Source organism: Aedes albopictus, chromosome 1, assembly GCF_035046485.1.
Source record: "Aedes albopictus strain Foshan chromosome 1, AalbF5, whole genome shotgun sequence".
Taxonomy (NCBI): domain Eukaryota; kingdom Metazoa; phylum Arthropoda; class Insecta; order Diptera; family Culicidae; genus Aedes; species Aedes albopictus.
In genome coordinates, this window is record NC_085136.1 from 236,346,874 (window position 1) to 236,414,084 (window position 67,211).

Below are 67,211 nucleotides of genomic sequence, written 5' to 3' on the forward strand. Positions count from 1 at the left end.
GTGCATGCTTAGAACACTTTCGGTGTGTGACACAAACTGCCAAATTAGCACTCTGACATTCGGAACAATTCCATGATTGGGGGGTTCGTGTCCTACTTTGCGAATGAAATCTTTTGATGGCTTATGGCTCTCGCGTGTCGTCTCCTTGATTATTTCGCTAAACGCCTTAAGCGGTAATAATGATCATCATCAATCTTACGATTAGGGGACGTTTTGGCAAATTAAGACGGCTTCTTTGAAAAGTCAGAATATAGTTTTGGTTTATGTGCGAGAGATTCCAAAGAGGAACCCAAAGAGAAGGATGATAAACGTGCAGTAGCATTTCAGTGGGGGCTGAAATTTGCAAAAACCATTAAACATTGTAACTTAAGGCTGATGCGTATAACTTGCAGACTGATAATCGATTTTCGATTCAGTGAAAATAAGTGAGTTTTGACAGATAGTGTCAGAACATGCATCCAAATTAACGTAGAAGAAACATTGCACCACCATTTTACCTGCTTTCTTTCTTTGGAATTGAAACTGATGTAAAATTTTGCTGTTTTTTAAGGCAAGAATTGAAAAACCCTAACGTTTTCGTCAGAAACCAGTGACGAAGTTATATCTCATTTGCACTATTGCGTCGGACAAGAAATCGCCCTCGATTCAAATAGAGAGATTATGGGGATTCCAGTCAGCGATCTCAACCTCCCACGTCTTACTACCGACAACCAAAAACATAGATCATCTGCCACGATCGGTTTCTTTTATTAATTGATACTGTAATTAAAATGTTCCTTTCGGCTCGTTTTGTGGTCATTTCCTCACTCAATCTATCTACCTTTCGGAGATTTTGGATAGTTAGTAATCTCGTTCGCGCTCTTCTCGGATCATCAGTCACAATCCGACCTGACGCGATCGTTGGTATAACTGGTTTTAGGTGATCGCCGTGGGTTCGATCAAACATCAGAGAAAAACGGGCGGCTGCTGCTGGCTGTTGATCGACGTGATCGGATGAGTCGAGGTGAGCGGACGGACTGACGAACGAGCCGACGATCGGTAATAACTGTTATTATTTTGAACTTTGTTACTATTATAACGCTCATCATCTCTCAATCAAAGCTGGGCTTTCGGGAAGACCTCAGCTATTCGGCAGCGGCGGCGGTGCGCGGCGTTCGTGGCCTGTGTTCTTCTTTCGTGAAGCGCCCCAAGTCAAGAGGTGAGTGTGTCGAAAAAAATATTGAGACCTGCGAGGTGGTTTCCTCTTTTCGCGGCTTTTGGCTTTAAAAGAGGGTCATCAAAGCCCACATGGACTCGATGCGATGATATCCGAGTCCGTAATCTAATGTGTGTTTTAATAATTCAACTTTGTGTCGGTTTTTGCCTGATCCGAAGATATAAGAATGCCTATTATTTGACGATTGATGCATTAAGTGACGGTGAGCAGACAACAAGATTGACAAGAATGGATGTGGATCGGTACGAGATAACAAAGTCAACTTTGCCACCAGCGATGACGATGCACTGTACTAATAAGGCATGCAATCAATGGAAAACGCCACCAACTCACCAAAGCGATTTTTAGAAGTTTTAGCAGGGCCCCTAAAGCCACAGCTGTAGAGGCGTGGGTATTCTGCATGACCATGCTAAGGGTCGGTCCAGGATCTTTTTGTAAAGGAAACTTCCTTGGACATAGAGTATCTTTGTGCCTGCCACACTATGTACACGAGACAGCCAAGGATTACAGAATTGGACTGCTTAACCCAATTCAATGTGTAAAACGACCCGTGCCGAGAAATGAGGTATCATTTTTCATTTATTTAGTTAACATCAAATGCATGATAGTACTGAATCAACAATTTGCCGCCATAATACTCGATTTGCAGCTGCACTTCTCCAACGTCGGTCACGCCCAACACTCGCCAGATCACGCTCCACCTGGTCCGCCCATCGTGCTCTCTGCGCTCCACGCCTTCTTGTACCAACCGGATGGTTAGCAAACACCAACTTTGCAGGGTCGTTGTCCGGCATTCTTGCAACATGCCCTGCCTATCGTATCCTTCCGGCTTTGGCCATTTTCTGGATGCTGGGTTCGCCGTAAAGTGCTGCGAGCTCGTGGTTCATCCTTCTCCGCCACACACCGTTCTCCTGCATGCCGGCGAAGATCGTCCTTAGCACCCGTCGCTCGAAAACTCCGAGTGCTCGCAGGTCCTCCTTGAGCATCATCCATGTCTCGTGTCCGTAGAGAACCACCGGTCTTATTAACGTCTTGTACATGGTACATTTGGTGCGGGGGTGAATCTTTTTTGACCGCAGTTTCTTCTGGAGCCCATAGTTGGCACGACTTCCACTGATGATGCGCCTTCGTATTTCACGGCTCACGTTAATGTCAGCCGTTAGCAAGGAACCGAGGTAGATGAATTCTTCTACCACCTCGAAAATATCCCCGTCTATCGTAACATTGCTACCAAGGCTAGTCCTGTCTCGCTCAGTTCCACCTACCAGCATGTACTTTGTCTTAGCCGCATTCACCACCAGTCCGACCTTTGCTGCTTCGCGTTTCAGGCGGGTGTACAGTTATGCCACCGTTCCAAATGTTCTAGCAATAATATCCATGTCATCCGCAAAACAGACAAATTGGCTGGATTTCGTGAAGATCGTACCCCGGCTGTTGAGCCCGGCTCGTCGCATAACACCTTCCAGGGCAATGTTGAATAGTAGGCAGGAAAGTCCATCACCTTGTCGTAGTCCCCATCGAGATTCGAATGAACTGGATAGTTCACCCGAAATCCTTACGCTGTTCTGCACACCGTCCATCGTCCCGGGAAAGCTGTTCTTGTCCATGATTTTCCATAGCTCTGTGCGGTCGATACTGTCGTATGCCGCTTTGAAGTCGATGAACAGGTGGTGCGTTGGGACCTGGTATTCACGGCATTTCTGGAGGATTTGCCGTACGGTGAAGATCTGGTCCGTTGTCGACCCGCCGTCGATGAAACCGGCTTGGTAACTTCCCACGAACTCATTTACTTTAGGTGAAAGACGATGGAAGATGATCTGAGATAGCACTTTGTAGGCGGCATTCAAAATGGTGATTGCTCGAAAGTTCTCACACATTAACTTGTCGCCTTTCTTGTGGATGGGACAGATTACCCCTTCCTTCCACTCCTCCGGTAGCTGTTCGGTTTCCCAGATCTTGACTACTAACTGGTGCAGACAGGTGGCCAACTTTTCCGGGCCCATCTTGATGAGTTCTGCTGCGATACCATCCTTACCAGCCGCTTTGTTGTTTTTGAGCTGGTGGATGGTATCCTTAACTTCCCTCAGCGTGGGAGTTGGTTCGTTCCCGTCCTCTGCTGCACCAACATAGTCATTTCCTCCGCTGCCTTGGTCCTCCGTGCCTACATTCTCTTCGCCATTCAGGTGCTCGTCGAAGTGCTGCTTCCACCTTTCGATCACCTCACGTTTGTCCGTCAGGAGGCTCCCGTCCTTATCCCTGCAGATTTCGGCTTGCGGCACGTAGCCTTTGCGGGATGCGTTGAGCTTCTGGTAGAACTTACGGGTTCTTGTGAACGGCACAGCAGTTCCATTTCCTCGCACTCCACTTCTTCCAGGCGGCGCTTTTTCCCCGGAAGAGACGGGTCTGCTGCTTCCGCTTCTGTCTGTATCGCTCCACATTCTGCAGCATTACCGCCCGCGCTGCATCCTTCTCCTCCAGAACCACTCTGCACTCCTCGTCGAACCAATCGTTTCGTCGACTCCGTTCCACGTACCCGATAGTGCTCTCGGCTGCGTTATTGATGGCTGCTTTGACTGTACTCCAGCAGTCCTCTAGAGGGGCCACATCGAGCACACCCTCGTCTGGCAACGCTGCCTCGAGATTCTGCGCGTATGTGGTGGCGACATCCGGTTGCTTCAGTCGCTCTAGATCGTACCGGGGCGGCCGCCGGTACTGTACATTGTTAATAACGGAGAGTTTTGGGCGCAGTTTAACCATCACCAGGTTGTGATCAGAGTCGATATTAGCGCCACGATAGGTGCTGACGTTGATAATGTCGGAGAAGTGCCGTCCATCAATCAGAACATGGTCGATTTGCGATTCCGTTTGTTGTGGGGATCTCCAGGTGTAACGATACGGGAGGCTGTGCTGGAAAAAGGTGCTACGAATGGCCATGTTCTTGGAGGCGGTGAAATCGATGAGGGGTAGGCCATTTTCGTTCGTCAGCTGGTGGGCGCTGAACTTTCCAATCGTCGGTCTGAATTCCTCCTCCTGGCCTACCTGAGCGTTTAGATCCCTTGTGATGATTTTGACGTCGTGGCTTGGGCAGCGATCGTACTCGCGTTCGAGCTGCGCGTAAAATGCGTCTTTGTCATCATCAGTGCTTCCGGAGTTAGGACTGTGCACGTTTATTATGCTAACTAGCTGACCCGACGTGGCTAGCCACGTTTTCACAAACCCGAGAATTATGACGATGGCTTGAAAATGTTGGTATGTATTTTTCGCTTATCTACAACTTTATTCAGAAACCATATTTATTCCTCTTAAGCGTTCTAGAATTTCCTTCTTCTTAATCTCTTTGCAATGTAAGGCTCCAAAAACTTCTCCGAATTCTAAACAGAAAGTTTTTATATATGCTATTATTTGTGAAAAATACTCGAACATGTATGTTATTGGTTTGATTTCTTCGAAGAATGTTCGAGAATGTTCATGAATCTTCGATTTCATCTCCTGATTCAAACAGGAATGTTCATATTTTTTAAAATCAGAAACACAAAGCTTCTAAATACCTATTCCATTATTTATCGAAAATTCATTTATAGTATTTCCTGCATCAGAGAATGTTCTAGAATATTCCAAAAACATGCGTATCTTTATCTTCTTCTTGTTCCTCTTCTCCAACTTCTTCGCCCACGAAAGTTTCAGAAATACGCCTGTCATTCATTCGAAATATGTCCTAGAATATAGAGTGTAGAATTGCATTTAAGTTAAAATACACATAAATAAAAACTAAAAAGAAATCCTAGAATATATTCTTTTTCTTGTTTTAGTTCCGGAAAATTTCTTCCAATAATGAGAAAAAGCATATTGATTCCTTCAAATAATATTCTAGGATGTTTCAGAAACTTATTTTTTCTTCTTGGTGTAGTTTTTTTTGTATTCCAAGCCGTGAATTTTTCATTATGTTTGGAACATTTGTATAAATAGTATTTTCATGCCTCCGGGTCATACGCAATGTTCTAGAATATTGTTCTTCTCTTCCCCTTTGCCCAGGAAGGTTAGGGGCCATCCATAAACCACGTGGTCACCGGGGGGGGGGGGGGGTTGTCTGCCAGAAGACCACGAAAAGCCAAGGGGGGGGGGAGGGGGTTTGCGACCAAACCACGTGGTTTTTTTTTATTAGGTATTTTATTTTTCCTGTCTGTTCCAAAAGCATATAATCAGTTTTTTTTTCGACTGACTAAGTTGATTTTTCCTGTCCACAGCAGGAAAAGTTGTGTTGTCTATTTTAGTCCATGCAAACAAACCACCTGTATCTTAAGAAAAAAAAAACATAGGGAAAGGTCGAGCGAATAAAGACATTTAGTGCAGTTTAGCCTTCCGTCAGCCACGTGGTTGGCTACCATCGCAAGCACCACGCTAATGCAGAGTACAAAAAGCGAGATTTTTTTAACGTGTTGTACAAAATACAGGTTAATGAGAAAATTCAGAGAAACTTTTTCTTTTATTTTGCATACTTTTCCGCTTCTTTCCTATGAATTCTTGAAAGTTGCATAATCCCAGCTAATTTAAGTACATGTTCATAAGGTCAGGTCAGGACTTACAATGTCCAGTTTGCCTAAAATTGTATATCACATATTTCTCTTCTAGTAGAAACAAAATAATATGAATACATACATAGATTCAGGAAAGGAAGAATTCGGGTGATTTTATTGATAATAAAGACTACCCAACTATTATGATACCACTGAACATCTCCAGCTAACGCGGCTGATCACCAAATCAGACTAAATCTTTCCAGATTATTTATTGAATATGTTTTTTCCTTTTGCAGATCTCTCGTTTACATTTTTCAAAAGCTGCCTCCTTTTTCTGAGGCTGTCTGTCATCCTTGTAAAAATTCCAGCTACTTTAAGACGAATTTTCTTTGGCCGCAGGAATTTGTCTTGTCTCTCTCCAAACTAGTGTTTTTGGAACACTTCCACTGTTATTAATTGAAGTACATTGCAGTCTTTGTTTGCCTTGCATAAATGCGTATTTTGTGTGGCAAGCACAATGATACACTATGATGTTGATGTGTTGTGGTTATTTTTTATGTGTTTTTCCAAAAAAAAAACACATATAAAAAACCATGTGGACACCCCGGGGGGGGGGGGGGGGGGTGGGGTCAGTCTGAAACCACGCAAGACCACGGTGGGGGAGGGGGGGGGTCTGAAATTCAGGAAAAAATGACCACGTGGTTTATGGACAGCCCCTTAGAAAAATGTCTTTATTTTTGAAACAGAAACCTCTCGAATTACATTGACGTTCTGGTTTGCTAAGCGTGACGGGAAGACAGATAGACAACACATTGGTTCATATGCCGTTTTTGATCTCCTTAATTTAGATTTAGAAAGCCATTGTAAATATGCGAAACATTTCATTCAGCAATGGGCTCATCAGAATCGCCAGAAAGTATACTATCATATATTCAGAAATGAAAAACGCCAGAAAGTATACTTCCAAGTACACACCTTTAACTGTTACAGGGTTTTAATCGCTGGAATGGTAAGAAACTTCTAGAAGCTTCTCAGGAACTGCGAATATTTCATTTCATTTCAGTCACCGTGAATTAATGTTCGGAGCGCATACAGCCGAGTAGTAAACTCGCGGGTACCTAGCAAAACTATGCTGAGGGTAAGAGAACTTCCGGAAAATTCTCGAAAATTAAAGAAGTTTAATAATTCAGAACATTCCAGAACGTTCTACTTTTTTTTCTGAAACATTACACTCTACATTCAGTAATTTCCACAAAATTAGCAAGCTGAGAAGCAAGCACCAATTGGGACGTTATGCCAAAAAGAAGAAGAAAATGTTTCATAATATTGCATCTTCTGTTTAGAGCGTCCAGAAACTTCTAGAAGGTTTCGAATATTTAAGAAATTCAATACTCCGGAAAATTCCAGAACCTTCTTTTTCTTTTTTTTTCTGGAGCTTTCAGTAACTCCCAGAAAGTCCTTGGAATTTTCAGAATATTGATGTTTCAGATCATTCCAAAAAGTTCTTATTATTTCTGAAGTGATACAACTATGGTGAAACATTTCAATGAAACATTTCAAAGCGTGACGGAAGGACAGACAACTCTGGGCTTTTATATATATGACTCGCAAACCCAACGTGGCTAGCCACGTTCCTAAATCATACAATCAAGAAAATCCTAGAATCCCCTGGAAGGATTTTTATAGAAGCTTTCTTGTTGTGCATATATGAAATATTTCACTCAGCATGGTGCACCTCTTTGTAAAGCGCCAGAAGGTATACTATAACATATCCAACATTGGCTTGTATATTACTGTTGTAGGGTTCTTATTCATGGAATGAAAGAAACTTCTAGATCTTTCTACAGCATTGATGCAGCAATGCAAAGATGCACCAATGCAAAAATGCAGCGATGCATCAAGAAAAGATGAAACAATGCAGCGATGCAACAATACGATATACCAATGCAAAAATACAACAATGCACCAATGTACGACGGAGCAATGGAAAGATAAAACTTGAATAACCATGTGAAACAGTTCAACTCAAACGTGACGGAACTCTGGGATTTTATATCTATGATTTTTATTCGCAGAATCTTCTAGAAGGAAACTTTATAAAAGATTCCACGAAAGCTATTACATCAATGCATATGTGAAAAATTTCACAGCATTGGCCATCTCATCGAGAAGCGCCAGAAGGTATGCTTCCAAACATCCACCTTTTGACTGTAAATGACCGTTGTCAGAACCCTAGAATGGAAAGAAAATTCTAGAAATTGCTGAATTGATTTAACAAAACAATGCTTTAAAAATCCGACGATGCAACGATGCACCAATGCAATGAGACACCAATGCAAGGATGCACCAAGTCAACATAGGTACAATGCTACAGTGCAATGATTATTGTAGATTGCATAATGTGAAACATTTCAAAGAAACATTTCAAAGAAACATTTCAAAGCGTGACGGAAGGACAGACAACTCTGGGATTTTATATATATGATGTTGAAGAATCGTTTTTAATGGGCGCCCTGGAGATAATATTTTACCTGAGCTTCCACCCAGGAATGAGGTATCGAGGGGGCGAAAAAGATGTTCGATCGTTAACTGAGCCTGTGGGGTACGTGGGCACCTCCCACAGTATTTCGTCCCTTATCGCGTTAATTCAGGGCTCTGGCGTGGTGGACATCCTTTGCCGTGCCAACTCGTGGGATCCGAAAATGAGTTACATCTATAAAAATCTAGTGGAAGTAGTGGTGAGGTCCCTGCGCGAGAAGTGGATTGGCTAGGTGTCCGTTAAGGAGAACTGATGAAGTAGAAGATGTAAGCTGTGCACGTCGTGCCAGCGTCGGAGCTCCGATTCATTCCCCGGCTGGCGTACCGAGGGAAGTAATGGACGGACCGTGGTTAATGAGGGCCATCAACCAAAATCGAGACGGACTGTCTGCAATGGAGGTGGCTGTGCTGCAGCTTGGCAAAATAATCGACTTTGCGTCCTCGAAGTCCAACATAAGCAAGGACCTTAAAACGGCCCTGTTGCGACTTCGGAAGTCGATGGACGTTGTCAAGCAAGATCACGATAGACTTGTGAAAACAGATGGGCAGAAGCGCAGGGACACCAATCCTAGAAGACGTAGGAAGGTAGTTGCCGAGCACGAGAAAGGCAACACGCTAATCATCAAGACCAAACAGTCTAAGTATTCGGACGTCTTAAAGGCGATGCGAAGCGACGCCAAGCTCGTGGATATGGGAGCCGACGTGCACAAGACGTACTCGTACGGGTAAAATGATCCTAGAGCTCAAGCGCGACAAGGAGCGCTAGGGCGCCGCCTACAAAAGTCTGGCGGAAGAGGTCCTTGGTGAAAGGGTCGAGGTGAGGGATCTAACAGCGGAGGCTACTCTGAAGGTGAAGGTGAACAAGAGCAAGCTGTGCAGGCGATGCGGCACCGAAGGCCATAAGGCACAAGGCTGTACGAGTCTACCCAAGTGTTTGATTTGTTCCGATAAATCCGTGAACAACAGACACCCAACGGGTCCAAGGTGCCCGGCCTTCAAAAAATGCACAGTGCAGGTAACGCAGCTGAACCTGAATCACTGTAAAGCAGCTCAACAACTGCTTGATCAGGCGGTTTCCGAGTGGGGACGGATATCGCCGTCATGCTGACTAGGCGAAGGCCGGTTGTAATAGTGGGTGCCTGGGCCGTGGAATGGGGAAGCCGATTTATCGGGATCAGATCCTGCAAGAGACACTGGCCATAGTAGATGTCGACCTGGCTAATGTCGATACCAAGAGTACCTTCAGTCGGAACGGTGCGGAGTCGATTATTTACGTCACTTTTTGTAGTTCTGGCCTAACAAGTATAGTTCAAACTGGAGAGTTGACGATAGCTACACTCTTAGCGATCATCTGGCAGTTCGCTACAGTATCGACTGCAACAACAGCAGGCAGCGGGTAGAGGAAGATACGGCTAAGCCAAGGCCAAGCCCTCGAAGGTGTAACTACCGTTGGACGTCCGTACATCCTATGGTATCGGCGTCCATACGCCCAGGCCAGATCACTTTTTTAAATTATTCAGGGTCGGCATTGACCGGGGAGGACTGGACCACCCTACACTTACCTGCCAACTAAATTCACCAAGCGAACAAGGGAAGGCCAGAACACTGCTAGGGAATTTGCTCTCCCACTTTTAGGTTTTAAAAATATTTAAGTTGAGTCCTATTTACTATATACTGATTAAGACGCACTGAAGACCAAAATAAGGGTAAGTTAAAAGGCTGCTTTAAAAAGGAGCATTTTCCGCTTCATAATTCTAGTCCTTGGCCTCCTTTCGTAGAAAAGTTGGGGACTGGGGCTGACGAATAGGAGATGATCACCGATGAAGAACTTACGGGGATAGCAAAATCTCTTAACCCTTCAGCACGCATGCTGTTGTACAACACTACCAAAAATCCTCACTCATCGTATACATCGCGAGCGCGGTGCTTAATGGCGCGCGTCCTGAACGGTTATAGCAGGAAATGCTCCAGGCGCGGAGGGAATTCCGAACTTGGCCTTAAAAAAGCTATTTCAGAGGCTCCCAGGATCATCAGGGCTGCCATGCAGAAATGCCTGGATAAGGGAGTTTCCCCATAATTTTGGAAGCGGCAAAGCCTGGTTATATTGCCAAAGATGGACAAACCACCCGGAGACCCGTCGACATATAGACCAATATGCTTGATCGGCACGACGGAGAAAGAGCTCGAAAAGATCATCCTCAACAGAATGTTTAGGCACACCGAGGATGTAAATGGTCTCTAGAGAGACCAGTTCGGCTTCCAGGAGGGGAGATCGACCGTAGACGCTATCCAGACGATTGCATTAGAAGAAGAAAAAAAGACTACTAGCCGATGCAGGCAGGTGGGCAACTTTTCCGGGCCCATCTTGATGATTTCAACTCCAGTACCATCCTTTCCAGCTGACTTCCCAAGCAGCACACAAGTCACGAAGATGTGTCGACAGCGCAGGTTTTTGGTTGAACACGAGTAATTTTTAAGTTATTCTGCCTTTGAATTACAATTACATGAATGTAACTTGTATGTTGTGCGGCTTCGTGGCCGTGTGGCTAGTGTCACCAAGCATTTAGTCACATCGTGCTGAGGGGCGTGGGTTCGATTTCCAACGCAGCTGTCAGGAAAAGTTTCCGGCTGTGCCACTGGGTGTTGCATGCTAGTCCGTTGTCTAGTATCATGCTTCCTTCAAAGAGCAAACATGTCCCTGGAAACATTAAACGTGTCCGTGTCTTTTTTTAAGGCTCTCGCCTTTGCATATGCGGGTACATTGGGCTTTTGATTGGATTCCCGTGTTTCTTGTGAACGACACAGCAATTCCATTTGTTCGCATTTCACTTCTTGCAGCTGTTGATTCCATGTGCATTTATACCGTTCCATGACCAGACCAACCACCCTAGCTGCGTTCTTCTCTTTCGAAATCTTTGTATACTTATCAGCGAACCAATAGTTCCTTTGGCTTTATTCTACATACCGAACGTTGACTCTCAGCTGCGTTATTGATGTTGAGTCCTCGGGAGGGGCTTTATTGGCGTTTCTGGGCTGTGCACGTTGATTTTGATGAAATTGAAGAACCGAATCTTGACCCTTAACTTGAACATTGTTTTGTTGATCGGGCACCAATCGATCACGCACTTCTGCATACCACCAATCACTAAAGCTAAAAGCTGTTCTGAGCTCGCGTATGTAACCGCAGAACTGGTAGGCTTAGTCACAGAGAACAGACACCCAGGCTAGACCAAATTTCATTTGGAAAGTTGTGTAAGGATTTGAATCTTTACTTGAGTAAGGTTGCAAACCAATACACGATGACAACACTTACGCCACCAAACACCATATAGCCACAGTCAGTGGTGAATTGAAACATTTCAAGTGGTGAATTCAATTAGTATGGGAAACTAACCGATTGCAGCGCCACGCTATTGCCACTTGTGTTGCCGATTTCAAATGGCCGTTAAATTCCTTACACAGTTTCGGAACTAGACTTGGATGTCTGTTCTCTGTGGCTTAGTGTACCAATTATGGCTAAGTACCTCAAATTCGCCATAGTTGATTTTCAACCTTTAAAGACGCTAATCAACAAGAAAAAAATCGTGAACAATAGATTACGTTCGCACGTTTAAGGAAATTGTTAGAAAAAATGATCCTATCGCGACTCGACCATTGGGTTGAATCGAATAATTTGCTTTCAAATACACAGTTCGGGTTTCGCAAGGGCAAAGGAACAAACGATTGTCTAGCGTTGCGTTCAACAGATATTCAACTGGCCTTTGCCGAAAAGGAGCAACTGGCTTCAGTTTTCTTGGATATTAAGGGCGCCTTTGATTCAGTTTCCATAGGAATATTGTCAGAAAAACTGCACAATAGTGGACTTCCAGGAATTTTAAATAATTTCTTGTATAATTTGTTGTCAGAAAAACATATGAGTTTCAATCTCGAACAACTGACAACTTCCAGAATTAGCTACATGGGCCTACCCCAAGGCTCATGTTTAAGTCCCCTGCTTTATAATTTTTATGTGAAAGACATTGATAGCTGTCTGGAAAAACAATGCACGCTAAGACAACTTGCAGATGATGCTGTGGTTTCTCTAAAAGGCCCACATGCAGAAATGTTGCAAAGACCATTGCAAAGTTCCTTAAACAATCTGTCCATTTGGGCAAGAGATTTGGAGATCGAGTTTGCTCCGCAAAAAACTCAATTGGTTGTGTTTTCCAGAAAGCGGAACCCAGCCCAACTGAAACTCAATCTTTTGGGAATAGAAATCGACCACTTTGACTTCGAAATACCTTGGGGTCTGGTTTGATTTAAAAGGCACTTGGGGTACCCAAACTACCCAAGCAACACACATGTTATAATAGAGTTACGACAGCGCAAGTTTTGGTTGTATAGAAGTTTATTTTACGTAATTCTAACATTGCGTTGAAATAACGTAAAATAAACTTCTATACAACCAAAACTTGCGCTGTCGTAACTTTTATATAACATGTGTGTTACTTGGGTAAGTACTTGGTGCAAAAATATCAGCAAAGGATCAATTTCCTACGCACAATTACCGGAATATGGTGGGGTGCTCACCCGGAAGACCTCATAAAACTTTACAAAACGACTATTCTTTCTGTTATTGAGTATGGCTCTTTCTGCTTCCACTCAGCAGCAAACTGTCACCTAATAAAACTGGAACGAATTCAATACCGTTGTTTGCGTATTGCCCTCGGCTGTATGCACACTACGCATGCGAGCCTAGAGGTCCTGGCAGGGGTGAAACCTCTCCAGAACCGCTTCTGGGAGCTCTCGCTAAGGTTACTTATCAAGTGTGGAGTGAGCAACACACTTGTTATTTGAAACTTCGAAGAAATGCTCAGTCTGAACACTCAGTCAAAACTCATGAGAATCTATCTGTTCTACATGTCATCTGATATAAGCCTCCCAGGTTATAATCCTCCTCGTGTACACTTCACCAATGACAGTTCCTCTGTTAAATACGATCTGTCCATGAAACAAGCTGTTCAGGGAATATCAGATCAACTTCGATGTATATCTATTCCTCGCATTTTTAACGAAAAGTACCAAAATGTCAATTCCTGTAAGAGATTTTTCACTGATGGGTCTCGCATAAACGGATCCACTGGTTTCGGTGTCTTCAATGAAAACTCCACCGCCTTCCGCAAACTTCAGGAACCTTGTTCGGTTTATGTTGCTGAGCTGGCAGCAATCGACTTCGCCTTGGGGATGATCTCAAACATGCCCGCAGACCATTTCTTCATCTTCTCGGATAGTCTTAGTTCTATTGAGGCACTCCGGTCGATGAAACCTGTAAAGCATTCATCTTACGTTCTTACAAAAATAAGGGAGCAGATGTGTGCACTGGTCGAAAGATCATACAAGATTACCTTTGTATGGGTCCCCTCACATTGCTCAATTTATGGCAATGAGAAGGCGGACTCTCTCGCAAAGGTGGGCGCACAGGAAGGTGAGATCTATGATAGAAGAATTTCAAACGATGATTTTTTCCATTTAGTTCGTCAGAGTTCTCTTCAAAGTTGGCAACGTGATTGGCGAGATGGCCAACTGGGACGGTGGTTACATTCTATTATTCCTAATGTTTCTTTGCGAGCGTGGCATTACGGCTTGGACGTAGGTCGAGACTTCATACGCGTGATGTCAAGACTCATGTCCAATCATTACTCGCTAGGCGCGCATTTGCATAGAATAAACCTCGCGCTCGACAAGCTTTGTACTAAATGCGGTTCCGGTTATGATGACATCGACCACGTAGTTTGGCAATGCCCGGATAATGACGCCTCCAGAGCGCTACCATTGGATACCCTTGAGGCCCGAGGTAGACAACCCTTTGTTCCAGTAAGAGATGTGTTGGGAACCCGCGATCTAATCTATATGCGGTCCATTTATGAGTTTCTTCGCATGTGTTGTAAAAAGGTATAATCTTCTGTTTTTTTCGCTTCAGTTTTTTTTTCTTTGTGTGTGTCTTTTTTGTGTTATATGTTCCTGGCCATCCGTCAGACGAAAACCCGTTACAAGCCCGTGCCAACACCAGAGGCGACGCCAAAAGCCAAGATACCTCCCGGATGTGCTACAGAGAACCCTGAAACCTTATCCTCACCATGCCTTTCCTTGAAATTTTGTGACCCGCTAACCTCGAGCAGCCACGAGTACCCTGGCCTCCTCCCAGTACTAACCTTGAGTACCTAAGAAAGTCAGAAAATTGTATGTAACTGAATACAAAGAATGAATTTCGGCTCCGTAAAGCGTTACACGCGATTGAGCCATAAATAAATGAACTAGACAAAAAACATTCGTAGGTTTTTTTTTTATTTTTGTGGAAATTGTTTTCCTTAGATAGTGGCAAACCTGGTACAGGCACCCTAGATGACATGATCAGGATTACCTCAAAACGTTCACACCTGTCCAACACACCTCCTGGAGCGCTACGATGCCAAACCCGCGGTCCTTCATTATATCGACAAGTATGCGGACCGGATGCTCCCGATAAAATTGAAAGATTCGCAGTTCCGCCGAGCTTCCAATATCAAGTCCTTTTTGTTCGTTGGCGTCGTTGCCGTTGATCTTGATTCGTATTCTCATTTCGCATATTATTCGCTGCTTTTTCCGGAAGGCTCGCAGGGCCTTACACCAACTCCCCGGTTTACTGTTCGGAGGGATTTAGTACATTTGCCGAACCAAACTGCCCGTCCCTGTCTGCATACGGCCAAAGTTCCCACTGGAGTTGGTTACCCTACTGGGAAGTAGGGATCGGATTTGAAGCAGCTCAAGGACCTTACCAGAGGAATCGCGTTACTAGCCTTTACCTTGTAAAATTACTAGACTCTCCGACTTCTATGGAAAGTTTATTTTGAGAAAATTTAAGCCTTTCAAAGCATCTTGGTTTACGAGAAAGGCAAAAGGGAGAATATAGCAACACTAGTCAGCAGACAATCACTCTTACGTGTTTGATTTAACTCACTAAAAAATACTATACGATCAATTGCTAAAGTGCTCCAAATTGGTAATCGATCTACCGGGTTCGTCTGGCAGCGAATTATTCGCGGCCATCCGCCGAACCCAAGGTGTTGATTAGCCCATAGAAGAAAATCCCACTCCTCGTATCTCAGTAGTGTCCGATGATCATTAAGTGTAAAATCGAAGATGCGAGCCGCTCCCCGTTCGGTAAATATCTGCGGAAAGATGATGCACGGAGCGGAAACATAAGAGAGAATTTATCGCCGGAAAATGATGATTTTCTGGTTTTGAAGTGCGATTGTAGAAGGCACGTGCTACTATGGTAAGGCGGGGTAAAATGCCATTTTTTAAACTTTCTTCGTATACATTGCTGAATCGAAGCTTGAAAGTATCAATGAATTCCCTTCATTCAATGTGTTAACAACAACTAAATAAATTTGCTCGACACGAAAGTGGTTTACAAAATGTTGGTTTTTCAAGCAGAAATGTTGCAAAATGTTATCTGTCGTGGCGTGGTAAGACGCAATTCAACATTGCATTGGCAGCATAGACATCAACTACCATGCGCCTCCATGCGCATTTACGACCAAGCAAGGGAATCCGGAAGTGGCATTGACTAAATGGCACCGTTCAACAAAAGTAATGATCATGCCACTTTCAATATTTATGTGTTGGGCCATTTCACCCCACCAGTCCTCTCTGGAGCATGTTCCCCTACTTGAGGTGAAATGTTTTCCAAGGGGCAAGGGGAAATACCCACGTGCGGTTTGATAATTAGGGCGGCTGCGCCGATGTGATGCCAAAATTGCTAAGCGGCGAGCTTGCCGCGTTTAGGGTGGTGATGATGATGAGGGGAGTGTTTTTACCGCAAGACCGTAAATAAAAACTGGATGTGTAGTGAAAAAAAAAATCGAGCGGTATACGTGATCGCTTGTCGGCATCGAGTGGGCCCGCAAAGGCTCCGATCAAACTAATGGAACTTCCAGTCAGTCGGTGTCGGTAGCAAATCCGATTAGGGTCATCATCGCTGATTGACTGTACTGCTGAAGGCGGAGCCCCACAGCGGAATGAGCAACCCTTGTCAAAGTGCATAATCGGCGAACCGGTTCCGGTGATTGAAATACTATCGGCATCGCAGTAGGCGGTGGGAGCGTAACGGTGTGATTTAAATACATTAGACTATTTTTGGCACATCTGCAGCAAAAAAAATAAGAAGCTGACGAGCGAATTAGTGTCAACGAATGTTTTAATCCTATATGGTATGAGTTTATTCCATACGGGAGGCTGCATGCTCGCCTTCCGGAATTTTGTCAGGCATATAGTACTCGCTCTGATATGTAAATGCAATAAAATCCAAGTTCAACTCAACGGACTTTCAAGTTTCACTACAGCGTAAAACCAATTTCTATGTAGTTTGACATAATCGTATTTTTTTTACTAAAACCGATATATGATTGTTTCAAAAAAAAATCTCATTAGGTTCACCACTGGACTATCGCGGTAGTTTTTATAAAACATAAAAGTAAGCGATTGCATCAAATCAACTTGTTGTCTTTGGAGCACTTATTCCAGAGGGTGCCAAAGAGCCAGAATCAGCAATCTAGCATTCGATTCACATGGTGTCCAATGTTTTTGTTGCTCAGTTCGTGGCAAAAAATAACTTGAAACATCGACACTGCTCCGTTGCTACATATAATATTGTACAAAGTGATAAACAAAGAGAAACAATGACCAAAATCAACAATTTCGTTTGAAATGTGTATTTCTCAAAATAAGCACTAGCAACACATCCGAAAATCAGGAGCAAGTTAGGGTAAACCGATCAGAAATTGGGTACCAAAACGCGAGGTACCCAAAACAATGTTGGTAAGAGCGGCACTGTACCAAGTTTGACAGCAGGTCACCACACTGACTTATTCATCGTAGATCGAACAAATATTTAGTGCGTTGAAGACACCAACTCGATTTGTTTCAATCGCGAACCTTTATACTTTGTGTGCAAATGTTTCCAGTTTGAGCGAAGCCAGCTGGTAGAACAAAACCTTTGCAATAGGGCACTGCATGAAATTCTCTCCTTCTCTTTCACTCCTACAGAAATTTTGTAAACAACAAGGCCAAGAAACGTCAAAGTCCCATACAATATCAAAACAATGCAGTGCCCATGGTGATTCCACTTCCTCTGATGAGGAAGTGCTGAAATGTTTTTCTTTGCAATTTCTCATCGTAATAGGCTGTTTACATACATTCATTTGTTCAACATCAGATTTAAGACAAGACATAATCAACAATAGTACGCCACAATACTCGGTTTGTGGCTGCCGCTCTCCATCCTCGGTCGCGCCCAATGCTCGCCAGGTCACGCTCCACCTGGTCCGCCCATCGTGCTCTCTGCGCTCAACGCTTTCTTGTGCCAACCTGATCAGTTGCAAACACCAGCTTTGCAGGGTTGTTGCCCGGCTCTTGCAACATGCCCTGCCCACCGTATCCTTCCGGCTTTGGCCACCTTCTGGATGCTGGGTTCGCCGTAAAGTGCAGCGAGCTCGTGGTTCATTCTTCTCCGCCACACACCGTTCTCCTGAACACCGCCGAAGATCGTTCTTAGCACGCGTCGCTCGAAAACTCCGAGTGCTTGTAGGTCCTCCTCGAGCATGGTCCATGTCTCGTGCCCGTAGAGGATCACCGGTCGTATTAGCGTTTTGTACATGGTGCATTTGGTGCGTGGGTGAATCTTTTTCGACCGCAGTTTCTTCTGGAACCCGTAGTAGGCCCGACTTCCGCTGATGATGCGCCTCCGAATTTCACGGCTCACGTTGTTGTCAGCCGTCAGTAAGGATCCGAGGTAGACGAATTCCTCCACCACCTCGAAAGTATCCCCGTCTATCGTAACATTACTACCCAGACGGATCCGGTCGTGTTCGGTTCCGCCTACCAGCATGTACTTTGTTTTAGCCGCATTCACCACCAGTCCGACCTTTGCTGCTTCGCGTTTCAGGCGGGTGTACAGTTCTGCTACCGTTCCAAATGTTCTAGCGATAATGTCCATGTCGTCCGCAAAGCACACAAATTGACCGGATTTTGTGAAAATCGTTCCCCGGCTGTTGAGCCCGGCTCGTCGCATCACACCTTCCAGCGCGATGTTGAAGAGTAGACATGAGAGTCCGTCACCTTGTCGCAGTCCCCGGCGAGATATGAATGAACTGGATAGTTCACCCGAAACCCTTACGCAGTTTTGCACCCCGTCCATCGTTGCTTTAATCAGTCTAGTCAGCGTCCCAGGAAAGCCGTTTTCGTCCATGATTCTCCATACTATCGTATGCCGCTTTGAAGTCGATGAACAGGTGGTGCGTTGGGACCTGGTATTCACGGCATTTCTGGAGGATTTGCCGTACGGTAGAGATCTGGTCCGTTGTCGACCGGCCGTCGATGAAGCCGGCTTGATAACTTCCCACGAACTCATTTGTTTTAGGTGACAGACGACGGAAGATGATCTGGGATAGCACTTTGTAGGCAGCATTCAAAATAGTGATCGCCCTGAAGCTCTCACATTCCAAATGGTCGCCTTTCTTGTGAATGGGGCAGATTACCCCTTCCTTCCACTCCTCCGGTAGCTGTTCGGTTTCCCAGATCCTGACTATCAGCCGATGCAGACAGGTGGCCAACTTTTCTGGGCCCATCTTGATGAGTTCAGCTGCGATACCATCCTTACCAGCTGCTTTGTCGGTTTTGAGCTGGTGAATGGCATCCTTAACTTCCCTCAGCGTGGGAGTTGGTTCATTTCCGTCCTCCGCTGCACTGGCGTCGTCGTTCCTTCCGTTGCCGTGGGCTCCCGTGCCTACGTTCTCCACGCCGTTCAGGTGCTGATCGAAGTGCTGCTTCCACCTTTCGATCACCTCACGTCCTTCCGTCAAGAGGCCTCCGTCTTTATCCCTGCATATTTCGGCTCGCGGCACGAAGCGTTGCGGGATGCGTTGAGCTTCTGATTGAACTTCCGTGTTTCTTGGGAACGGCACAGCAGTTCCATTTCTTCACATTCCGCTTCTTCCAGGCGGCGCTTTTTTTCCCGAAAGAGGCGGGTCTGCTATTTCCACTTCTGTTTATAACGTTCCACGTTCTGCCGAATCCCTTGCTACAGCATTACCGCCCTCGCTGCGTTCTTCTCCTCCAAAACCGTTCTACACTCTTCGTCGAACAATTCGTTCCGTCGATTCCGTTCCACGTACCCGATGGTGCTCTCGGCTGCGTCGTTGATGGCTGCTTTCACCATACTCCTGCAGTCCTCTAGAGGGGCCTCATCGAGCTCGCCCTCGTCTGGGAACGCGGCCTCGAGATTCTGCGCGTATGCTTAGGCGACATCAGGTTGTTTCAGTCGCTCTAGGTTGTACCGTGGCGGTCGCCGGTACCGTACATTGTTGATGACGGAGAGTTTTGGGCGCAGTATGACTATCACCAGATAGTGGTCAGAGTCGATGTTGGCGCCACGATAGGTCCTGACGTCGATAATGTCAGAGAAGTGCCGTCCGTCAATCAGAACGTGGTCGATTTGAGATTCTCTCCGCTGTGGTGATCTCCAGGTGTAACGATAAGGGAGGCTGTGTTGGAAAAAGGTGCTACGTATGGCTATATTTTTGGAGGCGGCGAAATCAATTAGTCGTAGGCCGTTTTCGTTCGTCTGCTGGTGGGCGCTGAACTTACCAATCGTCAGTCTGAATTCCTCCTCCTGGCCTACCTGAGCGTTCAAATCTCCTATGATGATCTTGACGTCGTGGCTTGGGCAGCGATCGAACTCGCGTTCCAGCTGCGCGTAAAATGCGTCCTTGTCATCATCAGTACTTCCGGAGTGTGGGCTGTGCACGTTTATTATGCTGAAGTTGAAGAATCGGCCCTTGATCCTCAACCTGCACATTCTTTCGTCGATCGGCCACCAACCGATCACGCGCCTCTGCATATCACCCATCACGATGAAAGCTGTTCCCAGCTCGCGTATGTTGCCGCAGCTCTGGTAGATGGTATGATTATTTCTAAACGTTCGCACCATGGATCCTGTCCAACACACCTCCTGCAGCGCTACGATGCCGAACCCGCGGTTCTTCAGTAGATCGGCGAGTATGCGAGTGCTCCCAATGAAGTTGAGAGATCGGCAGTTCCACGTATCGAGTTTCCAATCGCAAGTCCTTTTTGTTCGCTGGGGTCTCGGTTCGTATTATTCTGTTGCTGATTTTCCGTTACAATGTTTTTTTACGGCTGGCTCGTAGGGCCTGACACCAAACCCCTACTTTCCGGAGGACCATAGTGCACAGTTGAGCTTAGAGTCCTTTCCTGGCACTCGGACGTAGATCAGCCGCCCCTAACATGGGGATCAGACGCTGTTGTGAGCCGCTCCTCCTGGAGAACAGACGCTCAGGTTTGCCGAAGCAAACCCCCCCTTCCCTGTCAGCCTACGACCAAAGTTCCCACCGGGGTTGGTTACCCGATCTTCCCTAAGGTTGCTCATAGTTTCCGGCCAGTACCGCGAGGAGGTAGGGATAGGAGTTGCTAGGCAGAGGCTAGTGGATCACAATGGGATCTGAATTGCGCAGCATACCCAGCCTTTACCATGCCAATAGGTTGTTTTTTGCAATTTCTCATCGTAATAGGCTGTTTTACCTCACGCAAATCTGACAGGAAAAGGCCTACTTTCCCACACCAAATTTACAGTGCTGTAATGGTTCATTACAGCACTGATTTGCGTTGCGTAATGAACCATTACAGCACTGTTTGCAGTTTTGGTCAACTTCTTGATGCTTTCTGGGCGCAGTTTTGGAAAATTGTGACAACTGCACAGTATAACCTGTTATGATCAGATTTTCTTAAACATGGCTATGAACATCAGTGTGCAGTTTGATGAAAAAGTTTTGTTAAAAACTATCCTCAAGGGTAATTTATGAAATTGCAAAAAATGTTGTACGCAACTCGGTGCAGAACTCGATTTTTCCAGCACTCGTCGTAATTATCCAACTCGGCAAGCCTCGTTGGATAAATGTACGACTCGTGCTGTAAAAATCGTCATTCTGCACCTTGTTGCGTAAACTACTATTACCTCACGCTAATCTGACAGGAAAAAGGCCTACTTTCCCACACCAAATTAACAGTGATGTAATGGTTCATTACAGCACTGATTTGCGTTGCGTAATGAACCATTACAGCACTCTTTTCAGTTTTGATCAACTTCTTGATGCTTTCTGGACGCAGTTTTGAAAAATTGTGACAACTGCACAGTATAACCTGCTATGTTCAGATTTTCTCAAACATGGCTATGAGCATCAGTGAGCAGTTTGATGAAAAATGTTTTGTAAAAACTATCCTCAAGCAGTAATTTATGAACTTGCAAAAAACGTTGTACGCAACTCGGTGCAGAACTCGATTTTTACAGCACTCGTCGTAATTATCCAACACGGCAAGCCTCGTTGAATAAATGTACGACTCGTGCTTTAAAAATCGTCATTCTGCACCTTGTTGCGTAAACTACTATTTTGCAACTTGGCACTATAATATGGCGTTTGATCGCGTGAACCATAGCATGCTGCTCAATAAGCTTGGAAAACTGGGAATGTCAGATGGTTTGACTCGTATTTATCTGGCCGGTCTATGAAAGTGCGTATCGGGTTGACTCATTCGGATTCTATTTCCATTCCCTCTGGAGTGCCCCAAGGAAGCAATCTTGGATCACTATTATTTTGTATGTGGACGACGTGAAGATTTTCATCGTGATCACCTGTATTGAAGACTGCGTTACACTACAGGAAGCGTTAAGCTCTTTTGAATGCTGGAGCAGGCGAAATGGTTTAGAACTTTGCGTGGCAAAATGCTTTGCAATTACTTTTTGCAGGAAACGGAATCTTGACGGAATCCTATCCATTTTGACTATTCATTATCAGGTGAAATACTGGAACGCAAAAAGGAAATCAAGGATCTTGGAGTGATACTGGATACGGAGATGACTTTCAGGCCGCATTACGATGATGTGCTTTCTAGAGCGAATAAACAGCTGAGCTTCATTTTCAAGATCGCTGATGGGTTTCGAGATCCTTTGTGCCTTAAATCTCTATACTGTGCTTTAGTTCGCTCCATCTTGGAATCGGCAGTAGTAGTTTGGTGCCCGTATAATCAGAATTGGATTGACCGTTTTGAAGCTGTGCAACGTAAATTTTTGCGATTAGCTCTTCGGAGCCTGCCCTGGCGTGACGCTGTTCATCTTCCGCCATATGAGCACCGGTGTCTGCTTTTGGGGCTGAATACTTTAGCGAAAAGGAGGTCGTCAATGCAATCCAGCTTCATAGGAAAGCTTTTGAATGGCGAGATTGATGCTCCATCTTTACTGTCCGAGCTTCCAATTTATGTTCCAGAAAAACCTCAACGACGCCGCAATTTCCTCCACTTGGATCCTCGTAACAGCCGATATGGACAGCACGATCCCATTAGGTTTATGATTGTAAACTTTAATAATGTATTTGAACAATTTGATTTTAATTGATGTGCTTCGTACGATTTTTTGTTTTATAATGTTAGCTTTAATTAATTTTATTCTGTGATAATATTTTATTGTACTTGTTTTAACGTGTTATTTGTGTGAAAAGATGCGGGTTTTTATGCCTGATTGAGGCTTTTCACAGCCACACTTCATTAAGACCCGAGTACGTCGGATGAAGATATATAATAAATAAATAAATAAATAATGTTACGTTTTTCATTATGCAACTGTCATTGGATCGGGTCAATCACGGAGTAGCAACCATAGATATGTGCAGTCAGTCTAAGCTAAGCTAAGCTTAGTTACATACATAGTTTTAGACAAAAAAAAAATCGATTTTTTTTTTCATACAATGTTGACCCACTCTACTTACTATACAGAGTATTGTTGTATAATCAACCAAAACTACTGGATCTACTTAAACATTGATATTAATTGTTACATTCATACTTTTGGGATCTCTAGAAGGTGTAATGCGACGAGCCGGGTTACGATTTTCACAAATACACAGAAGGCGTGGAGCGCAGAGAGCACGTAGGTGGACCGTGACTTGGTGAGCATTGAGTGACCGAGGATAGAGAGCGACAGCCACAACCCGACTATTGTTGCGTACTATTGTTGATTATGTCTTATTTTAAATGTGATGTTGAACAAATGAATGTATGCATGTATGACGTATGTATACGTATGGGATATTCAGCATCGTTAAATCTGTCATTTAGTTCAGTCCTTGACATCTACAGCCGTCACATAGGTGATTTCTGCTTTGAACTGTAATACAACCCGGGTAGACGTGAATATCATAATCATATCTTAAAACGATCAAATTTTGATGTCATAACTTAATATGATATTGATGAGATATTCAAAAAGTTGCCAAATATCTGCTCAATATCTCATCGTGATATGATTTCAAAATTGGTACTTAATTTGATCTTTGGAAAGCCTAGTACAACCCGCTGTATAAATGACGAAATTTCCCAACATTGCGCATAAAAACTATTTTAAATTTTCAACTTTCATTATGTGCCGTCCCCAAATAACGTAACGCTTCAGGAGATAGGGGTTCAATAACTTTCGTAACGCTCCAGGGGAATAGGGAATACAGCCTAGCGTTACGACCCATACAAAAAAGTTGGAGTTATCATACAAAGGCATATTATGGATTCCGCCAGATCCTAATGAACCAACCACCGAGTTCAAAAATATCGAATTTAGCGTTACATAATAAATAGATGTTCCCTTATGTACATCACAAATTTTACAAACGAGCACTGGGACAAAAAGAAGGTAGAAGTGGCCTTTATTTTCAATAACCGGTTTATGGATGCGGCAATTCAACAAAAAAAAAACAGAGTAATCGGCACAAAAAATGCATATAATCAATATTTGCTTTTCTTTAAAAAAGGCATAAAAATATATACTGATTTTATCTGATAGATTTCTTAATCCCAGTTTATAGTTATTTCATTTCACTGTGAGTAAACCAGCAGGCTTTCCAATTGAGCCCGATGACAACATGAGCTGGACCTCGATGTCGAGCTTGCATTTGTGGTTCGAATCCAATAAATGAATCACCGGACAATTTGGAAACTTTATCGGCCCGCTAAGCAAAATTCGTCCATTTCGAAAAACGAACCGTTTGATTCTAGATTCAACAAAACATACCGCTGCAGACGACAAGCTTTTTGAATTTCAACCAACGAAGTGCGTAGCGATTCTGCCTCGGGTATACGAACAGACGGCAGTCGTGACGACTACGATCTTCTGAATGTTTCCAAAGCTTTTCTGGGTGACAGTTCACAATAGAGCATGTTTAGTGAAGTACATACTAGATTTTTAGCTGTTTTTATAGCTATAAGGTAAATTCTCCGTTTCTACAACGAAATTATGCAGGAGACGTGGGTATTATGATTCCTTGCCTTATTTGGTGCTGTTGGAATAAAACTTTGGAAAACTTTGTTGCATGAAATGGAGAAAACAATAACACAGTTAGGATAATTGTTCCCATCGTTGTGGTAGTACCTAATGTTGCGGTAGTGGCAATTGAGCACTTTTTCGACTGAAATGTTACCAAAAGGCATCTTTAATAGATGTATTATGCTTAAATTATGAGATGTCACCATTTGTGTGCTTAAGATGTGCCCAAAAACCTATTTTAAAAAAATATTTTCCTTAATTTTTTTGCTGCTGTGTTCCTATTGTTACGGTAGTGTTATGATTTCAATGGGATACCGCAACAATAGGAACCAAAATTAAATTTTACCTCCATAATAGGAACAGTGTTCCTAATGTTGTGGTAAGCGATTTATGATCGAAAACAGAGAGAAACGATAGTTTTTATATTTTTCCAAGCAAATTTGGATAGAAAAGTACCCATTTTTGTTTTTTTTACTCTAATCCATCTGTCAGATCATTTTATGATATTGGTTAGATGTGCTACAGCCCAGATCTCCCCAGATATTGGTCTGATCTTATAACATCAAAATGAGATATTATTATGTTCTTCCCCATACTAATTTTTGATCTTATTTTTGATCTTTTATCTCTTATGTCAAACAAACCAATAGCTAATTATGATCCTGAGTACTTCACTGAGGAATATCAAATAATGATATTGTTCTGATTTTTGCTTCTACTCGGGAATACATCCAAATGTGAATAATGACCTCTTTAGAACTATATAAACAATTCCCAAATTTTGTTAGAACATTTCTGACCAACCAAACTATTCCAAATAAAAAGAAATCAGATCTACACTCGTAACACTAGTCATATCTACTCTACAAAGTAACATTTCATAATTTACTATGGTTACCGGACCTTCCTTAAACTGATTCATTTGACATATTATATATTTTTGGGATATTCTTCATTACATCAACAAAGCTAGCCATGAAAATGTTTGACACTTTGTCACCTGCTACTTGATAGCGTGCGACAGAGTTTTTACCCGATAACCATGGAATGGAAAATTACCCACCAGAATATAAAGAAATAAAGGGCCCATATAGCCGAGGCGGTAAACGCACGGGTATTCAGCATGACCATGCTGAGGGTGACGGGTTCGATTCCCGGTCGGTCCAGGATCTTTTCGTAAAGGAAATTTCCTTGACTTCCTTGGGCATAGAGTATCTTCGTGCCTGCCACACGATATACACATGCAAAATGGTCATTGGCAGAGGAAGCTCTCAGTTAATAACTGTGGAAGTGCTCATAGAACACTAAGCTGAGAAGCAGGCTTTGTCCCAGGAGGACGTTACGCCAAGAAGAGGAGAGGAATATAAAGAAATGTTGAGGTTCTCAAATCTGTAAACCAGTACACCACCACAACAGAACCACAGAACCCATTTCAAAACGCAAATACATCTCGAACTCTCCAAGTACCTATGAGGTGGGATCCTCTTTGAAGACAGGCTGATGCCGATCTCTCCAGACAATCAGCTAGAGTGCAGCTCACCAGTACTAAAATGGCAAAAAATACGATGATCGGGAGATGTAGAAGCGTACCACTCACTTGCCGAATAGTAATACGAATCTGGCAGTGGCGAATAAACCAAATGAGAATTGCTAGTGGGAAGGAATCCCCTTGTGACAACTTCTCAGGTCATTTTGACAGACCACACACATGCACGAAAAAGACAGATTATATATTCAAGTTTATCGATCTTGATGCCGTCCTGTTCATGCTCATGTTACATCTCTCAAAATGACCTCACTACCGGGGTCCGTGGTACAATTGGTCACACGTTTGCTTCTTAAGCAGATGGTCATGGGTTCGATCCCAGCCCTTGCACTTTCGTCAATTGCTCTTTCCCCCTGAGAGCAGCTGACACTGACCCTCTTCTGAGCCCATGGCCCAAATGGACTCGGATGCTTGGACATCGGCGAACGGGAACTCATAATGGATCCCCAAACGGACTGGAAACGGGACAACCTACAGCCAAACATCAACATCCTCGTGCTCATCATTCTACCATGATAGGGTAGAAAGTGGAGGCAGCGCAACGGAAACCAGTTTGATATAGTACAATTAGAATAGAATACATTTAGGCACTGGACAAAATGCAAGTACAGCTTCCAATTGGAATCGCTCCCCAAGTAACCACAGTGCTGAAGCCTTATTGCATGCTGATATACGGTACATTTAGAGCAATCATTACTTTGCATGAACATTTAAGGTTGATTTAAAGTGGAAATGGCAATTATGTGACTCAACTAAGATTATACCAGTATAATCTTAATTTGATTCTATGATTGCCCATTTCCACTTTAAGTCAACCTTAGGTTTGCATATAAAGTATTGATTGCTCTAAATAAACCGTATATCTGCATGCAATAAGGCTTCAGCACCGTGGTCACTTGAGTCACGCAGTGCCCTAGTGGACAATAGAGTTGTAAATTAGGTTAAGTAATTGAAGAATAAAAAAACGACCTGAGAGTTGTCAGTCATTTTGAGGTTAGGATCGTTGGTGTAATAAAGAATGGCAGGCCAAGAAAGCCCTTCAATTAATAACTGTGGAAATGCACTAATGAACACTAAGTTGAAACGACGCAGGCCAAGTTCGTACGTAGATCCATAAAGAAGAAGAAGAAGAAGGCAAGCCAAACTCATGGAAAATCTTTTGATTTTCCAATGAAAATTGTCAACTTCCGGTTGTTCGTGCTTGCAAAGGTTTTCTGGTGATTTTATTACCAGCCATGTGTTTTCAAGGAGATTGAGAAACACATGGAGGCACATGCTTGTTGATGTCTACGCTATCCATGTTAGGGATCATTTAAATATGACGACCATCGTTCAACAGGGAGGAAGGTGACTCTTCATGTATTTAGAATACGAAAACAAAGCAGGACAGAGGAAGGAAAGGGAGTCGGAAATACCCGAATGCACGCAATTTTTAAATTTTCCATAAGATAACATTCCATAGATGAAAATGCATTAGTTTCGTTGAATATTTCTACTAAAGTATCAAGCAAATATTGTATTGTTGCTGTTACCATTTTGTAAGCACAATGAAAGCACTATTGACTAATGGCATCTTACCCCACTTTCCCCTAAGAACGTTTTTCAAAACATTTGAACACCCTATCTGGAGCAGGTGCCACGTTCTCAAGGACCCCGCGTCTCCACCTGTGTAAACAAGCGAATAAGAAAAGTGACGAACCCGATAATTTGAAAATATTGTGAACCATGCGCCCCCACCATGACCCCCACTGATGAATGTGAAATTGATTTCTCTATTACGTACTGCCAGATAATGCTTCCCTCTCCCAATCCTTTCCCCTCCGGACGCAACTGGGATAGATAGCAGGTGACTACTATCACTCTCTGCGGTTCATCTAGCAGTGCAACTGCACCCATGTTCAGTCTCTTTTGACTGGAAATTTCCAACTAAAACACCAAGCTCGTCACACATAAAATGTTATATGTTGCTCGTTGCAAAACTCGATTTTTTCAGCACTCTTCGTATTTATTCAACTCGGCAAGCCTCGTTGGATAAATGTACTACTCGTGCTGAAAAAATCAACTTTTTGCACCTCGTTTTATAAATAACTATTTTGTTTACATATGTTAAATACGAAAATACGGTGTTTGGTAAAGTTAGGCTTGATTTGAGTTCAATGAAAATTAAAGCCGTCCAGGACAAGGACTGTCATCAGGAAATAACTTTTCCCAAATTTTGTCAAACTGTCTAATAAAAATCAACAAGCATCATAAAATGTCACATAAAATCCCCTCTCTCAATTATTTTTCACCATGTCGTGAATCCACTTGACATACTTGGGAATATCGACGTACACAAAAGGCGTTCCCGGTTCCGCGTCCAAAATCCCAATCGATAGCATTGCCACCTGGTAGATTCGGTTGTGATATTCGACCTCCAAGGCCGATCCTGCTCCGCCAATCATCTCGATGGTTTCGTTCCGATAGCTGCTGGCACATATTTGGCCCTCGGCCAGGGCTATGCGATTTTGTACCAACTCTCGGCACCTTCCAAGCTCAACGTAACGCATCCAGTACTGTTGAGGTCTCGACTTGCTCGTCCACAGAGCGTTGTACACGTTCGGCAGGTTTACGTTGCCGATCTCGAACTTGATCAGTGGCAGACAGATGGGCTTGACCGCTGCAATAGAAATTCATACAAAAAAATAAGCCGTGGTTCAGATAACTTTTGCTGAACGTCCTGAGTATTATTGCTCTACAGAGCTTTTGTTGGAAATCAAAAGGATTACTTTTATCTATATTAGCTAGATCAGTCATTCGCTAGTTCATCTCGAAAGCAAGGGCTTAACTTCCCTTCCGGAGGAACATTATTCTTCCTTGTTGGAAGAAGATTCGATCCCTGGGGAAGCCATGCTTTCTAATATACCTGGTCTACATACGCTTCACGGATTTGCCCATCGTCGCTTTGGAGATCGAAGCAGTGAAGGTGAATATATAACGAAGCCACACTTACAGGGGATGGCCAAAATGTTTGGGATAGGCAACTTTTTTCCTCCCACAAAAAAATTCAACATGCTGTAACTTTTCATAGAGTGCATCAAAAAATCTCAAATTTTGACTGTTTGTCAACCTATTATATGTGCATCATTGGTACAAATTTGGGCTCGATTGAATTATTTTTCGTGAAGTTAGAACCGTTCAGGTAAAACACTATTATTTAGACAACTCATTTTTGAGCTGTCATATCTCGGCAACCAGTGAACCGAATTGAATGATTTTTTTAACGTTTATCAACAATATATTGATACCTAATACGACGTTATAAAATGTAATATTTTCTCACGGCGAATTAAGTTATACCGGATTGAAATTTTTACCAATATAGAGGAAAATAAGTCAAATTTACAATACCACACAAAAATTACTAAATGTGTTATTTCTTCAATCTAAATAGGCTCAAATATATCTGATTAGAGATAACTTGAGAACAGAAGTTGAAAATCTTTGGATATCAACACTAAGATTAACTGACATTGAGGTAAAAAAATTACATTTTTTCAAGAAAAATCCAAAAAGTGTCAATCCATGATGACTTTTTTCAACGTTCAAAAAGGAATTATGTTTTAATAGTTTGTGAAGCATTTACATATTGCTAGTGTACGTTCAAAATTTCATTCAATTCGGTTCACTGGTTTCCGAGATATGACACCTCAAAAATTAGTTGTCTGAAAAATAGTGTTTTACGCGCACGGTTCTAACTTTGCGAAATATTAATCAATCGAGCCCAAATTTGTACCAGTGATGCACACATAACAGCATTGGCGTAGCTAGGGGGGGTTCCAGGGGTGCCTGGCACCCCCTAGAACTAATTTGGCACCCCCTAGAATTTTTCCTTGACAGTCACCTAAAATTTAAAACTTACCACAATAATTCTAATAATTTTTAATGATACATTTGAGCAAAACTTAATCACACCTGGAAATACTTATATACCTGAACAATCAACATGGATTCCTCCAGTAATACCTCTATCTATTCATACAGTGATTTCTGTAGGCTTCCTTTATGGATTCCTCCCGATATTTCTTCAACAAACTTCCCTTACAATTCTCCAGAGTCCAGATGGGGTTGTACACACTAGAAATTTTTACAAAGATTGGTCCAGCAATTTCTCCTAGGATTTCTTTGGAAATTCTTAATTTGATACTTCTCAGAGTTCTTCTAGGGATTCCTCTAAAAATGTCTATTGGGATTCCTTCAGGAATTGCTGTTGGTATTATTCAAGACAATCTTCCTGGGATTCTTTCAGAAGTTCCTCCGGTGATTCTTCCAGGAATTCCTTCAGAGATTTTATTCAGAGAATCTTCCAGAAATTTCTCATGTAATTCCTCCAGGAGCTTAGGTATATTGGTCTTCCTCTGGGAATTGTGGCTAGGATTCCTCAAGCAACTCCTGCTGTGATTCTTACAGCAATTTCTCTTAGAATTCCTCCAAAAATTCTCACTGTGGTACCTTCAGGTTCTACTAGGGAAGTTGTTCCAGAAATTCTTCCGAAAAATCTCCCTGGGATTTTTCTAAAAATCCCTTCGATGATTCTTCCAGAGATTTCTTCCTCCAGAGGTTCTTCCAGAAATTCCACAAGGGATTTCTCCAAAAACTTCTATTGACCTTCCTCCATGAATTCCAGCTGGGATTCTTCAAGTAATTCTCATTAGGACTCCTTCAGAAATACTTCTAGGGATTTCTCCTGTCATACTTACTAGCTGCAATACTTTCGGGAAATCTTTCTGAGATTCCCATAGAATCCAGAAATTCCTCCTGCAATTCCATCAGGGATTCCTCCAGTATACTTCTACCAGTTCGTTCCAGGAGAACTGTAGGTATTCCTCCAGGAATTTGTTAGAGGAACTTCTCTTAGGATACCCGGGCATTTCTGATTCTAGGATATCTGTAGAAATTATTTCTATGATACCTTCTGGAGTTCTAGGAATTCCTCCAGATATTTCAGCTGGAATTAGTCAAGCAATTCCTGCGGTTATTTAAGGTAATCTTCCTCCAGAAATTCAAACTGTGGTACTTTAGAAATTATGCTACGGATTCTTCTAGAGTTTTCTCATGGGATCTTTTCAGGCAAACTTCCAGGAATTCTTGCAGGAATTCCTTTGATTGTTCTACCACGGATTTCTCCAAGGACTCATCCAGGAATTCCTTCAGAGATTTTATCCAAAGATTCCTCCGGAAATTCTTCATGGAATTCCTGTAGAAACTCCTTTTGGCCTTCCTCCAAGAACACCTCCAACACCTTCTCCTGCGGTTCTTCCTGCAATTTCTCCATTTATTACTATGATATGCCCAGAAATTCTGCGCAATTTATCCTAGCATTGTGGCTGGAAGTCTTCCGGGAAATCTTCCTGAGATTCCTTCAAAAATTCCTCCTGCGATTCCTTCAGGGCCTTCGCAATAGATTCTTCCAAAATAGCTCTACCAGTTCTTGCAGGAACTTCTCTAGGTATTCCAAGGATTTTATCTTTGGATTCCCTCAGGTATTCCTGATAGGGATTCTCTAGAAATTACTGTATAGTGTCCTCCAGCAATTCCTCCTAGGATTTCTGCTGAGATTTCTACAATGATACATCCCAGAATCCTTCTAATAATACCTCCTGATATTTTTTCTGTGATTTCTTCAGAAGCTCTCCGGTGATTCCACCAGGAATATTTATCCATGATATTTTATCCAAGGATTCTTTCATAAATTTCTCATGGGATTCCTCCAGGAACTCCTCTTGGTCTTCCTGCAAGAATTTCAGCTGGATTTCTCAAGCTATTCCTGCTGTAATTCTTTCAGCAATGCCTCCTAGCACTCTTCCAGAAATTCTTACTGTAATACCTCCCGGAATTCTTATAGGGATTCTTCTAAGAATTTCTCCAGGGATTTATTGAAAAACTTGCTGGGATTATTCAAAGCAATCTTCCTATGAGCCTTGCCTTCGGTGTATCCTCCTGAAGATCCTAAAGGATTCCATTCCAGGGATATCTCCAAATATTTATCATTTTTTCAGCAATGCCTCCTATGTCTCCTCCTGAAGTTTTTACTATGATACCTGCAGAAATTGCTCTAGGGATTTCTCCTGCCATTCTTGCTGGAATTCTTCTAGGCAATTTTCCTAGGATACTTCCAGAAATGTCGTTGATTCTTCCAGGGATTTTTCTAACGACTCATCCAGGAATTCCTCTTGAATAGAAACAATCCCAAAAGTTATTGCCGTTGTATCACCATGACAGAATTTTTAAAGAACCGTTTAAAGCGATTTATAAACGAATTTCCGAAGGAATACCGAATAATATAGATAATAAAAGTCCAAAAAAAATGACGCAAATCCCAAAAAAGTAGAACGAGTTGCCGAAGACATTTCCAAAAAAAAAATGTGAGGAAGCTCCCATAGTCATTGTGGAATGAATTACAAAATGAAAGAATCGCCTGAAGAGTAATTGGAGAATTTTAAAAAGCAAATATAAATAAAATTGTTGGCATTAACAAAACAATGCTTGAAAGACTACTAAAAATTGGCGAAGCAATTCTCGAGAAAACATTTCAAAGGCAAATGAAGTAAAAAATCCAAAATCCAAGAAATTTTCAAAGTAATTTTCGATGAAAATTTTCAAAGGATGCGTGAAAGGTGTTCAGTATCAAATTCCAAAAGTTTTACCAAAAAAATTCTTAAAGAAATGGCCGAAGGAGATCCAAAGATATTACCGAAGATATTTGCCAAATCCAAAGCAATAGTTGGGGAGATTTGTAAAAGAAGACTTAATTGAAATAAATTGCAAAACAATTTCCAAATAAATTACCAGAAATATTCCCTGAGGTATTACCGAAAGAATGTTTTGCCGAAAACACAAAAGTCTTGTATTTATTATACGTACAAACTGTCGGGATCTTCCGTTATGAAATAAATAAAACTTTAATTACTTTTCAATAATTTTTTTTCTCAATTATTATTTTTTCCAATAACGAGCACAGAGGCACAACACTTCTCGATCACATCATTCTTCAAACTGACCTCCCTTCACTATCCTCCCATTCAATGCTGCTCGAAGCTCTCTTTTATCTCTTTCTCGCTGCTTGGCTACATTGCGTCTCACTTCAAGCCAGCTGACGATATCCAGGCTCATCATCGAAATCATCTCGCACGTTCTCTCGCATGTTTGTTTGTCGTTCTGGTCGTTTTTGTTCATTCTGCGAACGCGTTCCGAATTTCAAAATAGGTAGTGCACTCAAGCAAATCGTACAATTGAATATTTTTGATGAAAATTATTTAATTGAGTTTACTTTAAATCAAGTTAATTACTTATCATTCCTACACAAACCAGACACGATTATTCCCCAGGTAACCAATAAGCAGTTAAAACAGCATTAATTCGGCACTATATGCGCCTTTACAGCAGGTCATTAAATGCTAATTTGCCGTATATGCGCCATAAGTGCTAATTAAATGCAGGTTTTGGCCCAATATACGGCTGATTAAATGCTTATTTTTCTTATCCCCCAGATTGTCAAAAACAAAAACAAAAATATTTTCCCCTGCCCATTTTACGGCATCTTACTCTATTATTTTTGTCCTCACTCTTCTGTGCAACTTTTGCGGCTTGCGGGACACGTTTTGAATTGCTGTTGTTGATTTTTTGCTAATTTCAGCGAAATTGGGATTTGATCCCTCGATCCTTGGGTTGACGATGGTGCTGAGCCGCGTTACAGGGTAAGCTATAGATGATTAGATAATGTGCGTTGGATTTTTGACCTATTTAAGGGTTGAAAAATACACCGGCAGTCGCTGCGTTATGCTATGGGCTCGGCATGTGCTGATAATGGAATCGAGCATAGAAGACTAACCATGGGATTTATTTGCCAAAGCGTGTTTTTTCCATTGATTTTTTTGTTGCTACCTATAAAAGACAGGGCATGCAAATGATAATGGCTTCTACAGCCGAACAATTATTGGCGATTTAATTAATTGAACAATTCTGGAACGTTACTTAGAAAGTGGAAATGTGTTGTGGGTTTAGCATCATCACTCATCTCAGTTAGCAGTTTTATAGCAACAAAGTAGCAGTTATGCTGCTTGTTAACCAAAATATACCGTGCATTTGAAATGCTACACAACTGCTGTCTGATTTTAAATAGCATTTCAATTGCTAATATAGGGCAGTTTAGCAGTCGAACTGCTATGATACGACTGTAAGCAGGTCGAATGCACGAAGCTGAAATTTTGACTGATTACTACAATGGTTTTACGCCAGTCAAATTTTGAGCTTTATACACAATTCCTTTCAACAGATATATTATCAATTCATTCGAAATCGTAATTTGGTGCGAGCACCAGAATCCCGGAGAGAAAAATCGAAGTTCGCTCGCACCTAATTCCGTCCTAATTCAGTCCTGAATATGCAATTTTAAGTATGTTATGTATTTATAACTCTTCCAATTGTTCGTGAAAACTATTTTAACTAAGAGGATGTCACAATGAATACAAGTTACATGCAAATTTGTGGATATTTTATGGTTTCAGAGATTTACACTTGCTCTAAAAATGTATTCTTACGGACCTCATTATTTTCAATCCACTAAACAAAGGGGTTGTCTCGATGATTGTTAAGTTCAAACTGAAAATACAAATTCCATGTATTATACGCAATCAAGTTTTCAAACCCCTCACATCGCGGGGAAAGTGTTAAATTATTACAACGGTTTGGGTTAAAAAAAAGTGTTCTTTAAAATATAGCGCGTTCAAATTTGCGGGCTTTTTTTTTCAGCTACGCAGTATATCAATATTTCATGAAAAAAATTGAGGATGGTTCGGTATTTCCTTTTAAGAAAAAAAAGCAAAACAAACTAGAAGCCACTGAAACTGGCACCCCCAAGGCACCCCCTAGGAAAAAATCCTAGATACGCCAATGCATAACAGGTTGACAAACAGTCAAAATTTGAGATTTTTTGATGCGCCCTATTAAAAGTTATAGCTTGTTGATCTTTTTTGTGAGAGAATAAAAAGTTGCCTATCCCAAACATTTTGGCCATCCCCTGTAGAATTTCAAAAGCACAAATCTGAAGAACCGTGAGTTGGTTTGCGCTGAAAAGATGATCGATTGGTCACCACCAGTGGGTCACCAATCGATCAACTTTTCAGCGTAATCCGTCTTTTAATGTCTCAGATTTGTGCTCTTGAAAATTCTAGGAGTGGCTTCGATATATATTCATCTGAATAGTCAATAAAACGTTTCGATTCTTTGCTAGGTACCTACTCGTAAAAAATTGGATGGCCGAACTTCATACACAGTTCGAAAAATTAATGTACATTTACATGATATATAATGCACATAATTGGAGCGTGACATATGCAGTAACTTTACATGATGTTATACGTTTCATGCGCAAATGATTTTGACGCCATGTAAATTTAGTGGTTTGCTTAAGTTTACAGCGCCAAATAATCCAGTATAAATAATGATACTTTTTTCCATTTAGCGAAGTAAAAACAAATGAAACGTTTATGCTTTAGAACATATATTTATTTGTAAATATGGTGTGGAACTTTGGTTTTAGGCATTTCAATACAAGAGCAAGTACAATGAAGTCCAATAACAAATAACACATTTTCAATCAATCTCTGCAAAAGTTCACTTTGTGCCTTTGTGATTTCCATAATTTCACAACACAATGAGCTTCATAAAGCCTGCGCACTTTAGAATCGGTACACTTTCAACCGGCTGCCGCTCAAAAACGGTGTGACTTGGAAAAAAGTGTTGTTAGAAGCAATTGAAGCTTATCTATTGTAGATTGTAGGAAAAGTATAAAATTTGCTGTTTTTATATTTTTAGATGAACTATTGATCTGAATTCGTAAATAGTGCCAGTTTTTTCTGCACACATTGAGCAAAAACCAATCATTGTCAGATTCAAGATTTGTGTAGGAATATATAATTATCAAACCCACCAATTACGCAGTATAAAATAGTTCTTGGTATTATGATTGTTGATAAAGGGAGGTAAAATATTCCATAAGTGTTTTAAAATTTTCAATATAGCTATGGTAAGCCTTTGAAGGGTTTAATGGAAAATCAAAGACTTGCATAGATATTTAAGGTCAAAAAAGTTGTTTTCGCATAAGGTTTAGTTCGGCAAATACGCATACGGGAAGGATACTATACGATTAGTATTGGTATACAAGAAATCAATTATTTGATGCAGAACAATATGATTAATCGTGGCTCGAAAGCTGTATGGACTATTGCTGACGAAATTCATTATATGTGTTTTGATGGCATGTAATATCTAACGATTTTTTTTAATAAAACTGAATCTACTCAGAAGTTTTTTATTTGTGATCATAGCATCACATCTACAGTTTCATAATCTATATGGTTTTCAGTGTTTTATCCATGAAAACTATCTTATTTTAGGATTATCATGAGGAGTTAGCCTTATGACTGTTAATTTCCAACTACTGTGAGGGATAACTGCTAATAATTCCAAAAATAATCCAGGTTTCGATATGAATTAAAATGGGCCACTTGAATTGGGGAATTGTAGATCCAAAACACGATCTCAAGAAATATTTTTTCATAAAAAAATAGTGTGAGTAAAATTATGTTTTGAATATAGCGTGAATGGCCAATAAGGCTATAAGTTTATTATGGTCTTGTGAACCATATTTGTCAAAAGTTTAATGTCGTAACTTGTTTTGAGCATATGTTTGATGAGTATAATTTTGTTTCTTGCGGAAATATCAGCCCGAAAGCTGAGAAATTTGAAAATATTGACGATCATTGGTTTGTGCAGAATAAAATGGCATGAATTTCACAATCAGGTCAAAATTTTATCTTGAACAAATAAAAACTGAATTTTTCATATTTTTCCTACAAAACTCAATAAATAAGCTTCATTTGCTTCTTACAACATTTTTATCTAGGTTAAACCGTTTTTGATCTGCAGCCAATAGAAAGCGTACCGATTCTAAAGTGCGCAGGCTTTATTTCACGAATGCAGCAGATTTTCCCCATCATTATCAAGCTTGGATGCATGCCGGTCGTACCAGGATTCGCAGTCTCAGCTTCGATCGATTCCTTGGTTCTTGATCGCGCGGCTTCTGTTGCTCCTGCTGCTGTTTCGACAGCCACTGCGTTTACTGTGACGCGCTGAGCTTGATCGAAAGGGAATATATAATGGAATATTGAATTTCATTGCGTGAATCATAATTAACAAAACTTACCAGTGATCGATCGGAAAAAGTAACAAACTAATCACTTCAAGCGCACCACGGTTAGTTTGTTTACCTGGGCGTCATGTTGAATTGTCAATCTATCAGCATTACAGGCAGGTCATGTAAAGTTAATGGCTATTTGCTTCAAACTTTCTTGTACATCAGTAAACATATGATACATCGAATGGAATTGTGACGCTTGGCTGTAATATTGTTGGACAGATAATTTAATGTTGCAAAAGGAAGTAAGCGTTGCTGAATTACATTATGCGCGATGATATTTCAATGAGATTCAACAATTACATGACCGATAATTACATCAGATTTCGATTTACGTTGCAATTAAAATTCATATATTTTTGCTGTGTAAAGTATGTATGATAGATGTCTAGAATACTTCTAACGTGCTTCAATCACATACAGTCTTGACTTCTACTACACGGCTTCCGTCTACACGGTCACCTATTACACGGCAGTCCATGTTGTAGGAGTCCCAGAGCTTATGGGATTTCGCCTATTAGGGTGTGAGCGAATATCTCAGGCGTATTACAAGATAGCGCCATACTTTCTTCGGCGAAGTTGTAGTATTAGAGTAGCTCTATCGCACAATGCCGACTAACATCCAGTTAGTTGGCAATTTCGCCGCTAGAGGCGCTATGTAGAAGTGGTTGCTATGTACACTCATCAGTAGACGCACTCATAAGTTATCACATGCGATATCTGTGTGAAGAATTAGCAGAAGTTAAAATTCACGAACAAAAAAAAACAACAAAAAAATATGCGATATCTCAAGAACTACTTTATTTGAAACAATGCTGTCTTGGTGATTCACCAATTATTTTGAGATTTCTTCGCTAGGTGGCGCTAGTCGTCAAGTAAAGTTTCAAACTTCTCTATCTCGGGATCCAGAGCGTCTTAGGCAAATTTCTTAGGGAAGCCAATAGCTATCCGGTGATTCTATATTTAGTTGGTAATTTCGTCGCTAGGTGGCGCATGTTGTCAAGTAAAGTTTCAAACTCCGCTATCTGGGGGATTCACAGCAGAGAAAAATTTCGACTTCGGCAAAGTACTTTAGGAAGTCAGGAGTTATCTGGAGATTCTACATTTAGTTGGTGATTTTAGGAAGTCAAGAGCAATCTGGTGATTCAACAATTAGTAGGTGATTTCACCGCTAGGTGGCGCTAGTCGACAAGTAAAGTTTCAAACTCCGCTATCTCGGAATCCACAGCAGATAGAAAAGATTCGACTTCTAGGTCGACTTCGCCAAATTTTTTTGGGGAGTCAAGAGCTATCTGGTGGTTGGTGGATTGTACGGCATTTCCTCGAAAACCAATTCCCCGAAAGTTTTTTCCCCGAATGTACCATTTCCCCGAAAAATGTTTCCCAAATGTACCGTTTCCCCGAAAACATACTACATTAGTTATTTAACATTGACTCAATGCGCAACTACGAGGATCCGGTCTTTGGGACGAAGTACGCTTCGCCAAAGTACCTCAGACCGAAGTACTAAGTACTAAGCTAAAGTTCATAGGGCAGAATGGGTCAGTAGGCTGTCTTTCTAATTTTCTTCATAAACGATGTTAAAATTTGTTTTCGAAGTCCTAGAAGATGTTTGAGTCCCTTAAGTTTTTTTGCATTCCATGAATCTTGACAGATTCACCTTCTTTTCGGCTATTCTTTTGAGTATTGGGATTTATGTGTGATCAAACTGGGTTTTTTCATTGCTTTCAACTCAACGGGACTAATGCCCGTCCGGCGTAATGACACTTTCGGCCTGATGAACTGCGGCCTAACGTGCTTCGGCCTGACATGCTTCTGCCAACAGGGTCCAGCACCGTCTTTTTGGCTCGATTGATAAACTTTCATTTAATAAAATTCTCCTTCTTTCAAATATAGGCTGTTCTTTCAAGTTGAACTGCTCAATTAATCATCAGTAATTTGACTGCTGCTGTATGAATTTAATTTTTTTTTGTGACAAGTTCGTGTTCGAGTATCTATAGGCGTTATAGTAGAAATCTTTATCAAAGATTCTCCCTTCTTTCATAACATACTGTTCTTTCAGAATATTGTCAGCAGTTCAATTACTAATATGTTCTTTAGAAATGACATTTCCTAATGCAACTTCGATCATGATTGATCCATTGATTCACAAAAACATTGAAGAGTGCTTAGCTTCAAATCTATTTGTCAAACGAATTGAGTTCCATTGACTTTTCGTTTTAAAGCCTGTTAATACACATTAAAATTGTGCCAACAGACTTCCTTCGCAAGCAAGAATACTTTAAGACTTAATGTTTAAGTTATCTGGATCATATATTTCACAATGACAATGAACTTTAGGAGATTACTACCACAATCACGATGACTCTTTTTAAAGATATTATGCGTTTTAATGGCGTTTTCAAAAATAAATGTAAAGAACAGTCTAAATATGAATAAAAGGGAAAATTATGATGAGCGTGATCTTAGTTGAGTGTCATATAATTTTCAATCAATACAACAGAAAAGAACGACTTATATTCAAAAGAAGAGCAAACCTCATTGAGGAGCGTCCATAAATGACGTAGCATGTTTTTGACCGATTGTTAACTACCATCCCACCCCCTCGTACCCCTCGTAGCATATTTTCTTATACCTAATACATGGTTCGTCACACAATCCCAGACTCCCCCATCCCCCTAAAAAGCTACGTCATTTATGGACGCTCCCTTGAAGCATCATGAAGAACATTACATCTCGAAAAAATCATGATAAGAGGGAATGCTCAATATCAATGAGGAGTGAAAGTTTCCATGATCTTGATATCTTTCTCAAGACTACATATCGGCACACTTTGTACTAAGGCTAACTTTCCGCTATTTCGTTTCAATGACTAGTTCAGACAATGGAATTAATCAAGAAAATGATTAGAAACCAGTATCAAAAATAGTATTTTAAATATTTCGGGGAAACGGTTCGTTCGAGGAATCGTTTTTCGGGGAAATGTCGTGCAATCATCTGGTGATTCAACAATTAATTGGTGATTTCATCGCTAAGTGACGCTAGTTGCCAAGTAAAAATTTCAAACTTCTCTATCTCGGAACAGATAGAAAAGTGTCGTTTTGGGCAAAGTTCTTCAGGAAGTCAATAGCTATCTGGCGATTCAACATTTAGTTGGTAATTTAGCCACTAGGTAGCGCTTGTTATCAAATAAAGTTTCAAACTTCTCTGGCTCGCGGTCCAGAGCAGACACAAGAGTGTCGTCTTCGGCAAAATCCTGTGGGAAGCAAGAGCTATCACCAGGATCTGGATCCCGAGATAGAGAAGTTTAAAACTTTACTTGACAACTAGCACCCGCTAGCGACGGAATCACCAACTAAACGTTGAATCACCAGTTAGCTCTCAACTTCCTGAAAAAACTTTGCCGAAGACGACAATTTTCTATCTGCTCTAGATCCCGAAATAGAGAAGCTTGAAACTTTACTTGACGACTAGCAGCGCCACCTAGCTGCGAAATTACCAATTAATTATTGAATCACCAGATTGCTCTTGACTTCCTGAAGAACTTTGCCAAACAACTCAAATGTTTATTTATTTATTTATTTATTTTGTCAATCATTGTAGACTACAAGCTTAATGTATAAATTTACACTTTTCTTGCTGCTGTAGATCGCGAGCTAGAGAAGTTTGAAACTTTACTTGACGACTAGCGCAACCTAGCGAAGAAATCACAAAATAATTGGTGAATCACAAGATTGTTCTTGACCTACTGAACAACTTTGCTGAAGACAGCATTGATCCAAATAAAGATATCGCATATGATAGTTATGAGTGCTTCTACTGGCGAGTGTACATAGCAATCACTTCTACATGGGATGTTATGTCGTTTTCGTTTTTGCGGCGGTGGTACATCATCGGTGCAGCACTTTTGCACCGAAAATTTTCGTTTTTGATACTCGTGCTGCACCGGATGAGCACTTTTTCTGCACAACTCACGATAGTGCAGCACTCAGAAAATCGGGAGTGTAGCTGGTGTACACCGCGTCCGCCAATCAGCGTTTGCGAAGTTGTTAATATTTTGATTTTTATACACGCACACCAATTCAACTACACCAAAAACGTACGTTTTTTCATTGAAAAGTGTAGCACGAAACGGTGTAGCACCGCCGCAAAAACGAAAACGGCATTAGTTGGCATTGTGTGGTAGATCTATTCTAGTACTACAACTTTGCCAAAGAAAGTATGGTGCTATCTTATAATTCGCCAGAAATATTCGCTTACACCCCCAATTAGGCGAAATCCCATAAGCTCTTGGATTCCTACAACACGCATTCCTACTGCACAACCAACCCAACCGTGTAGTAGGGGTCTAGACTGTATCACTAGCGTGCGCAGAGTTCTTGCTTAGGGGGGGCAATACAATGAACGTGCAATATATGATCATGGAGCAAAATAGAACATTTTGATCGAAATCCTTGTTGCAATCTACAGAGATTCCTCCAGTGGATTCCCCAAAAAATCTTCCAGGAATTCCTCCAGAAATTCCTACAAGATGCCTCCACGGATTTTTCCATGAATTTATCCAGGATTTTTTCCTACAATTTCTTCAGAAATTCCTCCAGGGATTAATTAACAAATTTCTTCAGAAATTCATCGAAAAATTTCTCCAGAAATTCCTCGCGGAGTTCCTTCAGACATTCCTCCAGGAAGCCTCATTTATTTCTCCAGAATTTCTTCAGATAATTCCTCTAGGAATTCCTGTAAGAGTTCCTCTGAAATTCCTCCAGAGATTCCTTCTGAAATTTCTTCTAGGAAAAATCCTCTAAGAGTGTATACCAGAATTCCCCCAAAATTTCTTCCAGAGGAATCCCTAGGAATCGCTACACGGATCTCCACAAAACCCTAAAGGTATTTTTCACGGAACTCTTCCAGGAATTCCTCCTAGAATTCCTCGAGAAATACCTCCGTGGATTCCTCCAGGAAATTCTTTCAGAAATTTCTCGAGGAAGAACTCTAGAAATTCCTCCAGGAATTCCTCCAAAAAATCCTCTGGGAATATCCGCCAGAATTCCTCCAGAAAATCCAAAAGGAATGTGTAACGGAACTTTTCCAAGAATGCCTCCAGGGAATCCTCCACGGATTCCTCCAGGATTTTTTCCAGAATTTTTTGTTGAAATTTCTTTTGGAATTCCTCCATGAATTCATTAGTAAAATTTTTCAGAAATTCCTTAAAAAAATCTCCAGAAATTCCTCCAGGAAGCTTCGTATTTCTTCAGAAATTCCTCACATAATTCATCCAGCGAATACTCTAGGAATTTCTGCCAGAATTCCTCCAGAGAATCCTAAAGGAATGTCTCCCGGTATTCTTCGAAGAATGGAGGAATTCCTCCAGGGAATCCAGAAGTAGCCCTTTCTTTTTGGAATTACTTGCGGAGTTTCTCTATTAGTCTCTCATGGTAAGCTTTCATCCTTGCCGTTCAACCTAGAATTACTCATAAGATATCTTGTGTCATAAGATATCTTATATCAGAAATTGCTTCAAGAATGTTTGTCTAAAAAATTGTATAGAATTTCTTACAGGAGTTTTCCGAAGTATCTCCAGAAGTTTGTCAGAAATTTCTTTCGTACAGGAAATCCTTCAAGAAATGTTCAGTAATTTTTGTGAAATTTCTGGAAGGACATCTGAAAAATACTGGAAAAATATCTGAACAAATAGGAATTTCTCAAACAATTCGTGGAGAACCCCTGAGAAAAATTCCCGAAGCAGACCCTGCAAGATTTGTTAAGGTATTTTTTAGAAAGAATTTCTGCAAACTCCTCGAAAGAACTTTTAAAGAAATCTCTTACTGAAGAAACTGAAGAAATTCTTTAAATTCTGAAGAAGTCTCTGGAGAATATTTCCCCAAAGGAATTTCTGAAAGAAACCCTAAGGAGTTCAATGATAAGGAGAGTGGACTCTTCCCTTGAAGTTTCAGTTTGAGCCTCTTATTCTATTAACGTACACATAAGCGAATTTCCACATTTGTACCCGAGGATTGATGGTAGTGTAGAAATCAGTAAGAACCCTGTAGACATTTTAGGAAATACCTACTTTTGAATGTATCTCTGGAGGCATATCCGAAGAAATTCTAGGAAACTTCTTGGGAGAATCCCAGGATGATTTTCTCAAGATCTTCCTGGAGAAATTTCTCGGTAAAACCTTGGTGGAATTGCTAGATAAAAAAATATTGAGGAATGTGTAGGAATATTCCTGGAAAAGCCCTTTAATAAAATTCTTGGAGGATTTTTTGAAAGTATACTTGGTGAAATCTGTGGATGAATTTCTGAAAAAATCCAGAATACCTGGAGAAACGCATAGATACTCGTCTGCAAAGATCCCTATAAAAACTCTTAACGTATTTTTTAATGAATTTCTCTAGAATTCCTAGGATTTTTCTGGAAGAATCCGGAAGAGAAAATACCGGATGGAATTCCAGGTGGAGTTTCAGGGTTGCAATCTACCTAGAAGCGTTCTTGTTGATGGAACATCGAAAGGAAGCCCTGGGGAAATGTATTAAAGAATCCCTGGAAGAATTTCTGAAAAAAAAAACTTTAGAAGTTTCTGTGAGAAACCTTGGTAGATATAACGACCGAGTTCCTGGATCAATTTCTGAAGGAATCCAAGCAAGCACGTAAAAAAAGGAGGGATACTGATCATTTTCGGGTTCTTATATTTGCTAGGACGCTCATATCATCTCATAGGAATCGAGAATGCTTTTTTTAGTTTGACTTCAAGAGCTGGTTAGGCATCGTACACAAATTACGTAACGCTATAGGGGGAACGGGGGTGTCCAGCGTAGCGTTACGATGATTCAACGTTTGTTGGGTTTCGCCGCATCAAAACAAAGGCGCCACCATATATGGACTTCAACATTGTGAGGTTACTTCAAGTTACCCACTGAGTAAGGCATGGTAAACAAATACGTAACGCTAAAATCGACAATTTTAGACTCCCCCCTCTCTCTTGTAACGTTTTTTGTATGTAAACCAAAAATATTTTGTATGGACCGTAACGCTACGCTACGCATCCATTATCGTTCAAAGCAGTATCAACATCAGCCAACAATAACGATTATCTTATTGTGTTTGATGTCAAATTGACCCTCATGGAAAGCCTGGTCATTGTTCACACAGCAGCGAGGCCAGTTAAGTGTTGGTGGTATGTTGTGCTGTTGCCGATATTTCCAAACAATGACTTTGATGGCGAATTTCAAAGCATATTTGCGCTAGTCATGAGACGTCATGTATATGTTTGTATGCAACAAAATGCTCAACTGTATCATGCTGGCTTTTTGTGTCAAAAGGCTGACGCTGTGCTGCACTGACACCAAAACTGAGTGTCTAAAAGAGGTGTGGAAGGTAAGACTTTGTGTGCGAGAAATACGTGTTTCACTACCAGAAGCAAAGCGAGGTCCTATAAGAACCCGTGTCAAAGACACTATTCGTGTTTACATTTTTCTCTCCTTACTAATATACAGTCATTTCTTCTTCTTCTTCCACACCTGTCATATACTCTCATTATACTGATACATTCACACGTCTCACTAACCCAAACCTAACGTTCATCTAAATTAATACTCACAATCGCTCAGTAGTGCGTCCTGATCCAACACCACCATTGCCAGATCGTTCTCAAAGGTTTCCGGATCGAACTGCTCATGTCGAATGACTTTGCTGGGAATTCGCCGTTGTACCGGATCCGAGCACTTTATCTGCTCGCAGTCCTGATCCTTCTCAGTATCGTACTCGCCCAAACTAATAAAAGTTCTACAAAACAAAAGAATCTTCGTTATCAGCGAAGTTACGCGCACGTCTTGACCTCGACCTCGCTCTATCTGTTACGCTTGCAAAATCAGTTGTCTCTGCTATAACATATGTAGGACACTTACTCGTCTGGTACTATATTGCTGGCACAAACGGCTGTCGTCAGGACGTGCTTCGTCGTGATCAATGTGCCATGGCAGAAGTTCACCTGCTCTTCTGGAAAGTAAAACAGCACCAGCCAAGGCGATTCCTGGAGGCGACCCTCCAACGGACGATCCCGATCCTCGCCGTATGGAGTATTGCCGCAGTTTTTGTTCAAGACATCGCTCAACTCCAGTTGGGCTACGTCCGGAAAGTGAAAAGCTGAAATGCGAATTTCGGTATGAAGATTATTCAACCGATCATCGTCTACGTTGAACCAGTTTCTCACAAGATGGATCACGATCACAATTCCCGAACTGCACCCCCGCAAAAACTATAAACAACGCGCACCCTACCAGGGTTCTACCGAGAAAATCACCCATCGTAACGAAGTCGGCTGTTTTCTCCACGATCGTCGACTGCAAACTGAGCAGAGAGCCGTCAACCGCTTCCAAACTCGCATTTTTTCAACATACTCTTATCAACTTGGTTTGTCCCAGCACGAAACCGCTCCCTTTCCGTCTGATCCGTCCGTAATGGAAACGATACGGCGACAATAAATAAAACGGCCGTCCGAGACAGGCGGACGGGAATCCCCTCATTACGAACCTGAACTGAAACTACCTATACTGAAATCCCTTACCGGCCACCGCCGTTGCTGAATTACTCATGCGACAACGAAAGGCAACGCAACAACGGATTGGACGCGAGGCGATGAGGACCGATCGATTACAGCGATCAATCGCTCGGCGAGGCGATCGATGCTCTCAGTCGTAGCTCAACACTAAATCTGAGAAGAGGATCATCGCAGTAGGTTATACGGAAAAACCAATGTACAAATTGCAAGAGTAGCTCTGGCGCTGCGATCCAACATTATATTGTCTCCCAACTCATTTTATGACTTTGGGACCCAAAGTTCGGGTACAACTTTAACCCACAGACAAACAGACGTAAGACCTAGACAAATTTTCGTGAAAATCCATCGCCCAGTTTACACTGCAATCACTGGTGGAAATGTTTCACGAAACACTGCGTTGTGCAATATTGTCAACAGATGGCGCTAGTGTGAAACTTCAAACGCAATGAAAAACGATGCGCACTCATCTAGTTGTAAAAGCCACAACTATGAAGATTTTAAAATGATCGTTATAAGCGTGGTCGATGGAATTTTCGCAAGTGTTACGTCTGATTGTATGTGTTTAAACGATAGTATATTTCACGTGGAACTTTAGTTTTCTCTCACAATTGTGTCACAGAAGATCAGCACATTTTTGTGTTGATCTTCTCGGACTTCTTAAATAAATATAAGACCAAATATGTTTCGATCTCCACTAATCATAAAAGCATCAGGTTTGGTCAGTGATCTATTTTGGCCAGAGTAAACTGTACAGCTTTTTATAATGTAAATAGCAATGAATTGTTGTTTGGTCTCTGTAGATCTGAGGGTTATATTATGATTACGGTTGTGAAAATCATTGAATCAGACTGGGGGCGACATTACTTCTGCCAAGCCAATACTGGTATCCCAAAAAAATCTGAAAAAAGACGAAAAACCCAGTAAAACCTGCAAAACTTTTGCTACCAGTTCCTGGGTAGATTGCTCCTCCAATCTGGAAAGCTTTCGTGCATCGAATCGCTGAGAGCCATTTGGAGTTATATTTGAAGAAACTTCTAAAGGATTGGCTAGATGAACTTCTCTGCTATCTGTTAAGGCATTTCTCCGGGAATTGAATTTTTTGAAGGAATTTCTGGGCAAAAACTGGAGAAATGCTCGGAGGAATATCACAAAGAATTTCTGGAGAAATTTCTTGAAAATCTTGAAACTCTTGGAGGATTCTTTGAAGGAATTCTTACTAAAATCATAAAAAGGATTCCAGAATTCTTCGAGAAATTATTGAAGAAATTTCTGTAGGAATCTCTGAGCAACTTCTAGAGGTAGATGACTCGCAGAACATGCAAATAATGTAAACATTCTGGATTAAAAGTTATGATAAAAATAAATTTCTGAGTGATTTTTTAATATGTTTATTTTTATAACTCGTTAAAATAATCATAGCTTTTTACCAAGATTTTCTACATTTTTTTCATGTTCTAGAAAGTTGTTGAGCATACAAAAATACGCAATTTGGCTGAACATTCTAAAAGGTAATAAATAATTTCAATATTTGATAACTGTTTGTTTATTCACCATAACACATAAAGAATACACTTGCATACAAAAGTTTAACCCATTTTCATAAAGTAGAAACATAGTTGTTTCATTATTAGAAACGGTTCTCTGCGCCATTTTGCGCCGAAAGCAGATAGACGTGTTCAAAGTTACCCTATAAAAATCGATAATTTGTAAATAACTTTTTTATTCCAAAAGCTAGCGTTTTTCAATGTTCAGCAAAAACATGTATTTTTACATTCAAAACAACTTTGTAGAAGACGAAAAAAATGTAAAAAATCCCGTTAAAAAGTTATGATGAAATATATGATTTCTAGGGGTCATGCACATACAACGCAATATATCTCGTAAAGTATGAGATTTAGCATTATGACGTCTTTGACAAAGTTGTTCAAAATTGCATTTTGCACAACTTTGCCAAAGACATCAAACGTCTATCTGCATTTTTTGAAAACAAAAATAGTTATTTATGTAACGAGTTGCAAAAAGTTGATTTTTTCAGCACGAGTCGTACATTTATCCAACGAGGCTTGCCGAGTTGGATAAATACGAAGAGTGCTGAAAAAATCGAGTTTTGCAACGAGTTCCATACAAAATTTTATGCAATGATTTTTTTCATAATGCAACTCATTTGAGTTGCATAATGTTCATAATGCAACTCAAATGAGTTGCATTATGAACATTATGCAACTATTTTACATTATGCAACTCATTTCTGTTGCATAATGAAGCAGTTCGGAAAAAATGATCATTATGATACCAAAATGAGTTATATAAAATAGTAATTATAATACAGAATTGCATAATAGTTATTTATGCAACGAGTTGCAAAAAGTAGATTTTTTCAGCACGAGTCGTACATTTATCCAACGAGGCTTGCCGAGTTGGATAAATACGAAGAGTGCTGAAAAAATCGAGTTTTGCAACAAGTTGCATACAACTTTTTTTGCAATTGCAAAACCCTTTCGATCATATTTATTATTCCGATTAATGCGAATATGGCTCCAGAGTCAGGGGTGCCTATACCTCGACCACTTGAGTAAAAAAATAGGACAAGCAAGCTGTGCTGTAATGGTTGTCACAAATTTCCAAGTTCCCGCCGTGACAAAACCATTTCTCCCAAGATTGCATCAAGAACTTGAAAAATGAGCGATTCTGACTCGGACTGCCAAATGGACATCGATGCGGTGGCAGAGATGGCACTAGCTGGTCTACTCCCCGACAAATCAAAAGCGTTGTACGAAAACGCCTTCAAGAAATTTGAAGAGTGGAGAGCAAAATACAAAATACTGATTGTGGACGAAAAGTGTATGCTTGCATACTTTTCGCAGGAATTGGGCAATCACAAACCGTCAACGAAATGGACTATATACTCCATGCTTAAGACTACACTGAACATGAAATTGGGAAAAGATATCAGCAACTTCAAAAACTTGATCGCTTTCTTGAAGCGCAAATCGGATGGCTATCGTCCAAAGAAGTCTAGAATACTGACGAAGGAACAAATATTCACCTATCTGCAAGACGCGAATGATGAAAATCACTTATTGACAAAGGTAAATTATAATCAAATTTTGAATAAACGAGTTTATTTTAATAAATTCTGATTTATAGGTTGCCCTGATAGTTGGTGTATATGGAGCCTGCCGTCGGGACGAAATTTTTAAGCTTTCATTGGCCGACATCGATGACATGGGAGACAGCGTCAAAATCACAATTCCCAACACGAAAACGAAAATTCTTCGCCAGCTCGTCATCACGAAGGGAAACGCTGCAGGTATCGATATGTTGAAGATTTTCCGTGAGTATGCGAAGCTACGTCCAGCGGATACGAATCACTTCCGTTTTTTCGTTGGTTATCGTCTTGGTAAATGTACAAAACAAGCGGTGGGCATCAACACCATCGCGAAAATGCCCAGATCAATTGCTGAATTCTTGAAGCTACCGGCGCCAGAAGAATACACTGGACATTGCTTTCGCCGTTCGTCGGCATCCCTTCTGGCAGACACTGGCGTGGATATGTCGGTTTTGAAGAGACATGGTGGTTGGAAGTCATCGACCGTAGCCGAAGGATATGTGGAAAACTCACTAGAGCAGAAGAAGATGATAGCCGGTAAGATTCTAAATTGTGAGGAAGTTCCGAAGCAGACAGAGCCACCGGTAGATAGACTCCCCGAAAATCCTGCTCTTCCAACAATCGACATTCCTGATGATTTGCTTGCAACATCGCGACCGTCGTCCTCATCTGCAAACGCCGCACCAAGCACACCGAATCCTGTGCAATTTAATCACCTTACAAACTGTACCATCAATTTTTATCAAAGTAAATAATCTAGTAATAAGATATTTCACTGAATAAACGAAGATATAATCTTGAATTGAATTACTTAATTTACTGCGTTAAGGGAGAAAACCTTGGTTTACTGTATTCTAGAGCACAATATAGAAGAATCCTAAGTTAATAACAGAATTTTCATAGTAAAGTATGTTTGGGTGATGAAAACTGCGAAATATCTCGAACATATCAAAAGACGCACTGTAATCCATAATGCAACTCAAATGAGTTGCATTATGAACCATAATGCAACTCAAATGGGTTGCATTATGAATTGCTAAGCAACAGATGAGTAAGTAGGGAAAAGTAGGCCTTTTCGGAACCGAATCGAGCTTTGAATAATCCAAAATTATGACGTGCAATTGCAAAAAATATTTTATGCAATTGAGTATCATAATTTCTATTTTATACTACCCATTTCAGTATCATAATGACCTATTTTTCCGTACCGGTTCATTATGCAACCGAAATGAGTTGCATAATGAAAAATAGTTGCCCAATGTTCATAATGCAAATCATTTGAGTTGCATTATGAACATTATGCAACTCAAATGAGTTGCATTATGAAAAAAATCATTGCATAAAATGTTGTATGGAACTCGTTGCAAAAATTGATTTTTCAGCACTCTTCGTATTTATCCAACTCGGCAAGCCTCGTCGGATAAATGTACGACTCGTACTGAAAAAATCAACTTTTTGCAACTCGTTACATAAATAACTATTTTTTATCTCACTTATAGGTAGATTGATCATCCAGCTCTTCACGTCAAAAGATGCGCTTTGTCTTATGTAGAAACTTCTCCGAAGAAACTATATCGCAAAAATTAACGGTAAAAAAGTTATTAAAAAGCGCACGAAATCGGCAAAATAAAACACTGTGCAGTGAAGCCAAGTACCGACTTTCAGTAGTTTTTGCTTTTCTACCGAGCTTTCGCGATAAATAAACGTAAACATTCGACTGCCCCACCGAGAAGCTGTCAAAGCGTATGAGCATTACATTTTCTAGCAGCAGCACCAGCAGCAGCAATAGTAATCAAATGCAGCAGAAAAAATGTCCAATGTGTTCAGAGAGTGGACAAGAGGTTTGAGAGGTGGGTCCTCAGGTTATGTGGGGTCGACACCAATGAGAGTCTAATGAAGGTGTGGAAGAGACACTTCGTGTGCGTCAGATCCGTGTTTGGTACAAACCATGTCACTACATAGCAAAGCGAGCTCCCATAAGAACGCGTGTCAAATAGTGACGTCACTATTTGTGTTTACATTTTTCTTTGCCATCTCTTCTTCTTCCCCACCTGTAATATACTCTCATTGGGTCGACACTAAAACCTTTTTCTCTCTCTTCCTTACCTTCGCGGTACGCCCGTTAGGGATGACTTCGAGAAGAGGGATGACTTCGTACAATGAGTACACTCTAATGGTAAGCGTTCCACCTGCTACCGCCTTAAGTTGTTCGCTCTTCCCCGGAGGCTCAGGCCCTGGCTAGTACATATACTACCCGTTGGGCTCAAGCTCCTGGATGAGGAGGGGGAGCCAACTCAACTAGCTGTTGTTCGGCTCGCCATTTTCTCTGTAGTTCAAGGACGATTCGAGATACCGTGGAAGAAACGGCAACCCACTTGTCCTCCCCCGTACACATTCTTTCGACAATGTTGTCAGGAGTGATATCTCTACCGCATACCTCCTGCATACTCGACCTTTGCTCTACGAAGCGTGGGCATTCAAAGAGCACATGCTCCACGGTCTCGTCGCAGTCTGCACACTCCGGACATGTAGGAAAACCTTTTTTGCCTTTCTCGTACACCAAGGTGTACCGAAAGGCTATATGTTCACTCCAAAAATGAAAATTTGATAGAGCCTCCGGAGGGGTCAAGTCTTATATACGAATCGACTCAGCTCGACGAATTGAGGTGATGTCTGTGTGTGTGTATGTATGTGTGTGTGTATGTATGTGTGTGTGTGTGTATGTGTGTATGTGTACAAAAAAACTCACATCACTTTTTGGAAGTAAACCTCAACTGATTTTAATGACCGACGGTTCATTCGACGCGGAATCTGGTCCCATTGTTTCCTATTGAAAATGGTTCAGATCGGTCCAGCCGTTCCGGAGTTATGGCCATTTAGGTGTTCCGGACCGGTGCCCCAGGAAGGGGCCAAATATGAAAATGTTACAAACCCATGCATGCGACCCATCAAACCGCGACATTTTCGATAATTTGATGAACGGTAAGCAGCAAAATAGTTTCAGACTATATCTGAACCGGTAATGTTCCGGAACCGGTTCCTGGTGCCCCTCCGGAAGTGGTCAAATATAAAATTGAACATAACCCATACACGCGACACATCAAACACTAGCATTTTCGGTAACCTGATGAATCGTTAGCAGGAAAATTGTATCAGACCATATCTGAACCGGAAGTGTTCCGGAACCGGTTCCGGATGTCCAGACGGAAGTGGCCAAGTATTAAAGTTAACCAAACCCATGCATGCGACACATCAAACAGCGGCATTTTCGATAACCTGATGAACGGTTAGCAGGAAAACAGTATCAGACCATATCTGAACCGGTAGTGTTCCGGAATCGGTTCCGAGGGTCCCGACGGATGTGGCCAAATATAAAAGTGAACCAAACCCATGCATGCGACACATCAAATTACGGCTTTTCCTATAACCTGATGGCCGGTCATTTAGGAAGTAGGATCAGACCACATTGGGGACTGCCGGTTATATTCCGGAACCAGTTGCGGGTGTTTCCCCGGAAATGGCCTTATATTAAAGTGAACCAAACCTATGCATGCGACACATCAAACAGCGGCTTTTTCAATAACCTGATGAACGGTTAGCATGAAAATAGTCAGGCCATACCTGACCCGGTCTAGACTCAGACCATATCAGTGTTCCACGGAACCGATTCCGTCTGTCACGCCGGAATATTTCAAATGTAAAAGAGAATCAATACATGTGGCATGTCACATGATTTAATCGGTGACCTGATGAACGGTTAGCTAGAAAATAGTCTCAGATCAAGTTTGGGATAACAGATAACCCCGGGAACCCAATTTCAGCGTGACATACTTACTTAAGGACAGACTTGTTAGAATTCCAAAATGGCCGCCACAATGGCAGACTACTCACGATTTTGAAGGCACAAATCTCTTCGTAAACAAAACCAGCGGGGCTGAGCTTCATATTTTAAGCTAATTACAAGTGAGCAAGAACAGAATAATATAATGCATTGTTGTTCGCAGCTTGCTTCTTGAGATTTGTGCGTCTGAAGTTTTGATGCACTATTGAAGCGGGATTTCAAGACGTTTGTCCTTAATGGATGCTCCCCGTGCTACACATCAATTCATGGTTTTTAAGGCAGCCTGATAACCAGCTGACAAGAAAAAAGCCAGAGTTAATATTTGGGACAACCAGTAGCGTCATGGAATCGGTTCCAGGTGTTCGCCGGAAATGGTCAAACGTAAAATTGAACCGAACTCATGCATGTGGCACATCAAATAGTGGAATTATGAAAGAGAACAAAACCGATGATAGCGATAAATCAAATTGTGGCTTTTCTGATAGCCTGATAAACTTTGGGTAAGACTAAAAGTGAAGAAATGATCAAAGTCTTCATATTTGCAAGAGAACAATATCGTGACCAAAGCAATCTCATCAAATCACACCATTCCAAATTCCTGCGGTACTAATATAATGTAGGATGAATCAACATGTTATGGGAAAATTAAAATTTGATCGCACCAACACTGAATCAAGATTTTCCAATCTTCTTTTGCGTCTAAAATTACAGTGCACAGTTTGGGTTCATAAGGAGGTCAAATTTTACATGAATCGTATTAAGCGTATAAGTGTTCTTAGGATCAGCTAATGTCGACGTAAAGATTATGAGTAAATATTCGACGAGAAAGGCACTACCACCACTAGGTGGATTAATCTGGGTTTTTTTTATTTTTTACTATATCTTTATTTTGCAGGCTCATTTACGCTAGGTATAACGGAGCCGAAAACACTTAGAACTAATTACATTTCAGTTAAATGTTATAGCCCTGCTTGTACAATTCCTCTATTCTTTGAGTTTCCTCTGCGATGTATTGCTGACGAAGATCAGGATCATCAATATGAGAAAATGAGCAACGTCGATAACCTGCTCGAACGGGAACGATGGGGACATCAAAAGCGGCTTCGTTGCTATCGCTTTCGCTGGAGACGGAGATAGACGGTGCAGCACGTTTGGGTTCGTTAGCGCTTGTGGAATCCGAGTCGATTGAAAGTTGTCGTTTTGTTTGGTTATCGTTGGTTTGCCTCTTCGATTTGTTTTTTTGTTTAGAAGCCTCCGGCTTCGGAAGAGCGGGCCATTGTTTCTCGGTTAGTGTGGATGAGTTTTGGTTGTTGTTCAATTTCCTCGGTTGTGTTGGTTGGGTAGCTCCTGTTGATGTCGCGGCTTCGGAACACCGTAGCTTTGGGTGTTCTTTGGCACCACAGGTTCTACACGTCTTCACTTGTGAGAAGTGAGACACGTAGGTGATTTCGTCGGATATGGTGATGTACGAGGGGATGGGTTTGGTTGGCTTCATGCGTAGTATGCGTACGCCGTTGCTGAGGCCCGGAAAATAACTTTTCCAAACGTCATTGCGTATCGAGATCACTTCGCCATACTGTTGCATATGATGAGTGATGGTTTGATTGTCAATCTCCTCCGGGAGATCATGAAGGCGAACATCGACGGCGCTGCTGTCGATGTATATCGGCAATGGAATTGTGACCGGCTTCCCTTCAAAACACATGAAGTGTTTTAAATGGTGGCTCGAAGCAATTGTAGCAGCTGCTTCTTCGCCGTGCATGACCAAATAAACCACGTTCCTGACGATGTTGGTCTGGATGCTCTTCACCATCGTCATATCCAGCTTCAGTGCACCATCCAAAAACTGTTTAATATCGGCAATACTGGGTCGCTTCGGAAGGACTGATGTGTCCAACACAATACAATTTTTTCTCGTCACTGGCATGATTGCAGAAAACGAAACAAAGCACAGAAGAACCGAACGCGTGTTGACTAGCAGAGAGATGGATAGCAACTGTAGTAGGAAAACCTGTATGTCCGAATCTGTGTAGATACCACCTAAAGCACCCATGGCCTGACAGAAATTGTATCAAGTGAAAATTCACCTCGCCATGGGGCCTGCTCGTCCATTTGGACACGCTCGGTATGAGCCTGTGTGTCCATCTGCCCTTGCTGGAGGATGACCAATCCCTCTGCCATTTCAACATCGACGATGTTCTGGCAATCCGTCTCGCGCCCTTTTGTGCCACGTCTCGTGAAGCACTCCTCGTCCTCTGACACCACAAGTGAGATGGGCACCATACCCGCCAGCACGCATACCGCGTCCTTTGACACCGTACGGTATGCGCTGATGACTCTAAGGCCCATCAACCTGTGTGTACTTTCGAGCCGCTCTACGTTTCGCTTGAATTCTAGCGCGCTCGACCATGCAGCGGCACCATACCGTAGTATGGAAACCGCTACTGTCGCGAGAAGTCTACGCTTACTCGAGACTATTGCCGAACTATTCGACATTATCTTCGATAGTGCCGTAATCGCCATGCTTGCCCTCTTGCAAGCATATTCCACGTGGCTGCCAAAGTTCAGCTTATCATCAATCATGACTCCGAGTTCTTTCAATGAGCGCTTGGAGTTGATCTTGCACTCGCCTGTGGTGACCACCGCAGGTTGTTCAGACTTGCGGTTGTTCACCACCACCACCTCCGTCTTGTGGTGTGCAAGTGCATGCTGACGAAACCTCATCCAGTCTTCGATTATGCCAATTGCATACGCCGCTGTCAGTTTCACATCCTCTATCGACTCGCCGTATACCGTGAGGGTAATGTCATCAGCAAAGCCGACCAGTTTTACGCCCGGTGGAAGTGTGAGCCTCAATACGCCATCGTACGCCGCGTTCCATAGTACCGGGCCCAGGATTGACCCTTGTGGTACTCCCGCAGTGATGCTGTACCTCTTTTCGCCCTCATCCGTGTCATAGAGCCAGTTGGCCAGCAATTCCCGATGCGCTCCTGCGTCTGGAGATACCCGGGTACCTGTACAAGGTTCTCGGAAGTTACTTCCTGATTCGAGTACTAGTTTACAACACACAGGAGGGTCGGAAGTGCTTTCACATAACCTAAGGAGTCCCGCAAGGTTTCTTCCTGGGTCTGGTGTTATGAAATGTCATGCACGATGAGGTGGAGTGGAGTTGACTACCACCCCCTCGATAAATGTTGAATAGGTCCAGGAAGCTGGAGTTGAATCACCACAAAACTGAGGTGATGGTTGTGAACAACCGGAAGTCGGAGCAGCAAGCGGTCATCAGTATAGGTGATTGCACTGACACGTCGAAGCGCTCCAGCAAGCACTTGGGCGTGATGATCGACTTGGGGCAAGGTGTTAAGTACCAAAAACTACCGTGGTAAGCTTGAAAGTACTTACAGGCTGATGTGTCTAAGGGCTGCGAGCGCGTACCATACCGTGTCACACGACACGCGCTCTGCGTCATCACTGGTATGGTGCCTATTGGCATCCGTATCAGAGAGGACATGGAGTGCTTCGAAATCCATGGTCAAATGGCAGCGCGCGTGGGACAGTTCCTCCAAAGGAAGGTGGACCCATAAGTTGATACCGAGGGTAGATAGTTGGACTAATAGGCGCCATAGGGAAGTAACATTCCACCTGACACAGGTCCATTCAGGCCATGGTTGCATCAGATAGTATCTACACCGTTTCGAACATGCGGGTTCCTCCGAATGTCCTGTTTGCACTGGTTTAGAGGAAATGGCGAAACACGTTTTGCCGTTTGCTTGCCGTATGCTTGCCACACGCGGAGAGGACACAACTCCGGACAATCTTGTCCAGAGGATGTTTAGGGATGAGTTTGGCTGGAATGCCGTTTCAACGGCTGTCACCCACATCGTCTTGGAGCTACAGAGGAGGTGGCACGTGGACTCAGAGATTGGCTAGTTCGAATGCGGTACAAGAGGTGGTCCAGGTGTTCGGAGTCTGCTTCGTAGGTCATATCGGTGCCCTGCAGTCGAAATCGGCCCTTCCTTACAGCGATTAAGTGGTCGCGGAGAGGAAGTCTTGGTAGCGTCGCTGTCGTGACGTCGGTCTACTGGGTTGGATCCGAGCCCGCGAATGGAAAGGGGTCCTCGACAAAGTTTTGACAGGTGGATGCCCCATGTCGGCACGTCCTTCTGTGTGCTGGCCTATAGGACCTTACTTGGGGGATGACAAATCGTTGTGCACGCGGTATCAGTTCTCGATACATGCTGTGCAGCTGGAAGCAGGCGTGGTGTCGTCCCGGTCCCTGTCTGCCTTCCAAAGCTAAGCGCCATAATGCTACCTTGGTGGACTCCCCAAAGCGAGATTTCGTTCCTTTCAAAAGTAGCGCTTGCCGCTTTGAATCTGACAGTACCACCCGGACCAAAATTTTTAGGTATGCTGACGTTGTTCGGCAGCTGTCAAGATGCTCCCTGGTTGGATGTGCACTAGCCCTTCTCTGAAACTATGCCTTCTAGGTGGTTCCAGAGAGACCCAGGGTTTAGCGACCATGGGAATGTTGTTAAGTGGGTCGAAGAAAGAGTATTTCGGGATTTCACTTTTATTCATGAGAAAACGACCCTTAATCCCACACTACCTGGAGCTCCTCTTCAGGTGCCTGTTAAGCAGATTATCCACCCAACTACAAATAATTCACATTCACTTGTAGTTAGTGGGAACAAACGCGAGAGTGTGTTGTGGATTAGCATCTAATTTGAAAGAGAGATGAATTTGTGAAAAAAGAAATCCCACCAGAACGCGATTTTTTCACAAATTTCACCTAAGACACCCAAATTCTATAGTCAAGATATATAATTATTTTTGATCATTAAATCGACTTTCTCGATGGTAGAGTACGACAAATTGTTATAAGAGCTGGTGGATCACCAACGAAATATGGCCTTGGTATAAAATATTCTGGTGAACACTTCATTTTTTGTCTTTATTACCCAATTTTTAACTCGAAGCTAGTTCATCTCGGAGGGGAACACTTAAATTCCATATACGTCTTAAACGAATTTTCATTCGAGTTTAATGTCTGTTTTTGTTCTTTTATTACAATTTTGAACTGCAACATTAAAGGCTACTACAAAAACATAGTTTTACAACATTATATTAAATACTACACGATTCTGTAATATTGAATGATGAATAAGTTTGTCACAATAGTCATCAGGCCATTTAATGATGATGACGATAAAGTGATCTAGGTCCACTTGCGCTTCTGCTCTTCACTCGTAACCGTTTGCAGCAACCATTCGGCCAACTCTGCAACATGTACAAACACATATGGCGTCCCAAGCGGAGCATCTCTAACTCCAACCGAAGTAATTCCCACCAGGTAGAACCGTCCATCGGAACCCAGCATTTGCAATGGGGCTCCAGTACTCCCTCGCAAATTGAGATCCTTGATTTTGGCCACCTGGTGCTTGTCCAGATCCATCACGGTACAGAACTGTGACCGATCGAAATCGATGTGCATGTGAGGCTCAAGTTTTTCCGCACAACGCGACGTGCTTATCAGCTGCATCCGATATTGCTTGGGAATCACCGAAATACCCGATTTGACGCTACCACACCAGGCGGAAATGAAGAGAGCTGCGAACTCGTTAAGCGGGATGTTGTCGTTGATGGGGATACAGATGGGCCGTACAAATTCGGATGTTACATTTGCTGGACTGAGGAGTTTCAGAAGAACTAAGTCGTTGGCCAGTCTGGGTTTGTTATACTTTGGGTGTCGAATAATCTGTTGAATTTGGATGTCCTGAGGTGGTGGAGCGCATAGCTCACTTTCGTCCATCTCCTGACAGTCCTCATCCGTTTCGGTATGATAATCTCCTAGGCGGACGAATTCTCTGAAATCGTACACTTGCTTATTCTAGGCTAACTCGAAAATAAACGACAACTTACAATGTATTCCGGTTGTAGCTGGCAGCGAAAACCGTTGTCACTACATAGCTCGGGTGAATTAGCGTCCCTTGGAATAGATACTCAATTGAATCTTGACCAGCCTTGCGATATCCAAGTCGTGCTAGCCACGGAAACTCCTTCAACCGACTAATAATAGGCCTTGAGATCACCTCTCCGTAGTAATTAGGTCCACAGCCATCTGTGTTGAAGAGTTGTTCGCTGGTACAGCAGACGAAGGCAATCGTAGCACAAAAAACCGCAATGAAGCGAATAATGAAACTCATTATGACGACGATCTTGCCTCTAAGATGGCTAGTGCGAAACTGACATCAACTCTCAGTGAGAGTTTATAAATACAGGAAGGCTGATAAGAGTTTCATGGAGAAGAATTGCACAGACTCAACTGACTTGTGAATAGAGTGTCTCAAAAAAGAAAAGCAAAGCTGTGGCTTCGTGGTCGTGCGGCTAAGGTCACCAAGCCTTTAGTCGCATCGTGCTAAGGAGCGCGCCCAAGTAACATTTTTAGTTTTCTCCTTGCCTACGAGCTGTTGTTACAATCAAACCATTAAAACTCGTTTTAAAGCAAAATGATCCTAACAGCTCTAATTAACCCGCGATAAAACCCTATTAAACCTAAAAGGGCCCACCCACCCTACAGGAGGTTGTTAAAACCATTCTTTAAAACGTTATATAGGCCAGTTGGTTTTGTGACATATTCTTGTAGTATACTATACAGCACAGATAAGATTTGTTTTCTTGTATGAAATAAGATCAACATGCCGTTTTATGGTTCTAGGAACACCTTAAATGAACTATTAAAACCAATGACTTGAAATGAACCTGAAACTAAAATGAAAACATAACATGGCAGTACATTGCAAAATTATTAATAATGCAAGAACGAAAATTACATCGGTCATCCATGTTAATAATATTTATATGCCAATTCCCACGGAGGAAAACTCTGTTGCTTTGACGAAAAAATTCATGTAAAGCAAGTTTGCCGGTATAATGCAATACATCGTCTCTAAATATGACGAAGCGCCACTTCATTTTGAGGTTTTTGTCATATCAAAAATAACAATTTTAATCCCCCTTGCAACACCATGAATTTAAATCACAATCCGATCATCAACATGGCGCACCTACTTTGCAAGCAGGAATTGATTATCGCGATGAAAAATATGGATGCCGTCAAGTTAAATCCTCCTGGTTTTGTTTATGATTGTTTAAGACAAGTTAGTGTAAAAGCAACATGTTCTAGAGTTGCTGTTCTTTATGAATACGCTGCAAAACTAGCATGCACCTATTTATTCCTAACGCATAAGTATACGCGCTTCTTAAACACTGTTAGGTTTTAAGGAAATGCGGTATCAGATAGAATGCTCTTAAGAACTCTTCGTTTGGGCGATAGCTGTGAAGAACGTAAACAAACGAAAACCTTTTATATTTTTGTAAGATTTTTAATTGTGTTCCGTGTTTTTGAGGTTGTTTGGGCGTTCGGTAAGTAATATAGTAGTTAACAATCAGGATCTTATTACTCCGGCTGCGGCTGTGAGTAAAAAAAAGTCATTATTCGAGCACAGCTGTGATGCCGGACTTAGAACATACGATGGAATCCCCATCCATCGCTTTGGAAACCCCGATCACAATCGGACTGTAGAGAAAGAAGCTTAGTGTGGTGATGGGAAATTAAACCCACCCGAGGGTTTTCCATTGGCGTTTGCTTTAATAAGAATGAAGAATAATTATCCCTGGTAAATTATCCTTTCATTTATAAAGCTCATTGAAACTATTGATCAGAAGAAGATCATATTTCATTATCATTCTTAAGCTTGCTTTAATGCTTCCATTGTTAAGTCTGATAAGGTTTAAGATTGCTTAATTACGAATTTAGGTAGTTTATCTGGTTTTAAGAGTGATATGATATAACATGCATGCGGATATGAAAGAAGTTTTAGGTTCAAGTTTTAATGCTTACTCAACAGTTCGTTTCCAACTGTATTTTTGCTTGGCAAAAAGACAAACATATAAGTTTTATTCGATGGACTTCTAGGTATCTACACACTGTTTCAAAGTTGCTTATGTTGTTAATGCTGCTTTGCAACATAAACATCTTCAGTAAACCTGAAAGGGCTTCAAAATTCCATGACAAAACCTCAATAAATAATATCTAAGAGCAGAAGGCATAGAAATTGTTACTTGGGCGGGTTCGATTCCCGCCGCAGCTGTCAGTAAAAGTTTTCGGCTGTGCCACTGGGCGTTGCATGCTAGTCCGTTGTCTAGTGTCGTGCTTCCTTCAAAGAGCAAATAGCTCACTGGAAGCATTAAACGTGTCTGTGTCTTTTTTTAAAGCTCACTTGCTCATCCCTAGAATGACAGATTAAGGTCTTAGAAAAAAGTCCTATTCATGATGGAGTGAAATATTGTGCTGGCTAAGGTATAGCACAGAGACAAACAACTGACGTAACATTGTAATGGAAGATTGCAACGACTTTTGTAAAAACACTGACACGTACTTTTATCGAAAATTTGCAACTATACTCGTTGACATCTGCTTCAATATTGTAAATTTGAAGGATTACATCGTAATCGTATGTTCGGGACAACTGCCTTGATGGCGGCTGACAACCAAGCAAAGATGTCGTTGCTCATCGTAATTTGCACGTAATGATCTACAACAGCATTTACTTTAGGTGGGGAACGTACCTGCTTAACAGACATGGAACCTTCCTACGTCTGAAATTATGACAGGTCCAGCAACCATCTCCAGCTAGCCTAAAACTTCTGCTTATGGTCCCCGAATCAACTTACTTTCCTTACCGGCCAGACTAAGGCCTGACTGTCCTGACTGTGTGTGTGTCTTATACGGCGAAGAGTGTTTTGCTAAGTGGTGCCACATAAACGTCGGTTTTTATGTTGTAAACTTCACGTTAATTGTGTTCTGCCTCTGTTCATGCTACAACGTTGTCCGATTACTGTGCTTATGCTCTTCCAGCTAGTATCTCGGTGCATATTAAGAAACTGAAGATCATAGTTCATCGTTTTCCGATATCACTCCACTTGCTACAAATATCTACGTATTGTAAAGGGTCGTTCCACGCTAAGTGTGTGAAATTATCAACTGATGAAAAAATTAGTTGCATAAAAAATCCCTTCATTTTTTGGATATGCATCAGCTGCAGTAAAGTGTTGCGTGAAACTCGGTATTCTGATTACATGCAGAATAAGTACAAATCGATCTCATCCGAAACAAATCATACGCCCGAAGAATCCGATAGTGCACAACAATTCGCTGCTTATGATTCAATCGATGCCATTGCCGAAATAAAAACAGAGATTGCTTCTATTCAAAATACGCTGGCTGATCTCACTGCTTTTCGTCAAAGTGTATTGAACACGACTACCAACAACGAGCAACCACTTGCGCATTCATCTCCTGCACCGTCAACATCATCTAATTCAATGCATGGATGCTGTGTCGGGAACGGTACGAGAGCAATTCCATGGCTGATCAATAACGCAAATTACCGCCCGAACAGCAATGAAAAGTTTTGGATGTTTTTCTCACGTGTAAAGAATGATGTAACCGAGGATGAAATTCGCGCTATGGTTAGCGAGTGTCTTGAAACTACGGAATCGATTACTGTGCAGAAGCTGGTTTCTACCTGGGTCGACGCAACACAACTTCCATACATCTCGTTCAAGGTTGGGATTGATGTCAAGCTTCGCAATCGTGCTATGCTCTCCTCAACGTGGCCAAGCGGAGTATGGTTTAGAGAGTTTAGAGAAAGGAATTTCACTTGGCAACCTCGAACACGTTAATGCTATATATTGTACATTAGCGTGGTTCAAAAAATCGTTTTTGCTCCACACCGCTTATTCGATTCCTAACCAGATTATATGCCTTCTCACAAAATTTGAGCTCATTTGGTTGAAAATTGAGACTGCACAAGCCCGTCAAAGTTTGTATGGGAATTACTATGGGAAAACGATGTTTTTCATTCAATCAACCGTAGCATTTCCCCAAGTGCCCTAGTGGGTTAGTCGACCCTTGGTAATCGTTGGCTACTCTATCAGCTACAACTTTGCCGAAGACCGCATTCAAATCGGACGCCTCATTAATTAGTTATCGATTTGTATCCAAATGGGCAAACTTTAGCTATGATCCTCCAGCTTCCTAGCAGGCAACATTGCTGCATATACCGCCAAAGATAGCACACTGAAATCATGGCTACTATGTTCCACTGCAGAATGCAGTGATGCCCACCGAATAGTTTAACCATCATGAGTAAAGATTTCGATTCTGGATAAAAATCGGTAACTAATTAATGAGGCGTCCGATTGGAATGCGGTCTTCGGCAAAGTTGTAGCTGATAGAGTAGCCAAGGATTACTAAGGGTCGACTAACCCACTAGGGCACTTGGGGAAATGCTACGGTTGATTGAATGAAAAACATCGTTTTCCCATAGTAATTCCCATACAAACTTTGACGGGCTTGTGCAGTCTCAATTTTCAACCAACTGAGCTCAAATTTTGTGAGAAGGTATATAATCTGGTTAGGAATCGAGTAAGCGGTGTGGAGCCAAAACGATTTTTTGAACCACGCTATTGTACATTGTTGTTTGTCATATTCTATTGTTGTGAACGTAATGTTGTCTAATGTTTAAATCGTCAGTGAATGTACATCTTACAGAAATACATATTTAGAATTAAGTACACAATTCAATTAGATCTTAAAGATCCGTTGGATGTTAATAAACATAAATAAGTAAATAAATAAGTCCTCTGGTGTACAAAGGAGTCATCTCCATTCTACTCGGTCCATGGCTGTGTATCTCCAGATCCGCACTCTGCGAACGATCCGCAAAACTTCCACCACTTGGTCGACCCACCTAGCTCGCTGTGTACCACGTCTTATTGTACCGGTCGGATGACTCTCGAGAACCATTTTAGTCGGGTTACTATCCGACATCCTGATTACGTGCCCCGCCCACCGTAGCCTCCTGATTTTCGCGGTGTAGACGATGGTTGGTTCTCTCAGCAGCTAATGCAGCTCATGGTTCATTCGCCTTCTCCAAGTCCCGTCTTCGATCTACACTTCGCCGTAGAAGTACGCAACATCTTGTATTCGAAAACTCCAAGGGCGCGTTGTTCATCTGCACGTAGGGTGCATACTTCGTTCCCATAGAGGACTACCGACCTAATCAGCGTTTTATAGATAGTTAACTCCGTGTCCAGGCGAACTTTGTTCGATCGTAGAGTTCTGCGGAGTCCAACACGCAGAAAAAAATATTTTAAACTCAAAAATAAAGTGCTTTGAATCAAAGAAAATAAACCATTGAACCACGGCTTAATACCATTTTGCTTTGAATCAAATACATTTGGTATTTGTTTCAAAGCATTATTTTCATTGCTTTAACAATCAAGCCTCCGCGACACTGATTGTAGTTTCAAATACTTGTTGACTTTGAATCTATCACATCACTGCTTTGAAAGTAAGTAATTTTGCAATTTGAAAGACTATATTTTTTTGAAACAAATATTCATGGACTTAGATTCAAAAACAAAATGTTTTTGTTTGAAAGTGAGAGCGAAATAAAAAAGGCGAGCGAGAATCGAACACGGGTACTGCTATAATATGCTATATTGATAGCGAGTTAACGTTCACGACCAAATCTGCTCTTGAAAATCTGAAGGTAAAACTGAATCATCTTGCTCATATTGGCATTATGCATTCTCCAATATTGAAAACAAAGAAATATTTTTTTGATTCAACAAACCTCGCGACTTTGAAACAAAGTCTCTTTAAATTTGATTCAAATATGTGTTATTTTTCTGCGTGAAAGTAAGCTTGATTTCCCGCCAAAATGCGTTTTTGGATTTCTCTGCTGGTGTCGTTGTCGGTGGTCACCAGTGAGTCCAAATACACGAATTCTTCAACCGCCTCGATTTCATCACCGTCGATAGAAATTTGGGGTAGCGAGTGCGGTGATTCCTCCCTGGAGCCCTTTGTCATCATATACTTTGTCTTCGACACATTAATGACTAATCCAATTCGCCTGGTTCCACTCTTTAGTCGGATGTACGTTTCCGCCATTGTCTCAAGTTTGCGAGCTATAATATCAATATCATCAGCGAAATCATCTCATTATTACATCCTCTAAGCAAGGCAATGTTGAACAGCAAGCGCGAAAGACCATCTCCTTGCCGTAACCCTCTGCGAGATTCGAAGGGACTCGAGAGTGTCCCTGACACTCGAACTACGCACATCACTCGATCCATCGTCGCCGAACTCGTTTATCCGGGAATCCGTATTCGTGCATAATCTGCCATAGCTGTTCTCGATCGATTGTATCATTCGCCGATTTGAAATTGATGAACAAGTGATGTATGGGCACGCTGTATTCGCGGCATTTCTGCAACACCTGGCGGATGGCGAACATTCGATTCGTTGTAGCGCGTTCACCCATGAATTCAGCCTGATATTGTCCCACGAACTCTCTTGCAGTCGGTGATAGACGGCAGCATAAAATTTGAGGGAGTATCTTGTAGGCAACGCTCAGTAGTGTGATCGCGCGATAGTTCCCGCAATTCAACTTGTATCTACAAAAAGGATGGGACACACAATACCTTCCATCCTTTCCCCCGGTAATGCTTCCTCCTCCCAAATCTTGGTAATGATCCAGTGTAGTCCTCTCACCTGTGCTTCTCAATCGTATTTTAGAAGCTCGCTTGGTAGTTGATATGCTCCAGCGGCTTTGTTGTTTTTCAACTGGCCAATCTCCTCCTCAATCTCTTGGATGTTAGGGTCTGAAAATCTTTCGTCCTGTGCACGTACTCCTAGATCTGATACCACGCCTTCGGTGTTTGCAACAACGAACTGAGGTGCTCATCGTAATGCTGCCGCCACCTCTCGACCACCTCACGCTCGCTCGTGAGAAGATTCCCGTGATTGTATCGGCACATGTCGGCTTGTGGCACGAAGCCTCTGCGCGAGCGGCTCAGCTTCGCGTAGAACTTCCGTGTGTCCTCTCCTCTCAACACTATGTGGGAGTCTATGCACGGAGCGTTGAGTACGGCAGCGTGGGAGATGGTAGGTACTGCTCGAAGACGACCTAGGAACGGGTGGTTCGACGAGGAGTGTCAGAGGGTAACGGATGAGGTCAAGACAGCTAGAAGAGGTCAAGACAGCCATTAGAGGGTTGAAGAACAACAAGGCTGATGGGAAGGACGAACTCCTGGCCGAGCTTCTCAAGCACGGTACTCCATTGATCCCCTCGTACAGGATTTCGATGTGTTCGTGGATGAGAAAAGTTTGTAAAATCTACTGATAAAAAAAAAATAGTAAAAAAAAACCGAAATGCTACAAATTACGGTGCAATGTGTGTGCAAACGACCACAATAGTCCTGTTCAACGACGTAGGTTGAACTTGCTCGAACTTGCTCTAACCCGCTCTTTCCCGTTTGTTGACGAATGGGTAAGTGTGTAGGATGCAGCAACTTCGAGCAAGTTCAACCTACGTCGTTGAACAGGACTAATGATTATCGTGCCTATATTGATCTAGAGTGCGGTGCTTCGGGTGTCGCAAAGCTGTTACGTTTTGAGTTTTCCCTGATTTGCGTTAGCTGACAGCAAGAGTTCCGATGTTGGCAGAATTGGCAAAGTGAAGGACAACACCAAAACGATACTAACGTTCAAGGCCGATATTTCTCAGGAAGCACACGGAATGGGACGAAGGTAAATTTAATATTAAACTCTTGCTTTCCATATAACATCAGAAGGGAGTTTTTTTGTCAAGGTGATCATATTCATCTATTCTAAAGGGATAATGGTTGGTGTCGATATAGTTGAGCGATTGGGACTGATTTTTATTGGGGATCGATATATTCAGGCGCCATCAAACGGAGGATAAGTGGGCCAAGAGTTTCTTTTGAACTAGATTCAAACTTCTGCTTCGAATTAGACTCACACTTACAAACCACGTTCTAATTCAAATTTGAAAAGTCATTTGGTGTAGGGTAAGGTCAAGCAAGATGCCATTTTTTAAACTTTCATCGTTTTCAATGATAAATAGCCTCATTTGTTAGGTGTTCAAAGTGGCAACAGCAACTTAACAGTATTTGCTAGATACTTCAGCAGAAATTATGACAAAACTAATGCATTTTTATCGATTTTTTTGCGATTTTAAAACTGGTTCGTTTAACGGAAGTGGTACAAAAAGGCCATCGGTCATAGGGTATGCCACTTTATGAAAACATTCAAAAATTGCGTCCATCATTTTCGGGCTTTTCAGATCACCCTTACGCATCCTCCCCTTTGTCTCGCT

The 67,211-nt window shown here is 41.8% G+C and overlaps 2 protein-coding genes across 2 annotated transcripts; both read right to left on the reverse strand.

The window, feature by feature from the left end:
* Positions 1-28,429: 28,429 nt before the first annotated feature.
* On the reverse strand, positions 28,430-46,126 carry LOC109425354 (serine protease 7). The gene is made up of 4 exons (XM_029873946.2): positions 45,665-46,126; positions 45,360-45,597; positions 45,053-45,237; positions 28,430-28,875 (listed from the first exon to the last, which is right to left on the reverse strand). Exons 1-4 carry the CDS (start codon positions 45,756-45,758, stop codon positions 28,493-28,495), a joined length of 900 nt encoding a protein of 299 aa, XP_029729806.2. The 5' UTR covers positions 45,759-46,126; the 3' UTR covers positions 28,430-28,492.
* Positions 46,127-58,131: 12,005 nt separating this feature from the next.
* On the reverse strand, positions 58,132-59,214 carry LOC115267089 (CLIP domain-containing serine protease B9-like). Its single transcript, XM_029873945.2, has 2 exons — positions 58,882-59,214; positions 58,132-58,826 (listed from the first exon to the last, which is right to left on the reverse strand). Exons 1-2 carry the CDS (start codon positions 59,163-59,165, stop codon positions 58,178-58,180), a joined length of 933 nt encoding a protein of 310 aa, XP_029729805.2. The 5' UTR covers positions 59,166-59,214; the 3' UTR covers positions 58,132-58,177.
* Positions 59,215-67,211: the final 7,997 nt, after the last annotated feature.

Excerpts from the sequence above, each read along its gene's own strand:
- LOC115267089 (XM_029873945.2), bottom strand. The coding sequence starts at position 59,165 with ATGAGTTTCATTATTCGCTTCATTGCGGTTTTTTGTGCTACGATTGCC. Across the intron at positions 58,827-58,881 it reads AGCTACAACCGGAATACATT|AGAATTCGTCCGCCTAGGAG; the intron begins GTAAGTTGTCGT and ends GTACGATTTCAG.
- LOC109425354 (XM_029873946.2), bottom strand. The coding sequence starts at position 45,758 with ATGGGTGATTTTCTCGGTAGAACCCTGGTAGGGTGCGCGTTGTTTATA. Across the intron at positions 45,598-45,664 it reads TTGTGATCGTGATCCATCTT|CTTTTCACTTTCCGGACGTA; the intron begins GTGAGAAACTGG and ends TTCGCATTTCAG. Across the intron at positions 28,876-45,052 it reads GGACGCACTACTGAGCGATT|CGGTCAAGCCCATCTGTCTG; the intron begins GTGAGTATTAAT and ends TTTCTATTGCAG.